At 47.7% G+C, this 72,089-nt stretch overlaps 1 protein-coding gene across 1 annotated transcript; it reads left to right on the top strand.

Annotated features, from left to right (window-relative positions):
* Window positions 1–19,566: 19,566 nt before the first annotated feature.
* Window positions 19,567–51,659, top strand: LOC115312238 (the record flags this gene model as incomplete). The annotated part of the gene is made up of 5 exons (XM_042290429.1): window positions 19,567–19,588; window positions 29,936–30,158; window positions 35,595–35,757; window positions 46,028–46,155; window positions 51,650–51,659. Coding segments are annotated over exons 1-5 (546 nt in total), but the record flags the coding sequence as incomplete, so codon positions are not given.
* Window positions 51,660–72,089: the final 20,430 nt, after the last annotated feature.

Raw genomic sequence — 72,089 nt, 5'->3', positions numbered from 1 at the left:
AACATGACTTCTTGACGGCAAGCGCTACCAGTTAGTGGCGAGCACACATTTCCCCATTTCAGTCGTAGCCATGACGGCACGGTGATCGCAGGGACCTTCCAGATCGACAGGTTGGTACAGACCTTGATTGGTGCGGTGATGCTGGCTGGCTGGCCTGGCACTCAGGGAGCTCGGGCAAACAAGGCAAACTGCGAGAGAGATGAGGTCCTCCTCAATGTTTCGTCGTCAATGATCTATGACGAGAAACTTGGTATTGCGGCGAACTATGACCTGGTCAGTGCCAATCCACTGGGAACGAGGTGTTTCTGCTTTGTTGAGCACTGTCCCTGCGCGCTTCAGTTCGGTGATCCACAACCTCTGGACGACTGGAACTCTGATCGATTCCTTACAGTATGTCGCCTGCCGTAGTTGATCGCGTGGCGTTTTCGATCCTTGTGTTCATATTATTCGATTTGATGAAAATCTGGTACAGAGGGCCTCAAACTCTCCGCTATTATATTTACATATGTCCGCAGTCTCCGGCAGAGCAACAATTTGAACAGGGCTGAAGCCGTTCTCTAATGGCGTTGCTCGGTACGCCAACAGTGCTGTGTAAAGACCATATGATTTCGTGGCTTTTGTCTTCGCAATCTTAAGTGCGGCCTTGGCACAGCTATTGCTCTGGGCTATTTTGGGGCTTGGGGTGACTTGCTTAAAACCCCAGTCTCTTGCAAAACACAAATTCAGAGCGAAGGTGTGGTCCATTGTTCGTCGCACCTGTCTCGGGAATCCCGTGACTTGCGAAGATTGACTTCGACCTGAGGATGACGGTCTCTTGCCTTTGATTTTCGAGCAATGCTATCTTAATGCAGCAAGAGTAGTAGTCCGTCAGAACAAGCTAGCAATTCCAATTAGCATGTATAAGGTCCATGGCTATTCTTTGCCGCGGTCGGTTTGGGGGAGGAGTTGGCTTGAGTGATTGGTTCAGAGGTTGCCTCTGCTTCGTGCAACTGACACATTTCTCCACAGTGTCAGCAATGTTTTTTTTGATAGACCAGGCCACTAACAGGATTGCTGGGCTCCTCTTGTACACTTAATAATGCCTTCGTGTCCATCATGGAGAGAAGATAGCACTGAGGGTCTCAGCGAAACAGGTATGAGGTATCGTCGCCGTCTCATGAGGATTTCCTCATACAACGTAAGTTTGTTCTTGAACTGCCAGTAAGGCAAGCACTTTTGGTGCACTTGTGTTTTCGTCTTTGGCCCGGTAGGTTTAACAGAGTTTTCAGAGCTCTGCAAAGAGGGTCTTGGTCTTGTGCATCTGAAAGTCTCTGCGGAAATACATCTGGGACACTCACATGCCGAATGAGGGGTTGCTCAAAGTCGGTGACTTCTTCTGCGAGGCGCGAGCTGTCCTGTCCCTGCAGTCGTTCACGAGACAAGGCATCATCAACCACCAGGTCCCTGCCGGGCAAATATTGCATGGTGTCGTCGTAGCGCAGCAACCTGATGATGATGATGAATAAGCCTTTATTTATCGAGCATCAGGTGCAGATGTTAGGGCACCCGCCCGGTGGAGGGCATCCTTAGTCCGGGATACCCTGGCTACGGCTGGCTATCCGGGCCCTTGTCGCCAAGTCTTGCTGGATCCCAGGGTCCGGGCTGGTCAGACAGGCCATCCACTGCTCGTAGGATGGGGTGGGTTTGGGAGTAATGTCCGGGGTTTGTTGGCATTCCCATACCTGGGGGTAAAGGTTGCCGGGAGAAGGACAAAAATTACAAGTGTTCAAAAATTACAAGTGCGTGGGCATGTGAGATGTTCAAGAACCATCTCATCGGTCTAAGGTTCCAGAATGAAACTGACCGTAAGGCACTCATCCCCCTCTTCACACGGAAGCCAGTGGACGATCTGACACTAAGGCTGCAACGGCTGCGTCACTACGAGGACTGCAAGTGAGTTGTGGCCCTTTGAAGTCCCTTGTTCTCGCGACCGCTGTGCAGCGACTGTGATATGTGGTTTATCTGTGCGTCTTCTGTGAAAAGGTTGGCGTTGTCAGCCCTTACCGTTTGCCAACCGACCATCACATTAATTCTGTGTTTCCGGAGCTGCAGATGGCCGTGCTGCTGTTGTGTACGAAAACGCGAACGGTCGCCGACGTTCTCTGTTTGTATAGGCGCCCGTTCGTTCTTGTTACCCCTATTGTGTCAACCGACAATCACATTATTTGGTGTTTCTTTAGCTGCAGATAGCAGTGCTGCTGTTGCGAACGAGGGCGCGAACGGTCGCCGACGTCCCAGGTGTGCAATGGCGCCCGGAGGCGTTGGAGCAAGGAGGGGTGTGTGGAAGTCGCAGCTTTCTGCTTCTGGGAAAGACGCAAGAAAACGAAGGGGTTTTCATTTCTACTCCGGCCCCTCTGCTTCCTCCAAGAATGTATCTGCGAGCGCTCATTCCTGTGCGTCGTGGTATCCGGCCAACTTGCTGAAAGCCAGTTGGTAAACGGCCAATTTGTCGATAGACAACTTGTAAAATAGGCCACTCCATCATAGGCCAATTTGCAGATCCCAACTCGTCGAAGACCAGTTTGTTTGGTAGGCTTCAGAGGATTTAAGAGGAACCCCCTCATTGTCGTTTCTTGCTCTGCATTTTTCGCCCTTAATTATTTTGTTCCCTTTGCATATCCAAGTACACGGTACTATCGGGAGAATGATTAAATGCGAAGGGCGGAATATGTGATTTTTGCTACACACTGCGTCACCTGGCACCTCTATGGGAACTCATGGAAATGTGCATTAGGAGTGAGGGTACGACTCCTACCAACCCTACTATCTACTGGGAAGTGCTAGACCAAGGGTGCACAACTAAAAAATTAGGCAGGCCAAAATTATGTTTATTAAAAACTGTGCAGGCCGCACCTAGTGCGACTTGTTCCACATTTTGTTTGCAGTCAGGCTTCCGATATCAGGTGTTATCGCACTCGTTTCCGTCTTTAGCACATTTCGCAATGTCATGTCAGTCATGACAGATCCAAGGTAGTTCTTGTTCAGAGTCGTCAGTCATTAGTAGCGTGCGAGTGGTTTCAGGCAGTTGTAAGGCTCGATGATACGAGTACATCGAAGACTCGAGAGCTGCTGCCTGCCTGTGACAAATGAGACTGCGAAATACGCATAGCTGCGACTCTCATGCCGATTATTTGTCTGTGCGCCTAATGTACTTTATTCTTACTGGGTGCGGCAACCGTTGATCGCCCTGTTTTTGTTTCCTGCGCATAACCAACATGCTCAGGCACTGCTGCCTGTTGTGAAAGTGGTCATGAACAACAATGCGATTTGTCGCCGATGTTGCCATGTGTCCGAATATCAACCGACGATCCACTGAGGATCATCTTGGTTCGTGTCTCTGTGCATCATCAGTATCGCTAAAACAGTGCTGTCTATCCTAAAATTGGTTGTGAACAAAGACGCGACTGGTCACTCAAATCTCCCTGTGTTTCACAGCAAGATGACATATGCTCTGTGGTTGCTAATCTATTTAAGATTTCAGTGTTTTAGGGAACCGTTTGTGCGACTATGGTATAATCGATCAACCTGCAGATAGTCACGTTCTGACGCTGATCTAGACCGTGACTTCGATCATACTATGGCCAATATTGCTGCCGTCTGCATGCAGTGTTATGCTAGCCACACTTTGGGTACTCTCGGAAAAAGAAGGCTGAATAGCATTGAAATATTGCAGAAAGGAGACGTGTCCTTGTTTTCAAACAATGGCGTTTTTTAGTGGTCGAGACTCCTATGGCATGGTGCGCCGGCCTTGGGGCTCCCAAAGCAGCGGGAGGCTATCGACTGTGCGTCGGCTTAATCAAGCTGAACCAGGTCATTGTCCGAGAGCAGCATATAATGCCGACTGTCGACCAGGCGTTCGGGTTGCCGGGAAGCGCTACCATCTTCTTGAAACTGGGCGCAATGTCTGGGTTTCGCCAGGTGCTCCTCTTCGAAAGCTGCCAGCAGTACATGACGTTCATTACTCCCTTCGGGCGATTCTATTATCGCTGCCTGCCCTTCTCTACAAAGTGTTGTTACCTATTTTCAAGACAACGATCTCAGTTTGCTGCAGGCTGATAAGGAGGGGGGATTTGTTGTGCTACCCCGGAACCTACGGAACACTAAGGGTGACGATGCGATTATGAAGAACTTCGAGATTACCAATCTCATGCCAAAAAGGGTCAAATGTGCGGCAGCCAAGTTGTGCAAAGAATTACAACTGTCCAAGCTGAAAAAATAAATTGGAAAGACCACGAAAGGTAATCATGATGTATTCTTCTCTGTTAAGACACATAAAGTGAATGCACCCCTGCGGACTATCGTTACCGAGAAGGGGGCGTGGCAGAGACAGGTCAGTCGATTCCTACAAGAGCACTTAAGTCGGTTAGAGACCTGTGATCCTTTTTTGGTGCGCAATTCGCAGAGTGTCATAGATTACGTTAGTAGTGGTGCAGTCACAGATGTGGGGGGCTTTTTCATAGATGCTGAGGATTTTTTTAATTCCATCCCTCATTGCGCTCTGTTTGTCGCGGTTCGTGAATGTATTGAAAGAAATGGCGAGATTTGCTTCCAGAACGTTAGCGGTGTGTGTACTGATGGGTTTTTAGAGCTTCTCAAGTTTTATCTGGAGTCAAATTTTATCCTATTTAACGGTAAGCTTTGCGTTCAGAACAAAGGAATTTGTATCGGTTCGTCTGTGGCGCCTGTGCTTTGGGATATTTTTTTAGCCAAGTGCGATAGGGCCATTTCTGAAAAACTGAATGACGAGCGCGTTTGTAAAGTGTTTCGTTACGTGGATGACTTTTTGATTTTGTTTATTAGGTTGGAGGGCATATGTGAGGCAGATGTCGTGAGGCCTGTTTTAGAAGTTTTCACACATCATTCGGAGGGGCTCACTTTCACTCACGAACTTCAGGATTTGGCTTACCTAACATTTTTGGATTTGAGACTAGAATTCATTGCTAAACACGTTTGCTGGTCTTATCGCCCACGCTCAAAGACGGGTCTTCTTCCATATGATTCATCGCACTCTAAGCTGGTCATGAGAAGCATTGCCTCGTCTTGCCTACAAGCTGCACTCGAGAAGTCATGTCATCATGTCGCTAACGATAGTTTCTCCCGGCAGGTTGAGAGACTGACCGTGGCAGGCTTCCCAACTTCGGTTTTATTGAGCGTTGCGGAGGGTTTGTTAAAGAAACTCAAAGGGGAACCCCGTCCCCGGAGGGAAATGCCAAATAAAAGACCGCTCGTAATACCGTATCTCCATAAAATTTCACACAACTTGAAAAAAGTTGCCTTGAGGTACTATGTGGCATTGGTGTTTTCCCCTCCGTGTAAGCTGGCGCAACTATGCGCGAGAGTTGCCGATAAGAAAGACAAAGGCCCCGCTTGCTCGGTGAAGCATGAGAATAAATATGTTGTTTGCAAGGTGGGAGTTGTTTACACGATTCCACTAAAGTGTGGGAAAGCCTACGTCGGGCAGACGGGCAGATGTGTTAATCACATGGTGTAATACGCAAAACAACAGGGTCAAAAAACGAAGGGAGAACTAGACAGGACGCGGCGTAACTTTCAACTGAATTGTTTATTTGGATGACAGAATTTAAAAAAAAAAAAAAAAATGTAAAAGCAGACACACTTGGCAGAACACCAAAGACATGGTCTAAAAACACACCCCGCTCACATGCCAGCGTCATTGGTTCATCAAATAGTAGAATTCTTTATCAGTCAAGGACAAAGAGGGAGCGCTTATACAAGTATTGTCGTGGATACGTGGATGACTTCCTGGTGCTGGTACCGCAGCCCACTGTGTTGGATGAGAACCTCATTAAAAGAGTGCTGGGAATTTTTGGTTTAAATTCGCGAGGACTAAAGCTCACTCACGAAATAATGGCGTCAGGAAAGCTGCAATTCCTGGATTTAAGTTTAGATTTTTCAAAAGCAGCACGTGTGCTGGGAGTACAGACCACGCTCAAAGAAAACGGTCCTGCCCTTTAATTCAGCACACTCTAAGCTGGTTAAGAGAGGGATCGCTTCCTCCCTTTTGAAGGCATCGTTGGCCAAGTCGTGTGAGCACGCCGTGAAAACTAGTTTTTGCACCCAGGTGGAACGCCTAAAATCGTCGGGGTACGTACCTGATCGCTTTCTTCAAGAGGTGGCTGAGACACTTGTTTCCAAGATGAAAAAGAAAGAAGAGGAAGCACAGGAGCCCAGGAGGAGAGTGAGACACGCTGTTATACCGTATATGCACAAGGTCTCACGCAACCTACAAAAAGTGGCGGCACACTTTGATTTGCCGGTTGTTTTCGGCCCCGGAAAAGCTGTCCAGCCTGTGCCAAAGAATTAACAATAAACAAAAAGGAGGTGACGTTTGCAGAAAGCACTCTAGAAAATTCGTCGAATGCGCATCTTCGGTCGTATACGAAATTCCAATGACATGCGGAAAAGGATACGTGGGCCAAACGGGCAGGTGCATTAATGAAAGGGCAAGAGAGCACGCGCTATCAGTAAAGAATTCCCCATCGGGCAACTTAGCTATTCATTTCGAGAGATCCCCTTGCGGCCCGGTACTAGAAAAAACAAAAATTCTGGGTAAGCTAAGAAGTAAAATCTCGAGAGAAATCTTCGAGTCATTGAATATTAGAATGCAGGGGGATGACAAGTGCATTAGAGCCCCGTCAGTGCATCTGACAGTCAAAGAATTTGAATTCTTACTTGAGAAGCCCGATTGGGGTATATAAAAAGTGTGTTTTCAATAAACATTCAGTTGAAAGTAGCGCTTCGTGTTGTGTCACTCACTCTGTCCTTGTCTTGCGGCGCATTTTGTGAAAAAGTAGTCCTGTACCAACTGGCCCATCTGTCACTATTGATGCAGTTTATTTCCTCTAGTCCCCGTTTACTGCGCGCTGTTTGCCTTTTCGTTCGCAATTACGTCGGCCCCAGAGGGGTTCCTGAGCCCGATGTCCCTGATTCTCGTGGGAATTAAAGGATGCGTCAACATGGTAGACAACATCCTGGTGTTTGGCAGAGCCCAGTTTAAACCCGACAGCGGACTACAAGTTGCCCTCGAGAGGCTGCAGCAAGCCGGAGTTATACTGAACGCCTCCAAGTGCCGCCTCGGGGTGTCTCCCTCTAGTTCCTCGGTGTGGTGTTGAGCACCAACGGCATAGCACCAAACCCGGACAAGGTACCCCGCCATCACAGATATGCGATTTCCGACATGCATGCAGGGCATGCAGCGCCTCCTGGAAACGCTGAACCACATTGGATATTTCTTGCTGTGCCTGTCCACCGCCACCGCACCAATCACGCGCGTCCTAAACAAGGGCACGGTCTGGACTCGGGGGACTGGCTAAGCTTAAGCCTTCGATACACTAAAGAAGATGGTTGCATCCAGCACCAGCGTGGCTTAAAAATGCCCAGGATATTCAGCAACCGTTTCTGGAGGCACCAGCTCGTACAACCTGGGAACCGTCCTTCTGTAGGCGCAACATCTGGTGAGCGACAAGCGGTTGCCTTTGTGTCGCGTTCACTGACTGCTGCCGAACAGCGGTACAGCAAAATCGAGAAGGAAGCGCTGGGAGTCCTGTGGGCCATACAGAGGTTCATAAAGCTGCAAAATCTGAGCTCTTTTGTCGAAACCGACCACCAGCCGCTGGTCCGGTTGCTGGGCTTCATCGACCTCGACCTCATGCCCCGTCACGTCCAGCGGTTCCACATCCAGCTGCTGTGCTACCGGTTCATGGTGCAGTATGTTCCTGGCAAGTGCCTCGCCACTGCCAGCATGTCGTCTAGAGACCCCGAGGTCCTCGCTCCAGCTGCGTCTTCTGCGTACAAAATCGAGCTCTTCGTGTCACAGGTTGTGACTGCACACTCTAAGACAAAAGGGAGGAGAAAGAAAGCAACAGCGTGTTCTCTTCCATTTCACTAACGCGGCCCCGAGCAGATCCGAGAAGCAGGAAGCAACAAGACGTCTTGCTTCTTTTTGAGGCTGACTGGAGCAAAGTTATTCCACCTTATCTTCGTGAGCTGCTCTAGGCTTTGGGACTTCTTTATTAGTTTCTTTCAGACACGCTGAATGTGCAGTTTGATATGCAGCATTTGTGCACCCACGCATGCTCACGCAGCATGATAAGTTACCTGAAATTGTGAACCTTCGTATGTCAACCACAGGGCGTCCATAGTATATACTGCCAAAAACGCAGAACAGTATGCTGGTTCCTGCCCTTCATTTCGTCAAATAAGTAAACGAAGCCGTCATGGTCCGCCAAGTTTTAAAATGGTGCTACGTGCACCGGTCACGGTGGATTCGGAAGGGTTGCCCGAGTCTGCTTGAGCCTATTTGAGTGACAGGACGGTGAGCCCGTGACTATGGTGATCGCGAAATCCACCGTTGCAGCGACTCTGCCTGTTATTAGTCTATGGGTCTACCATACTACATTCTTACCGAGTATGTCAACCGCTGATCGCCTTGTGTTTTGTTTCTCCACGCATAACCAACATTGTTATGGCAGTACTGCTGGTTGTGAAAGTAGTCATGAAACAAGACGCGAACCGTCGCCGATGGCACCGTGTGTCTCATTGCCAACCGATGATCATCTGTCGTCTTGGTGGTTTGGCTCCGCACGTCATCAGTAATACTATGGCAGTGCTCTCTACTAAAGTGTTTGTGCACGAAGGGGCCAACAGTCGCCGAGCTCACCTTCTGTTTTGCTGGAAGTTGACGTATGCTCTTTGCTTGCACTATTCTATTTCAGGTTTCAGCGTTTTAGGAAACCATATGCGCGGTTACTGCGTAGTCGATGTACCCGGTGGATAGTCATGTTGTGTAACTAATAGAAACCATAACTTTGATCGGGCATTCTGTGTATTGTCTTGACAGTCTCTTCCAACTTGCTTCTTGTCGGCATAAATTGGTTGAGACGTGTGTGATAGTCCGTCTTTTTATTGTTCCCGATCTGGGGATTGTGATGGGAGCTGTACAGCAGCTGGCCTGTGTTTTCTCCCTTAGATGTTGAAGGACGAAACTGTTTTCTTTTTTTTAATTCTCTCTTTTAATCCCCATGTCCCCCTCAACCTAGACAGAGTAGCGAACTGGGAAAAACAAACCAGATTAATTTCTGTTTTCCTGTTCTGATTTTTCTTCTTCAACACCTCGAGCTGATTTTTATTGTCTCTCTCCTCGTAAACTGCTGGCAGGCAAACTGTGGTGCATCATTGTGCAGTCTTTGGTTTTCCAGGGCCACTGTGGCCACTTGCCCATTGGTTGTGAAGAAGATTGCCACTATTTTCTTTTCAACACCTCTTGGCATTTTTAGCCTCAGCAGTGGAGTTTCTCCAGACAATATACAAACAGATGACTGGTGCTTGGTTCCGAGAGCACAATGGATAGTCCTCGTTTTCTCACTCCTTACAGTCGGATATGTTCTGTTAGGGTTGCCAGTTTAGAATCGGTATGGCATTCCTTGGCACCATTCCACCCTTGCCTGGTTTTGGGCTACCGTCGAATTCTGTGGCACCCAAGAGATCAAGCTTGTCAGACAAAGGTCCTCGTGAAGAATCGCCAAAACGCTTGGGGAACTAAACTTCAGTGACCCTTCGATATCACCATCAGTCAGCCGAGGATCCTCCTTAACGAGCCTCTTCACAGCAGCAGCGTTTTCTTCGGTCACAGCTGTTGAAAGTCTGCCAGTGTACTTGTGACCTTTGAGAGAGGTGTGGCCACACTTTAATTCACCGAACCAACACGAAACTGTTGCACGTGATGGTGCAGCGTCTTCAGGAGCACATCACAACCGTTCCAGTAATTGGGAATCATTTAAACCACTTTTGAAATTGTAATCCGCCACCGCTCGAAAATCTCGTCTCTTGATGTCCACCACCGAAGTTATAAGAAAAAATACAGCGTAGACTGTAACCAATTTCTTCAATGTGCCCGACGTTTCGAAGCCAGCTCGGCTCCTTGTTCACGGGTGACTGTATATAGGCCCAAAGGTAGCAACCTGTCGTCGTTTTCTTCTCTTCTCTCTTAGCTTTGTTTTCTTCTTCTGTTTCTGTGTGTGGCACATTTTAGCCCGTGTATATAGCTGCTTGGAAGCGTTCCGGTGGATCGGTTCAGGTTGTTGCTTGTATTTTGTATGTGCCAAGATTCTATCAAAAGCCGTTTTCTCCAGTTTCTTTCTGTGTCGAGGATGGAGCTGCTGTCAAAGCCAATGACGTCGCCGGTCTTCTGAGCATGTTCCGCCAGCGCGCTGCCTTGGATGTCATTCTTCTTTACGTCATACTTATGCCTACGCAGACGTTCGGGAAAGTTCTTCGTTTCCCCCACATACGAGGCGTCGCATTCGGCACAAGGAATTCGGTAAATCAGGCCTTGAGCTTTTTCTTTTGGAGGACGCTCCTTTGGATGAGGAAGAAAATGGCCCAGAGTTGAGACAGGTTTATGCGTAACTGCAATGCCGTACGGTCTCAAAACGCGGGCTAGGACCTCGCTCGTGCCATGGAGCTACGGGACGCACTTGCGGCTGGAGGTGTTTTTGTTCTTGGATGTAGGAGGGTGACGAAGTTGTTTGTATATTTTGTTGACAAATCTCGTGGGGTAGTTGTTTTTCCGAAGGTCTCGTTTTATAATATCGACTTCCATCTTAAGTGACTTCCTTGTTGAGCAGACTGTGAGGGCGCGTCGAAAGAGCGCCGACACTACAGAGGATTTGTGAGTTGTAGGGTGGTCTGACGAGAAGTTTAGGTAGCGACCGGTGTGCGTTGCTTTCCTGTATACTTGGAAGGATAAATAGTTCCCTGTTTTTTCCACTGCCACATCCAGAAATGAAAGGCACCCGTCAGACTCAAGGTTTCGTCAAAAACCTCTCTTCGAAGGTACTCTCCCCAACCGAGACACTGGTTTTGGCGAAAGGAAAGAAGTTTAACTTCACTACTGTTCATCCTCCTCTCGCACTTATGGCAGCTTCCGTTGAGGAGGGTTTACACAAACTAGACCCTTGCATCCGCGAAGAAGCTCGCTTGAAAACCATTGGCGTACTTTCAAAGGTAAACCAAAGGGGGCATTTGAACGATAGCACAGAAGAAAAGTCCGCCCTAAGGAAACTAAAGGAAGACAACAGCATCGTAATTTTTTTTGCTGACAAAGGGAATGTCACAGTGGTGATGGACCGCACAGACTATGAGGAGAAGGTGCACGCACTTCTGAACACCAAACCGTACATGATGCTACCGAAAGACCCGACATCAAAAATTCAAGAAAGCTTAAGCAAAGCGCTTTACACCGTCTTCAACAAATATCCGGAGTTTCGGGCTCTCTACCTTAGTGTTATATGCCAAAACGGATCGACTCCTGCGTTCTACGCTTACCAAAAATACAGAAGTGTGGAATTCCGCTTCGTCCCATAGTTGACTTTACAACGGCGCCATTACGAGCGCTGTCAAACTATCTCCATCTTCTGTTTCTTCCACTCATGGGGAAGACCAACACACATGTCGAGAACACTGCCCACTTCATCGAACTCGCTTCGGACCTGCAATTGGACGACGACGAGTGCCTTATTTCATTTGATGTGGTATCTCTCTTCACGAGTATTCCCATTCGACTCGCGCTGTCTGTTGTCAGAACGGCACTCAAGGCCGACACGACTCTACCTGAAAGAACACACCTCTCGGTAAATGAGATATGTCGGCTACTAGAGCTGTGCCTGACAAATACCTACTTTTCTTTCGCTGGTCGCTACTACAAGCAAAGTAGTGGCACAGCCATGGGTGCCGCGGTGTCCGTCACTGTCGCCAACCTCACAATGGAAGCCATCGAGCAAAAAGCCTTAAGCACATTTTCTCCCACACCGACTCTGTTTCTACGTTACGTGGATGATTGCTTCTGTGCTGCCAAGTCCAGCCAAGTCGATCGCTTTCACAAACATCTCAATTCCATCCATCCAGACATTCAATTCACGATTGAACATGAGTCTAACGGGTGCCTTCCATTTCTGGATGTGGCAGTGGAAAAAACAGGGAACCATTTATCCTTCCAAGTATACAGGAAAGCAACGCACACCGGTCGCTACCTAAACTTCTCGTCAGACCACCCTACAACTCACAAATCCTCTGTAGTGTCGGCGCTCTTTCGACGCGCCCTCACAGTCTGCCCAACAAGGAAGTCACTTAAGATTTAAGTCGATATTATAAAACGAGACCTTCGGAAAAACAACTACCCCACGAGATTTGTCAACAAAATATACAAACAACTTCGTCACCCTCCTACATCCAAGAACAAAAACACCTCCAGTCGCAAGTGCGTCTCGTACCTCCATGGCTCGAGCGAGGTCCTAGCCCGCGTTTTGAGACCGTACGGCATTGCGGTTACGCATAAACCTGTCTCAACTCTGGGCCATTTTCTTCCTCTTTCAAAGGATCGTCCACCAAAACAAAAAGCTCAAGGCCTGATTTACCGAATTCCTTGTGCCGAATGCGAGGCCTCTTATGTGGGGGAAACGAAGAACTTTCCCGAACGTCTGCGTAGACATAAGTATGACGTAAAGAAGAATGACATCCAAGGCAGCGCGCTGGCGGAACATGCTCAGAAGACCGGCCACGTCATTGGCTTTGGCAGCAGCTCCATCCTCGACACAGAAAGAAACTGGAGAAAACGGCTCTTAATAGAATTTCGGCACATACAAAATACAAGGAACAACCTGAACCGATCCAGCGGAACGCTTCCAAGCAGCTATATACACGGCTAAAATGCGCCACACACAGAAACAGAAGAAGAAAACAAAGCTAAGAGAGAAGAGAAGAAAACGACGACAGGTTGCTACCTTTGGGCCCATATACAGTCACCCGTGAACAAGGAGCCAAGCTGGCTTCGAAACGTCGGACACATTGAAGAAATTGGTTAGAGTCTACGTTGTACTTTTTCTTATTACTTACCTAACCAGGCGAAGTTCCGCCGAAATGTTTACATTTAAACCACCGAAGTTAAGGGAAAAGATGGGTCGTAACATGCCTAAGTCCGCAGCTGACACAAGGCGGCACTGTTGCAGACAATGAAGGGTTTTTTTTTATCTACCTTAGAATACCGTGCATCTGCCCATTCCGCACTAAGTGCCCACCCCCAAAATTTAAAACATCATCAACTTTACATAAGTATGTAAAGTTGATGACCTCAGGTGTGCCCATCCCCTATTTGTTTGCGATTATCTTCAAATTTTGAGGGGGCACTTGTTCAATATTTTAAGGTAGGAACAAAGGAGGATTCGATTGCACCACACTTAATTTTTGTTTCTGCCTTGTCTGTTTGCCACAATTTCCAAGCTTTGTAGTGACCTATGCATAGTAATAGTAATTTTTATTTGCACGACATGTGGTCTGGGGCGACGGGGAAGTACCCAGTTGTGTACTGAGTGTAAACACTAAACACCCTGCTTGGTAAACAAGACAAAACTAAGACACTAAACTGTAGCACTGCATGACTACATCCTGACTGTTCCTCCTTGCATTGCGACCAGGCTTTGGTACCTTTGAAAGGTTGCACAACCAGAGTTTAAAAGGGAAGGTCAAAACCGCCTGACCCCTGCCCCTAAATCGGCATAGGAATATATACCGGGCAATTATAGATCTTGTGCAAGAGCCGTAGCTTGAGGATGCCAGGCTGCCAGGACTGTCACGCAGTGCAGCAGACCTTGAGCTGGGGGTTTGCTTCCTTGTTTGAGTTTTCGCAAGCTCCCAGAAGCATTATGAAAACCTATTGGCACATTTCGAATACCTCTGCCTCTAGCTTCCTTACCTCAAATCCCCCTTCAGAAACGCCATAATCAGAAACCCCGAAAAAAAAAATTACGGCGTTTTACCCATTTTGCCTGGTGCTACACCTGAGCTTCGCGCGAAAGTATTGCAGCGGTCGTCGACGCGCCACCGTAACGTCCCGCGACTTTTTAAAGGTAAAGAAGCTCGAGCTCTCACGCACGATGAGCACCGATGAAAGCTATCTGCGCGCTCGCACTTCATTTCTTAATCGCACGTAAGCGATTAAGCGAGCGACGGCACAGGCGACGAGAGTCGGCGACGAGCGACGGTGATTTCTCAAGTATAAACCGCATGAAAGCGATTCGGCGAGCGACAGGACAGGCGACGTAATGCGACCCGCTTCGCTGGCGCTCGGTCAGTCGCGCGGTGAGGCAAACCGCTTGAAAGCAACGGGAGCGAGCGACCAAGGCGGTGAGGGACGACTTTTAGAAATTCAAAAACCGAGCGGTACGCGACGAGCGACCGCGCGACGAGCGACCGTGGGAAATCTCCGTCGCTCGTCGCCGACTCTCGTCGCTGTCACCGTCGCTTGCTTAATCACTTACATGTGGTTCAGCCTTTATTCTTGTTTCCCTCTCGACTAGCACCAGAAAACAAGACTGTCTCGCGTCGTTCTGAACTTTCTGGACGCATATCTGGGCGGTCGGAGCTGCTACGCGGGGAAGCGGACACATCAGCGCGCACCAGCGCTCACCCATTGACGCGTATTCTTTTTTCTTTTCTTTTTTTTTTTGTACCGGCGGGTGGGGTTGTTTTATCGACTACACCAAATAATTACCATGTTTAAGCTTACATTCTACTTGGAGATGTATGCCATCGAACGTTTAAAAACATTCTTACCGGCAGATTGTCGTGCGAGAGCATTAATGTTTTCGCAATATTATTCCTTCTTGGGCAGTCATTGCGGAGATAGGTGCCTCAAATTTGCACGGTATATATACCACAGGTGCAACCGTTCGAGTCAGTGATGAGTCGTCGTGTTGTGTGTTATATGTGTCCGCGGCTGTTGTAACGTTGCCGTGTTTGTGTGCATGTTGTTCAGTGCATTGTGTGCGTAATGTGTATGTACGATGAGACCCCTAGGTTCTATACTCGGCGACAACTTTTCTTGGCAATGCAGTGGAAGGTAGAGGCCCGCGTCCCCTCTCCCATTTTTAGTGTACGCAGGCTCTCCTCCTCCCCCATTTCCGGGGAGAGGAGGAGGCCTGCGTACACTCAAAATGGGAGAGGGGACGCGGGACGTACCTTCCACTGCATTGCCAAGAAAAGTTGTCACGCAGTATAGTGCGAAGCAATGAGGAGCGGGGAAGTGAATGTTGGGAGTAAGACAATGTTTTCTTAAAATTATTGAATTGGACGGTAACAGCGCCACCTGGAGTAGTTTGCTTTAAACGCTGGATAATATTTATATATCCAGTGCTTTTGGAGTTGCTTGAGCGCGCCATCTGGCCGAGGACGGTGCAACTGTCTTCGTATTTTCTTTCGCCTGAGGTCCCCGAGGTGCCCGAGGTTCGCATCGGCCGGTAGCATACTTTTGGCCAGTTGTAAAGATCGGTTGCGTGGGATTACGTATCGGTCCTAGAGCTCCTATCCGTTGTGTGGGATTTGCGACGGAGTAATTGCGATTTGAGAACGAGCACGAGTAAGTGACGCGAAATTGACTGACCATTGTGGCTCTATACTTTTCGGCAAATGTGTGTTTTTTTTTGTTGTTTTTTTTGTTCACGACGCGAAATATGCTTCGGGGCGCGGATTTCCTCACCTGCACGGGCAGCGGGATTTGCCAATAAATATACGACGTGCAAAGCTCGTGTTCTGTGATCATTTGGTGCTCATCGTGCCCTGGAACTGTCGGCTCGATTTGGGTGGGCTTGGTCGCTGTTAGGCGGTGAACGCGGTGCTTTTCTGTCGAGTGTTGCCGACGGAGTAGTGGCAGACCGCCATTTGCCTGTCCGGTGACTCTCGGAACACTTTGCGTTGCGGTGGAACTGGTGGAACGTCGATAGCGTGCCGGAAGGACCTACAATAGACGCTCGATTTGGAGCCGCCATTTTGAAATGCGCCTCCGATTCGACGGAGGAGCAACTTTCATCCCTTGTTGAATTCGGCGAAGTTGCTCCATTTCTGAAGGAACATATGTGTCAGACTCGTTCCTCCATTTAAGGAGGACTAAGCTGACCTTTTTTTTTTTCTAAGAGTGTAGGAACCTCTTGAGTTCTGAGACGTTTGTTGGAGGTGGCATGTCTACGATGGTCGTTATTTTCTCCTTGTCTGGGGTGACGCCATCTTTGACGTCACCCCAGACGTGTCCCCGATACTCATCACATGTCTCAGAAACTTAAAGATACCATGAAGGCAGTTTCGAAGTTTTATTCGACGATTGAAATGGATGTCAGGCACGTCTCAGATACTGTTGACCAAGTTCTAACCCGAACAGAAGTTTGGGTGCCGCACCAATCGAGCAAACAGGCGCGGTAATAGTAGCGCCGGGAACGATGCCTGAGACCCCACCGAGGCGGCGGCAGAAAGGTGAACTAAAGTGCGCCGTAGAAGCGTGACGACAACGGGCTCCTCGTCTGGCGATTGGTTCAAACGATAGACGCGCTCTTGGTTTCGATTTCGGTGGTGAGATGTGTTGAAAAACGTTTATTTGAACGTTGGATAATCTTTTGACGTTGTAGTTGGGAATTAATAGCTTTCATACCGTGTATAAAAGCATAATCTGAAGCGATCCCTCCGTTTGTCACTGGTTGAACGCATCCCTCACTGCTACCTCGGGCGCGTAACAAGCGTCGAGCAACCATGGACAAAAAAAAATGAGGTCCGAGCGCCGGGGGCGGCGGACTCTTGGTTTTGGTTTCGTGCGTCGCCTCGTGTTCGCTTTGCGAACTGGTGTCTCACCAATCATGCCGCGTTTATGTGCAGTAGTAGGCTGCGCGAAAGGTCGACTAAAGACGTGCGGTCGATCGGGCGACGTTAGTTTGCATAAACTGCCGACCGATGCAGCAATGCGCAGCATTTGGTTGCGCGCCGTCGTCTTGCGTAGAGCTGTGGACAGCGGTGTCAGGATTTGTTCTTTGAATTTCCAACCAGAAGACTTTGAGCAGCACCTTCACGTCAGCCGGAGTCTGGGTAAAAACATGGAGTTCCCGCGTCTAAGGAAAGCGCGGCGTTGTCGCCTATTTCTTCCAGGTTTTCTTCACAGACCGCCTTGCACTAGAGCGAACCACGGAAACCAGACTGAGTGTGCACTAAATCCTGCCGATGCCGACAGTGCTCCCTGACGTCACTTCTCTTTCCAGAGGCGAAAAAGGGAAGAAATCTGAATGTTTGTTTGAATTTCGCAAATTTATTTGCAGGTACAGAAATAAGAGTCACAACGTTCTAGAAAAAATTGTGTGGCATGCCAGGACCCCAATGCTTCCGAAAACACCTTCTTCTTTAAAAAAATGTTAAATTGCCTTCATGGTCCCTTTAACTGTTTCCTTGGCGAACATGCACTTTCATAGTTGAGAGTGATCCCTTTTAGAGCGCAGCTCTTAGGCGCCCGTTTCCGGTTTGAGCGGCGTCGGCGTAACCAATGTCACCCCAAGGTCATGCGACCCCCAAAGTAACGTGACCCCTCCCAAGCTCACCCCAAGGTCACGTGACCCCCCAGGTCACGTAACCCCTCTCAAGGTCACGTGGCCCCTCAAGGTGACCCCTACATGACCCTAATGGCACCCCAAGGTCAGGTGACCCCAGGTCACGTGGCCCCCAAGGTCATGCGACCCCCCGAGGTCACGTGACCTCTCCCAAGGTCACCTCAAGGTCACGTGACCCCCAAGGTCACGTGACTCTCCAGGTCATGTGACCCCCCAAGGTCACGTGACCCCTCCCAAGTTTGCCCCAAGGTCACGTGACACCCCCGAGGTCACCTCAAGGTCAGGTGACCCCCAAGGTGACCGCCACGTTTCCCCAAGGTCACGTGACCCCCCAAGGTCACGTGACCCCCCAAGGTCACGTGACCCCCAGGTCACGTGACCCCCCCAGGTCACGTGACCCCATCCGCCCGAGGTCAGGTGACCCCCCGGAGCATATTAAAGAGTGAGGGAGGAGGAGAATGAGGAGAGAAAGGACGATGAGGTGTCTACCCTCCCTTCAGTACCCTTCCCTCTTCCTCCTCAAGAGCTGCGCTCCAATTTGGCGTTACAGGGTTACAAAACGGCTTTCACTTTTTTCCTTCATTCTTCCTAAAACTCCACGCAGGCGACTGTCGTGCTCTTCCTTGGTCTTGGCCTACACCAAAATAACATCCATATGGCACGCAACACCGTAAAGTCCTTCCAATAGTTCACGCGTTGATGTTGCGGCGCGTTGATGTTACAAGTGTTGATGAGTCATTCTTTGAAAAGGCTCAGGAGCACAGGTGATGCCGAAAGGGGAGCGGTTAAACTTTAACCAGCCAAATAAAGTGATAAAGGTGGTGAGCAGTGCTGATTCGGGGTGCACTTTCGCTCGATAAAAGCCAGAGTAAGCATCCAAACGGGATAAGTAGTTAGCTTGTCCCAAAGTAGCCAGAATAGGCTCTACACTTGGAATCGGATGATACTCCTTCTGCACGCTTTTGTTCAACATGGTGTAGTCCACACAGATGCGTATGTCACCATCCTTTTTCGGTACTACCACAACTGCCGAGCACCAATCTGTTGGCTCCCTGACAGTGGTGATCACTCCTTCGCTTTCCATTTTTCGAAGTTGACGCTCCACAGCTTTCAAACAGGGGAACTGAGATGCGTCGCGGTGATGTGACTGCCATAGGTTCCACCGGCGACTTCAGCTTGATTTCGCAACTGTAGGGGCTTCTCCCAAACCTTGGAACACGTCTGGGGATTCGTTGACTGGGTCGAGACATAGCTTCGCTCCGGCTCTACTCGCTCGGTACAGGATACCAAAGCGCTCGATGAGGTCCAAGCCCAGAAGAGGCTCATCCCGGTCATTTCTGACGTAGAGGCTCTCCACGGCACATTTCCCAATGTATACTACTGTTGCTTGGATTACGCCCACGATGTTCAGCCGCTGCTTTGCTGGTCCAAAAAAGGAGAATGCCGGGTTTCTGGAGTGCTGTCTCCTTGTCCAGTCTTGCCAGAACACTTGTTCGAATCACGGTAACGTCCGCTGCTGTCTAGGCGGAACTCCACGTTTGGACAGCACACAACGACGTTGACTTTCCACGGCTTTTTCTTGTGCCCAGTGCTGAGCGTTCCTGCGAAGAAGGAGTCTTCCTCCGTCGACGTGCTTTCATTCAGCTTGGCGACTTGCCAGAGCCGCTTGACTTTACAGACTGATGCGAAATGGCCTTGCTTTCTGCACTTGTTGCATCGAACTTTGGCTGCAGGACATTGCTGCCTTGCGTGCTCCACTATATTCCCACACCAAAAACATGACTGGGTTGCGTGTGGCTGATCCACCGAGGGCTTTTGTGGACACTTCGGGTGGAACTTCTTAGCCGTTTGTTGTGGCGCCTGTAGCGTGTCCACATGTGCTGTCTCATCAGGCACTATTTCGGTAGAGTGCTTGAGCGTCTGTTCTTGCCGGCTAAGGGTTTCCGTTTGCTTCGTCAGCATCACCGCTCCCTCCAAAGTGAGTTCGCTTTCCATCTGTAGCTTAGTGGAGAGTATTTTGTCTATCATAGCGACGACGACGCCATCCCTCAGGAGCTCATCCTTGAGGTTGCCGTAGTCGCACGTTTTCACCAGCATGTACAGAGCTCCCTCACGCTGTGAGCAGCTATTGAACACTGCGCGCTCGTACACGACGTTCTTTTTCACGATAGAAAACGTTTTCGAATGCCGCGACAAAATCGGGATAGGATTCCGTCTTGTCCGCAGGGATGGGGAGGGAGGCCGAAATCTCCTCTGCCTTGGGTCCCATGAGGTAAAAGAACGAGTTAACCTACTCTGCTTGGGTCTTCCCTTGTAGGCCCGAGGCGGTGCGGAAACGCTCCCATCGTTTCTTCCAGATCCTCCAACTGGTCAGGGACGAACGTGAACGGCTCCGGTGCTGAAAGGTGGTATGGCGGTGGTGGGTGCGGCGGCGGTTGAGAGGCTTGTGAAGGCGTGCTCTTTGTTCCGACCAGTAGGCCTAAAGGAATCAGTTGAGTTAACAACGAGTGGCCACGCAGAAAATTTGGTGTTCGTGTGCCTGCCGAGTGTCCTTCCTAGCGGCGCGGGAAGCTGAGCCTAGCTCGAGAGAGAGTCTCGGACACCATGTGATTTATGCAAGAGTCGGCCAGAAACGTTTCACTGTTAATATAGGTTAACATGACTTCTTGACGGGTACAGCACAGACCTGTTCGACGCTCCCTAATCTCCGGCATGACAGCAGGTGGCGCTACCACTTAGTGGCGAGCACAAAACAGTGTCCATGCGACTTCCGGACGCAATATGATGCAGAAAGCAAGCAGTATACTTTTGCGGTCTCCTGTGCATTCCAACAGGAAATCGCGCGTGATTTTTGTATCTTCACCGCAAAATAACATGGAACTCTCTTGTTCTTTCTGTATTATCAAATAATGTGTACCTTTATTGAAGGTTTGTGCTTGCAACTAACCGGTAGGGCTATCTGCCGCCGTTCCAGTGATTTGGCAAGGTCTGTGCTGTGCCGTGCGGGCAACACCGCTTGCCGTCATGAAGTCGTGTTTGCGGTGTATTTTGCTATAAACGTAAATAAACGAGTTAAACATTTGATCGACTTACGCATAGATAAACTGGTGTCAGAGGCTTTCTCTCAAGAAAAAATCAGCCTCACTCATCGTTAGGCGAGACGCTCGGCAGGCATTCGCACATCGAACGTACGAAGTCGCCAGTCTCTCAGCTAGCGCTGCTGTCAACGGATCGCCATTAGGCCTAGTGATCATAGCAAGGAACGCGTCTTTACAAGCCTCTGAACCGCCGCCACCACAACCGCCATACTAAGTTTCTGCTCCAGGGCCGTTCGCGTTCCTGTTCGAGCAGTCGACGACCCGGAATATACGATGGGAGTGTTTCCGGACCGCCTCGGGGTTACAAGGGAAGACTCAAGCCGAGCACGTAAACTTCATCGTTCGGGACCAAGAATAGTTGAGATGTGGCCACCCTCCCCTTCCTTGCGGGTGATACGACAACCTATCGTCGCTGTCACGGCGTTGTGAAACATTTCCAACGTGAAATAGTACGTCGCGTGGAGCACGCAGTGTTCATAGCCGCTCGCAGCGTGAGGGAGACGCAGCAGCAGATTCGATCACGGCACTATACGTCTGGTTGCGACGTACAACTACGGCAACCTTAAGGATGAGATCCTTAATGATCGCATCCTATAGTCGGTGACTGGTGAAGAGTAAAGTGGAAGCTCCTCCCTCTTTTTCCACTTTAGCAGAGCGAATGCTGGAGAGGAGGTCACCTCCTATCCAGCGTTCGTTCTCCTAAAGTGGAAAGAATTGGGTGGAGCGTCCACATTTTTCTTAACCTGTCACCGACTATAGACTGTGTGCGGGACAAAAGACTCTCCACCAAACTACAGATCGAAAATGAGCTCCCTTTGGAGCGAGCGATGTTGCTGACGAACCAAACGGAAACTATTGACGGGCAACAAGAGACTATAAAGCAGTCTCTCGAGACAGCGCCTGATGAGGCAGAGCACGTGGAGAGGTTACATGGGGCAGTATTGCGTTTCACGCTTACAAGGCGCACCTCGCACGCGTACATAAACAAACGGAATTGTTTTCAAGCTCCCACAGACGTTTATTAACCCACTATCATGACAAAAAGCTTGTTCCCGGCACATTAACACAAGTGAGACTTTCCTGTGGAACTGGAAGGAAAATATTAAGTGGAGTTACACTGTTTTTATGCCCAACAAAATTAATAAACCCTAAACCAACGACCGTAGACATTAGAGTTCTAATAGATCGTTCTGAAGACTCCGACAACGATAATCAATACCCCGCCACCGCCTTTGCGGATAAATTGTATCGTTATCGGGGTTATCGAAGGTATCGGAACAATATACTAATATACTCTATTGAGACGAGAGTAGGACTACTCCCAGAAGCATGCTTGCTGTGTACCTACCATTAACCAGCGATATCATCTAATTCGTAATAGATGCATATTCCAACTTGGGCATTACTGAGCAACGCAAACAGAAAGTTGAGAAAGAAGGTCTACCAAATTCCACAAAGGTCTCGCTGACGCCTACGAGCAGTTCTTTGTCGAAGCGCGTCCAACAAACAGCAGAATATTTCTGTGGACTCCGACGAAGAAATCAACCATTACCGAAAAGTTGGCATGGAAGTATTCCGGCCGTTCACTGCGAAAAACCGTGGCCGCAACTGTACGCACGGAAATCAGACCACCAGCGTGTTTTCGTAGATCGTTTTCACCGTCCCGCAACGGCTTTGCGCAACCCTCCACGATACCCGGAACTCTGCATTCATGGCCTTCGGCACGCAGGCGCAGTGACCGTTTCTCCGTTGCTGAGGGTGTAGGGGGAGGGGGGGGGGGGGGGGGAATGCAATCTACGAAAACTCCCTTCTGAAGAGCGCATTTTTGAAACCGCGTACATGTGTGGCCTCCTATTCATCCCCACCAGTTGGAATACGGAAAAATACTATGGCCCCAGTGAGCCCAACACTGCGTCAGAGCGAGTCACGTGACAAATTTTCGTCCAAGCGTTTTTGTCCCACGGAGAGCGGGCATGTGCTTTGTTGCACCCCTCTGATTTGCTAGGAGCGCTTGTTGCGTTTGCTTACAGCCGCACGAAGACACAAAAGAAGGTGGGGTGACATGCCTTTAGAGCTAAAAATAGGCTTATTCCGTTTTTGTTTTTTTCTACCTCGGTTTTGAGCTCGTTCAGAAATCCCAATATTTTGGCAACATAGCCGATTCGAAAACTGATACAGTGATACTCGCACGCAACGCCACTGGCCAATAAGCTCCTTTGTTGGGGTGAAATTTCAAGGACAACAGCGAGCGTTTTCATTCAATCTCTCCTTCGCAAAACTTGATGAGGTAGCTGGACGGTAGCAGTACCGCCCAGTGACAATATTTGAATTTAGCTCATAGATTGGACCCAAGCATTGCGTGGGCACCCGACTTTGGCTCGTGATAATCGGTAGCTCGAGAAGCATTCGGGTAGTGGCCCGTGTCCAATCGCTTTATTGACGACGATAGCCGAACCAGAACAATGCCTGGAACTCAGCGCGTGTCCTGTGCTTTGCCAAACCCAGCGCGTGGCCAGGATCAACATTGGCGGCATATAATCGGCTCCAGATCACGTGGCCGCTTGTTCTGGCTGCGAATTGAGGGGGTGAACTTTCCTCGTTTTTCTTTAATTATTTTTTGTAAATTCGATTGCCACTGGTGAAAAACGAATGGGTGTTTCAGAGGTAATTAACGTCGGGAATCTGTTCTAAGCGGTATTTGCGCAAAGCATAAACATCGTTGCATCGCCCATTTAACCGAAAAGTATGAGTTTCGGGCCCTCCGGCGGTTGGTTTTGTTCCCCCGGAACACGAGGCTGAACTATCTAACTGCCAAGCTTCTTATATCAGTGTTTGTGCGTGTGGGTTTCCTAAATCTCTCTATCTCCTTACCGTTCACAAATTTTCTTCTAATCTTTCCAATATATTTGTGATTCCTTTCTCCTTCACGAAGGAGGAAACTAGCACTTAGACGCGTGTTAACATCCTTCGTTTTTATATCGCATTTGGAAGGATCGGATATCTGAGGATGTACGCTAGAAGCACAATGATTTGTGCCAATATATTTGGTTTATGTCTTTCAGTTTATACTTCTGAAATCTCAAATTTATTAAGGTATAACCAAACATGATATCAGTTTTCTAGAATATGCGTATTCTGACTCTAAACTAGGGCACTGCACTGGCCCGGGCCATCCCAAAAGCCCGAGACCGGCCCGGCTCGCGGGCGGCGCTCGGGCCGGTTGGTACGCTCTTTCTGGGGCCCGGGCCGAGTTCGGGCTTAAACAAAGCATTCTTTCGGGCCGTGCCTGAGCGGTTGTGTGCCACAATTTCGAAATTGTTGATAACAAAAAAATGTGCCTCCTTGATCTTTTAGCTTCAATATAAACAAGCAAGCCAAGTGCAAAATAACTACGGCGCCATACAAAGAAAAAAAAAAGTTTTGCATTTGAAAATTTTGAAGTGTGTTAAAGAAAACGTACGGACTCCACCAGAATAGTGGGAGGGTGCGCGCTTTATGCCTAGATAGTTTTTATGTTAAACCCTGCAAACTTTTTCGGGCACATGTTTATAATCTGTCAAGCTCGGGCCCCAGCTCGAGCTCATATTTAAACAAAAACTAGCCATGCTCCGGCCGGGCCCGGATCATGTCTCTACTGTGCTGGGTCGGGTCGGGCCTAGAAATTCAATATTCTGTCGGGCTCGGGCATAGCCCGGGGAGTGTATCTATCGGGTCGGGTCGTGACGGGCATAACAATTCCGGCCTCCGCAGTGCCCTACACTAAACTGTCAGACAAGTACAAAAGCCAGGCTTCACTACTTCGTTTTAGTTTGTCGCCTAGCTGCTTTGGGCCAGTGTTCTCTAAGAAGTGGCAGATATAGGCCCGACATCTGGCTGTTCTCTTTTCACCGTTCAACTTTGAGCCTACATTCTAATAAAAGTGCCTTAATTAGGCTTCCCTGCGGCTGCTTCGGTTGATACGCAGCATCTATGGCTCATCTCTGGCACTTTGGTGATTTTGTGGCGAATCGGGGAGGAGCCATCGGAAAGCCTAAGAAAAGTACTCTGTCACTAATTGATGCATAGGAGCAGTTAGGCCCATCCCTGTTGAAAATTCCATCAAGATACGTAATTTAGGATACTGATTGCCAGTCAGCAGCCTTGGTGGAACGTGATGGACCATCAGACGTCGTCTGATGGTCCATCAGACAACGTCTGACTGCCACTGCCAAGGGAATTTCATCAACAAGGGCAGCATTTATATAAGAGTAAAGCTATACGCACTCATAAATATCGCCAAATGCCTCGATAAAACAAAATGTTCGAAAAAAAAACAGGACCACCGCGGAGCGAACCCGCGACCACTTGTGTACAAATCGGACAACTTAACCCCTATGCTATGCCATCGCATTGGAAACTCGATTTTACCATTCGTTTTATACGAGATGCTTCGGATTCAAATGCAGTTAAGTCTTCAGCATGTTATGCAAAGCACTCGTACATCACTCGCCGTACTTCAGTTCTACTCACCTGCCATGAAGAGTACTTTCGCGTCGTAGAACGATCCTTCTGTTCGCGCGTCTCCGGCGCAGTAGACCTGGTACACCTTCTCGTCGTCAACTACACCGTTAAAGTCCCTTACATCGTCGAAACTCACAACAGGCTGGGTCTTGTCGAGTAGAAATTCTACCAAAATGAGTTGCTGGGCGAGTTGGATAGACATCTTGACTTAAACAGCGCAAATAAGTTACGTAAGGAAGAGGCAACAGGAGGGAAAAAGCGCTCTTTCCTTCCTGGGTCGCTAAACTCGTCAAGCACAACTTTGTGTCCGAAAGTTGCGGAACGCGCTAATTGGACTCTCGCGACGCTGACGTCGCGCCGAGCGAGGTGTCAATCATTCGAAGCAAAGTTCATCGAGGAGCGCGTGCGGCGCGTGAGGGGCGCGAGGAGCCCGCTGATTGAACGGCTTCGCCGATGACGTAGCGCCCATTTGTCCCTACATCCCTACGCCAAGCTAAAATTAATGCTTTGCAGATTGTCCCCAGGCGACCTGCTGACGCTCAAAATCCCTCCGAAGTTTGTGTAAAAAAGAAACCTCGTTTGTCGAAGTTGTCGCTGGCGTCAAAGTGACGTTTCCGAACTTTGCGAGAGCCGTGGTTTGAGCTCGAGATCTTCGCTTCGGATCGAGGCGAAGTTAAACTTTGTCAACATGGCGGTGCCGTACGCTGCGGCCGAGCTTATCTTCCGCCACCGTCGGCGTCGCTACTGAGACCACCGGGGACGCCTTTCAACTCCCCGACGACGACTTTCGGCGACAGTACTGGCTATCGAAAGCCGTTGTGCGTTGACTCTGCGACGAGCTTCGTTCGCCGCCTCGGACCGTGGAACAACAAGTTCTCTGCGCCTTCCGGTTCTTCGGAACCGGTAGCTTTCAAGGCATGGTGGCGGCTGACGAGCACCTGTCAGTCTCCCACATGACTGTGGCCGTGCTGTCAGAGTTTTTGCGGCTGCCATCGCTTTTTTTTTTCTGTAATAACCGAAGAGGTACTAATAAGCTGGAATACGATTCAGAATGTTGGGAAACAAACAAGAACCGGGGTAATTTTAGGGTAGGTTCGAGTCTCCCGGCAACCGGCAGAATTATTTCCCCGAAATTCTACTGGCAGTCGTCACTCATTGGCGGTCAAATCAGTTCATCGAACGACGTGTCATCGACAGATCGTTTCATCGGCACGCGATGTAATCACATGAAAGAGATTGTCTTCCGTTAGAGGTATATGCACATTAAGCATTTTCCCACCTTTAAACATGTAAGTGGGGTGTCCCATAAGTAACACCCTAATAAGTGTAGCGATGGACCTTATAAAAGAAATGTAAACTTCACAGCTTTAAAAATGTGTGATTTTTTAAACACGTTTCTTAAAACGTATGATAATGCCTACACCTTTTTATAAAGATGTAAAACTACAATACCCCTTCTCGTCAGGCACGTAGCCAAGGGGAGGGGGGGGGGGCGGGGGGGCATAAGGCCTGGCCTTCCTGCCCCCCCGAAATTTTCCATTTTGCTGGGGCCTCCTCTCCTCCCTCCCCCTTATAGAGCACTTTGTCATCGGCGCCCCCCCCCCCCCCCCCCCCCTTAAACGAAAATCTGGCTACATGCCTGCTTCTCCTCAAGGTGTAATTACCACAGTACATTTCTTTTTTGGGGTGTACACAGTGGCCCGGGACCCATGAATATGACTGAACAAATAAATTACACAAACGAGTCGCCGAAACAGCACGTTGCTTCTTGGCGAGTGTCGAGACAATATCGTCCGAAAACGGGCTTCAATATTGGCCGGATGTACGGTTTTGCGCCTCGTCCCTACATCCGGCAGGTATGGGAGTACCGATGCAAATAAACGATTTATGTCTAATAGCACTGGCACCACTGATTTCTTAGGAGGCTAGATCGTGGATAGAGGCCTGTATTGCTGGGGTCGAGCGGCACCACCGGCAGTCATCGCTTGACACAACTCAATTTTATTACGTTAGTAGGTTGTTCTCTACCATGAAACTTCTGTCATGTTTCCGCAAATAACAGTTAATATTGTGGGCAAGAATATTAAACGCGTTAGAATACCAATCTTGTTTAACTAAATGTTGTGTGGTTGAGGGTCTAGGGCTACTTTGTTGGGCGTTAACTGTTATGTGTTTAATGAGACAAGGGCTACCGAGAGTTATTGTGGAGTCATCCGTGATTTCGGAGTCATCAAAGCTTAGCAAACGATAAGATAGAATGCCTTTACTGGGGATTTTCGCATCGTTTTGACCGCTTGTACATAGTGCTTCATGGTGAAAGCTTTTTCTTTGAACTCCTGTGAGGGCTTCCGTGACAAACTGAAACTCGGAGCGTGCCGTTCAGTCGCTCGACGTGCCACTTATTTAGCAACCGAAGCAAGCGACGTCGGTAAAGTCAATCGTGCTCCGGCCAATTTTTTTTAATCGATGTTTAAACGCTTGACGAATGTCTATTTGATCTCCAAGAACCCGACATAATCATCGCAGCACGTCATAAAATGCTCGCCCTCGAGCACCGCGTACAAGCTTCCAATTTTTGCATGTTTCTTCCTTAGACTTGCGTGTATTGCCTCATGATGTAGAAGGCCACAGCAACAAGGACGAAAACGAAGGGAGAACTAGACAGGACGCGGCGTATTGCCTGTCGTCAAGCAATGGCCGCCGGTGAGGCCACTGACGGGCTCCCAATTCGCGATACAGACTTGCACTGTGAGAGTTCTAATGCATTACACCCCCCGAGTGCTGCACGGAGAACAGGCCCCGAACGAACTTGCCGAATGCACCCAGTGCAGACTGATGCTGTCGCCATAGATGTTGTAGAGAAGTACCGACCTCAAACCGAAACTAGCGCCTTTTTGTTCGACGTGATGGGTGGGAATGCGAGATTGCAGTCGCTGCCATCGTTTAAAAGTTGGTTGCTGCAACGTGGAACTTACATTTGCGATGACTTCCACTTAAGCAACTCGGCTGTCAGAGATATCTACAGACGGCGTAAGTTTCCGAAACTAGTTGACTACAAAACAGCATACGCTTGAGGAAATTGATGGCACTATAGGCGCAAGAGCTTGCTTCGTTTTAAGCATAATATTATGAGTGAACCACTGAAAGGATACGGCTTAAATCTAGTTCTTTGGAACAGCTAGCAATACGTTTCGTAATACTTCTTATTTCCCTGGCATTGAGAACGAGAGCTTTCTCAAAACAAAATATGACGGGGCGAGATAGCTGCCGTTCAAATATGACTTTGCTTGAGTCTCGGGCAACGTCTCCATGTTTAGCCTTCCCGGCCGCTGAGTGAATGCGTCGCAGGTTTCTGCTGTGGGAGCTTTGTCGAAAAATGTTGCACTTTTCACCCATACACAAATGATGCTAGATCTCGCGGCCCCTGTGGTTGTCATAATGGAACAGCGCGAATTATTGCAAGGACAGGAGAAGGAACTGGACAGGACGAGCGCTGGACAGGACGAGCGCTGTTCGGACAGCGCTCGTCCTGTCCAGTTCCTTCTCCTGTCCTTGCAATAATTCGCGCTGTTCCATTATGAATCCATACCAACTCGCCCAGTTATCCTGTTTACTAAGCCTGTGGTTGTCCTGGGCCTTTCATTACACACTGGTAGGTTTCAGCGTCTGTACGGCTGCAAAACGACTCAAATTTCGCAAATAAGAGACGGGCCGTCGATTCCTCCCTTCGTGAAATATCAGACGCTTACATATCAAGCTCGCGTTTGAGTTTGTGGCCCGCAGGACGCGATTTCGAGCAGAAAACCAACTTTTTCTTTCAGTTCCGCTGTGCGAATGCCTCATCGTAGCAGACGAACTCTCGTCGTCTGCTCTCGCTCCTCGCCTGGGCGAGGCATGACGGGATTGTCGGCGCTAGAGAGCCCAAAGACGACGTACAGCGAGCGGCGTGAACGCTGGCCTCCCCGCGCTGTCTCGTGCTCTCGTGCACCGCCTAGGGATCGCGGGGGATTTTTCGTCAAAAGTTGCGAAGTTGAGCGCGCGCAGGGAGGAGGAAACTTTGCGGCGTTCTTTTGGTCACTCCCCCCGCTACGTCAAATAGCAAAGAATGTTTTGCTCCACGAGTTTAGCTACCCTGTTGTCTCTTCCTTACGTAACTTATTTGCGCTGTTTAAGTCAAGAGTAGAAATTCCACTAGAACATAAGACATTGTAGAGCCCGGGCAGGATCGACAGGTTTGGAGCAAGCGGGCAAACAAAACGAGTCGAGAGCGATCGTTCATGGAAGCTCGGCGAAGCCTCTATGGGCGAAGCGAAACTGGCGTGTTCGGCGTTTCGGTGGGCTTCTGATCAAGGTTGTCGGTCGGCTGCGTGTCATATCTCTAACATTAGCGGTTTTATGGGTTCACGTCCTGAAATCGTTTTCTTGTGCATAGATTATTTTTGGTATTCATAGAATTGACGAAATAGTGGTATCCGAACGAACTTTACGTCCTTTGACCGTACGTCTGTCTGCACGTCAAAGCTTTTTGACGTACAGTCAGAGACAATCGATGTACAATCAGAATCGCCACCAAGACATCCTGATGGCATTTCGCGGCGGCCGACTGCCACCAGGAAACCATCAGAAAGCCGAGAAGTGGAGTTTGACTGTCGGTCAGTGTAACTTGTTGGCCAATCAAACATGCTTGGCGTACAGTCAGGCACAGTCAGCGGTCCACTAGAAAACATTGACTGCCAAACAGGGTTACATTGATGGATTTTTCCTTCAGGATAGGACTGCACAATTAGGGCCCCGTTAGCGGGGTCCTAGTTTAAAAAGTGACCCGCTCATTCACTTTGGTTCGTAATGCAGCATTTTCTCTTGCAGGGACGCTGCCGAATAACACGATTTTATGTACCTTCGGGGCTCTATTCAACATGTCTGCAGCGTGGCCCGAGGAAGGCCTCTGCGACATCATTTTCTTGGACTACTTCTACAGATCTGGGAGGGGCACCTTTCTCGACAGCAGCTCGGAAGGGTTGAAGTGGTTTCGTGACTTCGCCCGGAACTACAGCGGAACCACCCAATTCGGAATAGGAATTGACCACCGGTACTATTCTGGCTTGACGTGCATACCAGGGATATTCGTGGGTATAGGTTTCTAGCCAGCAGAGGTTTAACTCGTTGTTTCTAAGAAGAATGAAAATCAGTGTGTGAGTCCACGTTGAGACGATGTGTTTTGAAATGTCTCGTCGTCAATGAAATTGCACACCAAAGGACCATGGAACTATTTTTCTAACGTGAAACGTTCTTTGGATAGGTTCTCCGTATTTCGTGAAGCCGCATTTCATGAAGCCGTGACCTGTAACATGCCATAATGCAACGCGCGCAGTGTTTCTTTATGGATCATCACAAACCTACACTCCAATTCAGATTTTAGTTTCTCGAAATGCTGGTGTTTAAAATGGTCAAAGTCTCGGCTTTCTTTTTGAGACCAAGGAATACAATAAATAGTACAGAGAGAACGAAGAAATTCCATGGGCAATAACTTTCCCAACTGACAGCCTTATAAACCTCTCAGGCTTCACCGGCTTGTGACACTAATCCGGCGTTGAGAGGAGTATTCACACGAGAGATGAATCCCGGGGGTGTCTCCTCGGCATAGGCATCAGGGTACAAAAGCGCCCGGCTCTTTCGATGCGGCGTGTTGACGCTAGCTCCGCGGCGGAAGAAGAAAACTATGCTTTGAGGGTGCAACTAATTTCGGTTTGGCTGCGGATAAGTTTGTTTTTCACGATAGTTGGTCGTTAAACGCTTTTGTGTCCAGTGTGGAAAACGCTAAATTCGTCTGCTGTGCTGTAAAGGCTGGAAACCACTGAACTTGATCGCAAACGCTGGCATATCCTCCCTCCGCGCGGACCCTGTCGGTCTAAAAAACGGTTAAAGGCCTGACCACACTAGCGGCAACGGCGCCGCCGTCCGGCATCTGGCCTCGGTTTTACGAGCGTTATAGTCAGGTGACAGCACTGACTCCCGCGTTCACACTTGGGGACCGGCGGCCGGATCCGCGAGAATTCCGACGCCCGGCGACGAAAGCAGGGAGAATTTCCGGCGGAGAGCAAGATCGCTATGGGACTAAATTTCAACGCCGGAAAGAAGTTTTCGCTCGCCGCAAGCCAATCAGAACGCACGGGGGAAGTGGCGCTTGGTGACGTCAGATCCCTGCTGACGTTGCCGCACTCCGCAGGCGGCAACAAATGTGAACGACCCGATCTTTTTTTGGCGAGCGAATTCAGTCGGCGGTGAGTGCGTATTTCGCAAGTGTGAACGAGCCATGACTCCCTTGTTCTCGAGGACGCGGGCGAGCCTCCGCCGGGTTTCCCGCTCTTTCTTCGTCTGCTCTTTGTCAGATTCTTTTTTCGGCTCTTATCTTTCGCATATATCAGCATCCAGAACGTACTCGCTGCCTACAGGGTCGGTGTCCATGATCATCTGGTGATTAACGTGAATGTGATCATTGTATACTTCGTTTCACCTTATGTCCGAGCGCGGTCGATGTTATGAGCCGAAGGGCCAATCAAACAGCGCGAAAAGCGCAACGTCATGGCGTGCTCTCTGCGCTTGATAGGACTAGCCGGCGGAGGAGCACGCACAGAGAGACGGCGAAAACCGACTGATCCTATCAACTGCAGAAAGCACGCCATGACGTTGTGCCTTTTTCGCTGTTTGATTGGCCTTCGGCTCATAACACTGGCTGCGCTCGGACCTAAGCTGAAACGAAGTATAGCCTGCTCGTTGATCTTGCGGCTGCGCCGCGCTCTGAAGGGAAGGAGCCGCAGGTTTCGGGTCCGGTCGGGTTAGTGCTACCGAACCACCGAGAGTCAGATCAGTGCTGCCTCGGCTGCACGCCAGAGAGGAAGGCTACTTTCAAGAGTGTCACCGAGGCAATACGACAACCGTCACAACGCGGGCGATATGCGACGAGTGCCACGAAGAAACTCACCTGTTATTCCGAATTCATCTTCGATAATTTCCCAGCGGTTGTTCTTAGCGTCCTTATCTATGTAGTCTGGCGGCGTATAAATTGTCATAACAAAACGAAAGGCCTTTACAGTCCCTTGAAACGCCGAATTAGAGCGCAACTAGTAAGGAGGAGGAGGGGAAGGTGCGGAGGGTGGCTATGCCCCTATTCCTCTCCTGCTCGCCTCCCATTTAGGGGATATTTAGCGGGAGATTTTTTTCCGCTAAATTTAGCGGGGAAAGTTTCCCGCAAAATTCAGCGTCCAATGTTTTCCGCTAACTTTAGCGGGGAACTTTTTCGGTAAATTTAGCGGGGAAATTTACCCATCATGCACCACGCGGTTACACCGACACCGACGGCGACGCCGCTGAGGCCGGAAACGGGCGCCTAAGAGCTGCGCTCTAAAAAGGAAAACAGTGGCAGTGTTGCGAGGAACAGCTCCGTTTTGAAAAACATTGGGGGGGGGGGGGGGGGAGTGGGGATAGCAGACGAAGCGAAACAACGCTACGCTCCATCGCAACGTAAAAGCCGCGCGGAAAGGCGGCTTGCACTTTGCCATGGCATCGCAACCTCACTCTCTACGCCACCGCCCATTGGCTTCTTTCTCCTGCGGGAAGAAGCGGCGAGCCCTCAAGCGTGCACGGGCAGGTTGCCTTGACTGCGCCGAGCGGCGATCCGCTGAGGGCGAAAACTAGTTTTGGCCGTCAGCCCGCGGTGGCCAGCGGCGTGCGGAAAGCCTCCCCGACGCTAGTGAGGTTCGGCCTTTAGCCATGTGCTCCCGAACCGTTTGCGACGGACAATTTCACTCATGGGGTCTTCACTGCCTTTTAAGCTAATAAATAAAATATTCGCGTCGTGCACAAATAATGCACGAGCGCATTTTGAAGTTGCAAATCAATCTCTAAATTTTATTTGAAATCCGACGTTAAAACCCGAACCGGCTTCTTAAAGAGCGCAAAAATATAAAACAAAATATATCTATTTTACTTAAAGGTCTTACAGCGGGTGTTTCAGTGAAGGTTTTCAAAAATCACTAAACTAGGGTGATTGAGCAAAAAAAGAAACTCTTTTCGGAAGAATCTGCCAGCCGCGACAGACATCAAAGATTATAAAAACACTTGAATTAGCTAGTCATGTTATGTTTAAAATTTTAATGAGCAAAAATAAACATCTTGTTTTAATAAGAAGTTGTGAAGCATCATCGAATACTCCTCAATCAGCTCATTTCAGAAATATTAAGGCAAGTACAACGTTTTATAGCGTTCCCCAAAGAAAACCCCTTGGGACGCGTTTTTAGGTTTCCACTCCTTACCAGGGCGCATCTTTGCGCCCGCAGTCCTGCCCCCTGACGGCCGAGGCGCAAAGCCACCGCCTCGCCTCACTTGTAAGACGGAGGGAAGTATGGCGCACGTGGCGTTGCACATCTCGGCCGCTGGGGGTCATGACTGCGGGCATAAAGATACGCTCCAGTAGAAAATCGAATCCTAAAAACCCGTCCAAATTGAGCGTTTTTTTTTTTTGGACGTCGTAAAATGTTACATCTGGCTTCTACATCTCTTCAAAATAAGTTGATTTAGTGGTCTTCGATTATTCTTATCGAGATTTTCTCGAAAACCATGTTTATTTTCACTAATTAAATCAGGTTATTACAAATAATTATAGTATTTATTAATTAGTATTTTTTAATTCCTTCGCGTCCACAAGAAAAGAGCTTAATTTGTTCCCTCTGAACCATTCATTTATAAGAGATACCTTAAACCCTTCGCTGAAACATTCCTATCTACCGAATGGATTGATGTCTTTAGATAACTTGTAAACGAGTGCACGAGTTGCTTTGCTTGAGGCTGGTTCTGCGGATATACTGCAGATATTACCGCTTTAGTTAGGCGGTATATATTTTAATGACTTCCATCCGTATTTTTTGTTAAATGAGAATGGTGCTCTTGAATAATAATAATAATAATAATAATAATAATAATAGTTTATTTTTTTCGGATGCGACGAAGTATGATTCGGGTCTGCCGAAGCCTGAATTGGCTTGTTTGGCTAAACCACCAGAATTAAAGTTATATATCAATTAATTTCAACATTGTGAAGAGTGCATCAGCACATAAAACACACACACACACATACACACACACACACACACGCACACACGTTTTAAGAAAAATAACATTGAAGCATTGGTAAAGTTAGTGTCCAGAGTTGTTGATATGTGGATAGTCACATTACATGAAGAACACACACACATACATCAAAATATTAAAAAAAATGAAGCACAGGTCATGTCAAGTTGCCACAGTACTTGGGTTGTAATAAAGATCACATCACTGGCCTAAGAAAAAAAAATCTTTAGAGCACAGTTTAAGACGCCCAGAAGATGAATCTGGTTCGTGCAGGCACACTTGATTTAAAATAGGTCTCGTAGGGCTTGTTTCAACTTTTTTTTTCAAATCCAGGTCCAACACTCTTTCAGGAAGACTGTTGAAAATGTCCGGTACATAAAATATTCGTTGTCTTCTGCCATACCTGGTTGACATTCTCGGCACCTCAAAACGAGTGGTATGTCTGAGTGCCCGAGGTGCAATGTGGGGAACTTTAAATTTGTCATCCCAAAAGTGTCTTAAAACAACCGTCTCAGTAAACAAAGCATGACATAATGGAAGATTAATATGATCAATTTTTTCTTGTTCTGTTTCGGTATCAGTGCCGTCTGTGATACTTCTAAACATTCCAGTCGAAATATTGTCAATTTTCTTTTGCCATCACGTAGAACAGCCACCATAAATGGTTATTCCATAGCGAAGAACACTGTATGCCAAAGCATTGATGACCATCTTTTTAACATATTGTGGAACAAGTGATCTCATATTATAAAGTAGACAGGAAACACGTCTAAGCTTTTTACATACAGTTCCCATGTGCGTATTCCATGAAAGGTCACTATCGAATTCAATGCCTAAATATTTCACATGGTCCACATAACCCACTGGAGTGCATTTACACGAAGGACAAATTGATGAATGTAAAAATAGTGGCGTATCTGGGATAACAACTTTTAACGGATTTCGGAAACACACCAGACGTGTCTTTGTGTTGTTAATTTTTAAGTCATTTTGCTGAAACCATTCAATCAAATGTGCGGTTTCACGTTGGAGAATAAAAATTGATTTTTCGTATTCTATATGGCGTGACAAGAGTACAGTATCGTCAGCATACTGATATAGTTTGCAGCTAACTATTGAATTTGACATTTCATTGACAAAGACATTAAAAAGTAACGGAGACAAGATAGATCCAATAATAATACTAATAATAATAATAATATCTTTATTCAACCCTGGAGGGTTGCGGCACCACAGAAAGGCCATTGGCCCATACCTGAGGCCTGTGGTGCCGCACTACTACATATTGTGAAAAAGAAACAAATAAATAAATAAATATGACAATGAAGCATCCAAGGAAGTGGCAATTGATTCGAGTGTTATTCAACGAGAGCTTATGCATATGTGCAATTTCTCCCAGCAATGCCCTTAGAGCATACGAGGACCTCAACAAAGCCGATGGTATGAGAACATTTTCAGACTTCTGGAAAATGAACATCCGGCATTACGGACTGCTTAAATTTCAAGTGCACGAAAATCTAACCCAAAGGAGTACCGTCCAGAACTACAATATTCTTTTCAAGGTAACGCACAGCCTTCCTTCTTTGTGGGAAAACGCCGGGCAATACATTGCTCGTATTCGGATCTGAAATATAACAAATAATAAGAATGCAATATAAATGCGTGTTTTATATTTTAAGGTTACCTAGACAAATTCTCGGTTCTAGCTGCTAAAAATGATTAGAAAATTAAATCCGTATCATGAAGCCGGATATATTTACACCGGGAAAATGTGGCATGTTAGGAATGCATCACAATAGCGCATTCCGAAAATCCGCAGTACCTCTGAGCGCCTTTCTGACACAGTACTGCAATCCTATGCACGGTCCTTGAAGGGGTAAAGTGATAAATAAACCCAGCGAATAATGTTGCTTATTATTTGCGATTTCAAAACGCCAAAATTGCGGTTCGATAACAAAGCAGGGCATTATCGTGTCTGTGATCTGCTCGCTTTGTTTTCTTCGAGTCCTGAACTCGCAGTGAGCAGAGATAATGAAACCAGCGACTTCCAGAATTTACGGAGCCTGCGAGCTTATTCGAGAGTACATTGGAACGGCCGCACAATTCACTGCGCCATGTGCTCCAATCTGCGGTTGTAGAAAGGCATTGTGGGATTTTCGGGAAAGCCCTACACTGCGCGACAACTTTTTTTGCCATTTCCGGGGAGAGAAGGAGAGCCCGCGCACAGCGTTATTCTGCGCTCAAAATGGAAGCGGCAATGCGAGCCTGTACCTTCCACTGCATTGCCAAGACAGATTGTCGCGGAGTGGAAACATGCACCCAGTAAAAGGAGTTGCCGTTCGTCCTTTTCAAGATTAGCCAGATGCTAACTGTACGTCTACAATAAGGATATGGTGCCTTTCATTCTGCCATACATCATCAAATGTTTTGTTTGGAACCGGTCTTGACGTCACTGGTAGGAATCTCAACAAGGCGCCACCCAAACATCTCCTCACGAATGTGAAGGACGATGCTTTCGCTCAAATTTCAGCGCATACAATGCCTACCTTCACACCCTTTGGCTTCGTCCCTAAGTCAAAGAAATTAATCTTGACTGCCTTCAGAGGCAATTATGAGTTCGGTGCCTCAGAGGCTTTGTTTACCGGTTTTTTCTGTTCCCCGCGCGGTACTGCTCAATGCGGCAAAAATACTGATTAATCGTGGGTTACATGGCAGCGCGCTCCCCGTGAATTATGTAGTGGTCTTGTAAAACTACGCAAGTTTTCGGTGTTAGAGCGGTCAAGCGTGACTTAAAAACGACTATAGGTCACTACTAAATGCGAGTACTTCTTCCGTCTGCCGCCCTTGCAAAGCGAACACAAGGGAATTGGAACTGAGCCGTCTGCGCTCTTTTATTTCCTTATAAACATCACAATGTAATTATGACAGCGTTAATTGCAAGCCCCCAAGTAAACACAAACAAACTGTTAGCTCATTGCTAAAATGCCTAATACTATCACAATCAGCATGAACGTGAGCACCGCTCTGTGTCGCCAGCAGTACTATCAGTGCCTCTGTTCAGTGCTCCGTGAATTATAAGTTAAGACACTTTGCGGACGAGAGATACACCCGTATTCGTCAGTCGCGAGTAGTGTCAGTTTAACCAGTGACTAGTGACGTCATCGACTAAAATTATCACGTGGCGAGTAATAGTCACAGCTAAGTGAGCGCTTGGTATTCACCGGTCATGTTTAGTGCCTAGTCGCCGCGTGCGACTCAGAATGCGACTAGCAAATCTTAGTCATGGCCTATGGCTTGTTTAGCCGGTGTTTAGAGGGTGACTAGCGACTCAGCGCCATGGCCGACTAGTATCACCGCTGACCGTCAGCGCTAACAAAGCACTCACTGTCTCGAAGCGCTGGGAGACACATCTATAAAGAATTTGAGGAGCAAATATTTTGTAAATAACCAAGTTCAACCGTCAGAATTACCGTTAAAGAGATCTCAGCAGGGCGCTGCACGCGAATCAGAACTCATTTACGGGCGCTTCCATATTTGTTTATGTCGCTGGCAATGCAACTTACGTGTTTCTTCCTGGTGTTTTTTTTTATTTAGTCTGTTAAATTTGTTTTTGGACAATTAATGTCTCATTGTAACTTTTTTTTTGATAAACATTTAAATATCAGTTTTTATACGATAAAGTATCTAGTTACAAAGTGGCGTTTAAAGGGGTGCGGAAACGAAATTCCAGCGCTCATTTTTTAGCTTTAATACGATGCATGTTGCAACATAACCTGAAAAATACCAGTCTCTTGATAAAAGGCACAACAAAAATAATTTTAGACCTAATTAAACGATATTTCAATGTGCACCTGGTGGATGCATGCGGAGCCTATTTGGGAGGTTATCTAGCAAAATTAGAGAACATGCTACGCAGTCATGACGTAGAAAGTTCTATCGGAGCAGCGCCGCCCTTTGTAATTCAACATTTTCCTACATAACTTTTCCCCTCAACCCACAAATCACGCATTGTGCCTAACAGTTAAAAAAGACAGACCCTCATTTGTGTACCCGGACACAGCCACTCTCCCCCTAGAACATTAGCCCGTCGCTCAAAATTGGGACAAAAGATGCTTTTCCCACCCCGTTCAACCCTAAGCTGACAGTGATGTGGAAGCTACGTGCTCCTTGGGCCGGCCACACGCTCTTCACCCCACGGGAACTTATAATATAACTCGGTTGTAACGCGTTTACGCTATTGACACTACCACAACGCCTGACAAAGCCACCAACGGCAAAGCTCATAACCACGCCAGCCTTGCTACGTCACTGTAAAAGCGTATGCACTTGGGCTAGTTGGTGATTCATGTTTGTGAGGGTAAAAGCGCTAAAAACAACGGACAAGTAAAAACAACGGACAACACAGAGCGCTACTTGCAACTGAATTTTATTTTCAGGAAACACACATATATATACACCGTGAAATCGCGACATGTACTTCAAAAATGCGCCATCACCCAATCAGTGTTCTTTTGTTCTCTATCTACTTTAAGAAAGATTTCAAAAACGCCACCTCAGCGCCAAACAGGGCTATAGATGGAGCGCTGACACAGGTTCCTTCAACGCACTCAGATATGAAAAAAGCTTCGAATATCTCCCTTGTCATTTCGTGCCGGTTTCGGGCCAAGATAATGGTGTTGTCAAACTTCGGGACACACCCACATCTGTCATAATGCACAGTCAGATTGCCCGAGGGTGACGATCTAACTGACAGTGCATGCTCCCTGAGCCTATCGTTTATACAACGTCCCGATTGGCCTATGTACACTTTGCCACATTATAAATGAATCTTGTACACCACGCCCTCGCTACACTCCACATACCGGTTCATATGCTTCTTTTGACAGACACCGACGCGTGTTTCCCCTCGTCCCACTTTTCCACACAATCTGCCCAGTTTTTGAGGAGCTGAGAGTAATACGGGAACCCCATGTTTTTGCCCCACTTTCTTTATACTGTGGCTCACCTTATGAACATAAGGTATTACAACTGGCCTGCACCTCGGCTTCTCTCCTACACCAGCACATCTTCCCCATAGTTTCTTTATCAGGCCCTCTGCCACCCCAACAAGAAGCGTAGGTGGAAAGCCTCATTCCTCTAGCTTCAATATCTGCAAACTAAAGCTGCCTTCTATCTTATGTGGGCAAGACTTCGTCAAGGCAGCCCTCAGGCATGTAGAGGCAATGCCCCTCTTAATTACTTTTGAGTGATTAGAATCAAATGGTAACACCCTCTTCTTAGCCCTAGGGCAATAAAACCACCAGACATTTGAATTCTGAAATAAAATTTTAAGATCTAAAAACTGTAAGCTATCATCCGCGGGACTTTCACTGGTGAAACTGAGCCCTAATGCACTGTCCCTAAACACCCCTAACATTTTAGAAATGAAGCCTTCCCTTTCAAAACCCTTCTTCAAACGAAAAACACCAGGTAATCGTCTACATATCTAAAAAAGCGTGAATAACTTCTTTATCTAACCGGCTTTCAATATCTCTGTCACACTTCGCTAAAAACAGGTCGCTCAGCACGGGCACCACGCTCGTCCCAATGCACACACCCTGCTTCTGTATGAGCTTTACTCCTTCATGAACAACATAGGTGGAGCTCAGATAGAAGCGTAACAATTCTGAAAACCCCTCCTCATACACGCCGCACTCGTTTTGAAACTTTAAAACACCAAACGCTTCAAAAGCTTCTCTAACCGCCTCAAAAAGTGCCTCATGTGGGATAGAATAAAAAAGGTCTTCGACGTCGAAAGAAACCGCGTCACAATTACCGGGATTTGAATCTTTAAGGAATTACACCTCACTCTCGGAATTACAGACCCTAGAAGGATCACGTAAATGAAGCTGCGACAGGTGTCGTTGAAGGTACACTCTTAGAAAAAAGGGTATGGATAGTCCTCCCTTAGCGGAGGAACAGTCTTGTAACCTATGTTCCTTTAGAAAGGGAGAAACCTTCGTCCCTGATGCAGGGGAGCAACTAGTTCCTCCGTCGCCTGCATCTCAATATGGCGGCCCCGAATCGAGCAAATCGAGCCCAATAAGGGTTGACGAGGACGCTACGTCTCTTGTACGGGACGAGAGGAAGAGCAAATAAAAGCGTAACACGAGCTTTCCGCGAACTGTGTTTATTTCCGAAGCCAGATTCCCCCCACAGGTACAGAAACTTGCGTTTCGAAAGCAGTTACTCAGTCTTCTCGTTGACAGCACTGCGATGTTAAACGGAGACAACCGACACCCAGTTACTTCGCGCACTTTGCGTCTAACCTTTGGTGTTCCTCGAGTCACAATTCCTTCGTCAACCGCACATCACGGAGAAGGACAAACTCAATCCGCGAAACCAAAAGCCGTTCTCGAAAGAACAAACTCGAAGCCGGTGTTTATCGCGTAGCCTGAAAGAAGGTTAGATCGCTAGCCACCAGATGGCGGGGTCAAGCAGAGTAATTGCAAGTATCTAGGCTAGGTGCGCTAGGTACCGCCCAATTCATGTTCTCCAAAAATAATTTGATTACCTCAGGCCATTATTGCGCTTGGGGATGCTCTACTCTACACACTTTACGCTTATTAGAGGCATCAGGTGAACATACATTGAGCACATATACGGCACACACACATATCAATACAACGGAACACCACACTAACTCGAACAACTACACCCATGCTCTGCGTTTCCGTCTTTTATACTGGTCGTTTTGAACGGACGGAATTTTTCGGTGACTGAATAAACAATAAAAATATTCCCAGCATGTCGATTTTTTTCCAGCAATGTCATACCTCTGAGAGTATTTTGAATGTCTTAGGGGATGAATCTCTTATTAAAAAGCAAACGCTCGATCATGCCGTATTTATTTGAAAGTCAATAAATCAAGCCGCTCCAATGCGGTTCGAAGCCATGAGTTTGTTTCCCCGCACGGCACGTCGTAACCTGTATTTCTATTGTAGTGTTTTTTTTTTTTTTTTTATTTGTGCTGTTCGCGCAAAGCTGCAATTGCCGTCGTGAATTAATCTCTGTAGAGCGCATATGCACTCAGCTGGAAGTGGTGCTTCACGGGCTGAGAAATCGCTTTTCGATCAACGTGAATGCAGACAAAGCTGCGACGTGCAGCAGGTGTTAAGTGTACTGAGCTACGCCATGGTGAACCCGAAAACGTCTAGCGCCCATCCTAGCGTGCCACTTGGAGGGCAGTTTCTCCAAAAACCGTAGTATATATTTAAACAGCAAAATAAATGGTAGCTTTTTTTTTCGATTTTGCCTACTATTGTTTTTTTAATGCTAAAATTCCACACTGTAAATATACGTACTGTCCGTCACGATTTCGTACTGTTGTCCTTGCCCCAGAGCACAATCGCTCTCGGGGACGAGACAACCGACAGTCAGATTAGCCACTCTACGATAGGAGCTTATACTGCTCAGACCAGCGTTCCAACATCACTACCCGCACGTTGATCGATTGCACGTAATTTCTCAAGTGGTATTAAACTTTTTAATGTAAAGCGGAATGTCAACCTGCGACACCCCGCCCCCTCCGATCACGGCCCGACCAGCGGCATCAATGCCCGACAGTTTACGATCTCATCTTGTTGTTACACCACTGATACGGGAACACGCGGTCACATCGGCGATAATTCCAGTCTTCTGTTCACAACCCACAACACTGCCATCACTGGCATGCAGCAACATAGCTGCATGCCAGCAATGTTGCTGACATGCACAAATACAGAACCACGTTAAAAGCCGGTTGCACTCGTCATCGGAAAACAGAACCGAACTCAGCACGGAAGGCACCCAGACAGCCGGCAGCAAAACCTGCCTGTCTTGGACGCAGTTCCTGTGGTTTCCATAACGTCGAGAACGTCGACGCAGTTCCGCGTGGTTTCCCTAATGCAGTTCCGTGCCACGTGAGTCCCGCAATCCAGAGACGGCCATCCTACCCAGTGTACGTGGCGCTGCTGGAACTGCTTCGGAACTTCGCTGTTTCTAGCGGTTTCGTTCGCTCGTTTAATAAAATTAGTGATAAAAACGTCAATGCAACCGAAATGTTCTGCACGTTTAGACTAGAAGACGGAATTACAGGCGGCCCTCGCTACCGCTGAAGCTCAATCAACTCTACAGCTATTTATTAAACAACGTGCCCGACCTGCTCGAAAAACGAAACCGAAACAGGTGAGTCGGGAGGGCGAAAGCTTTCTCCCGTCTGCCTTGAGAAGGAGAAAAACGTTTCGTTCCTCCCCTTTTCTCGTGTCCGCTTGGGGGCGCGTCAGTAGAAGGGAGGAAGACGCGCCGTTGCTACTTTTTTCCTCCATTTTTTTTTAGAGTGTACGACGACACCTGTGATTGCCGCGACCCCTTCTGCGTGACTATCGCCCTAAAGGGCATAATCTCCTTGTGTGTTTTAACTGAGAAAAAGATACTCAGGTGACAACCTTTAGCTCGTTCGACCGACGCTTTCAATCTGTCAAGACCTAGGTTTTGAATCATTTCAATAGCCCTGTATCTTTGTAATTGAAACTTTCTTCACCTCCTTAAAATTATTCTCCGAAACAAAATGACAAGGGAGATATCCGAACCTTTTTTCATATCTAAGTGCGTTGAAGGAACGTGTGTCAGCGCTCCATCTATTGCCCTGTTTGGCGCTGAGGTGGCGTTTTTGAAATCTTTCTTAAAGTAGATAGAGAACAGACGAACACTGATTGGGTGATGGCGCATTTTTGAAGTACATGTCGCGATTTCACGGTGTATATATATGTGTGTTTCCTGAGAATAAACTTCAGTTGCAAGTAGCGCTCTGTGTTGTACGTTTCTTTTACTTGTCCGTTGTTTTTAGAGCTTTTAAACTCACAAACTTGCTACGTCCCGAACGCGGGGAATCTTTGTGTTTCTGTATTTGTTTGAGCCAGATATCCGATTACGCATCGCGCTCTCCGTTCACTTCTCTTCGAGCGCTTGCTCGAGTGCAGCGTTTGGAACGAAACATATAACCAGTCGTTCAAAATACAAACGTATTATCATTTACGGCTATTATTCCTTATACCTGACTCATTTCCGAACGAAATTTGAATATTTTGATTATTTTTGTTTGCGTACTCCTTTAAGTACACGTGTCCGTGACTAATCTTTTTATGTCACTTCCGCTTGGTAGTTCTGACTAGTGAGTCACCCGCTCGCTTCGCGCTCGTGAATGCCGCAAAACTGGTCGATCCTTAGCCGCTGATATTTTCTCTTAGTTCGCGGCTACATGGACGCGATACTAACTTTAAAACAGCGCTAGTTAGCCACGACTGGTGAATACGGTTGAGTAGGTCTCCAGCGATCGTTGCGCCATTCTGCATTTCCGGGTCGTCTGCTAGTGAAGAACGGTCGACGGTGCCGCAATACTGTTCACCAGTGAACAAGAGCACTTTTCGCTAGGAATATGCGCAAGAAAAAAGAACTTATCGAAGGTTTCGGAACGATACTAAAAGTGCCTAATATTCACTTCGTGGGAGTTTTGCGAGAGTAAAGGATCGCAAATCCGCACTCGCAAGAAGTTAGCGCAGTTCAAGCGCAGCTCGTATCACGCTCCCTGGAACCGTAAAATCAATATGGCACAGCATTAATCAATCGCAAACTTTCCCGCGGTGACTTCAACGTCCCTCCGAGTCTTTATCGTGCGATAACCAATCAATCACCTTGATTGATTGGTTATCGTCACGCCGCATAAAATCATGCGCGTGCGTACTACAAATTGACCCCCGTAAATGATGACGTCACAACATTGCGCTCCGCTGAAAACAAAACGTTGCTCTGCTGGCTGGAAGCAGAGGTATGTCAGAAGAGTGGCGATGAAAACGACCCGTCTGCTCTTCTTGTCTGCAGACTTCAGTGACCCGCGCGGCGGTGAAGATTTTCATCGCGACACGCACGCGCTGCTTGCAGCGCGTGTGTTGAAAGGTCACGGAGTTACTTTATATTTCGACGCATGTTGCTGTAACTGCATGGACTCCGCACGTTTCACCCGTTAAATGAGCCGTGCGCCTCAATTCCGCGATAATGTTCTACGAAGAAATATTTTGGGACCGCCAGGGGCGGTGCTGTCGACACACGAGTAAAGCGAAGTTTGCTATTTGCACAGCATCAACCGGGGGTCACGTGACACTCCAGTGACGCCACATCTCTACGTCACGCATCTCTACCGGTCAGGGCCACGTGACTTTCTCTTCGCGTTTTTTCGGGTGGTGTTATTTGGGTTCGTCGACTGTCAAGCTTACGAACGGGTAGGCTTGGCTGCCACGAACCGGCGTTCGTGGGTGGTTCACAGTTGGTCGTCTGCGAGCAATGATTTCTATGTCTATTTGCTGGATAGCGATTGACCAGCTCAGCCTATGTACGAGAATGCGGCCACGGTCGGCCATCTTTTTGGTAGAGTGATATTAACTCTAGCCATCATAGTAGTATGGCGGACAGCGCTATTACGGCAGGCTGCCCTAAAATAGCCTTAGATCTACTACACTGTACCGTGGGTGATATTTTGTGGTTAACTGAAGTTGTTCGACGAATCAGATTCTTGAAACCCGGCGTGAAAGGTAGCTTTATTTTTGAGAACCCAGCGAAAGTTCTACGAAAGTGCAGCACCAGGGTAAAGCAGCGCAGCTCGCATCGAAAGCCGAGGCCCTACCGGCGTCTGCTTTCGGGGCTTTTTTTGATGCGACTGTCGATTCGTGCTGTGGTGCTTTTTCCCGGTGCTGGGAGTTTGTGAAACTTTCACCGGGTCCTCGAAGATAAAACTATCGTTCACGCTGTGTTTCAACAATATGTTTCGTCAAACAATTTAAATAAAGAACGAAATATAACCCACGGCTATTTTTGCCACAACGCTGTCTGCCATGGATGGATGATAGTGGCTGCACCAGCTGTACACTGGCTAGAGGTAATATAACTCTACCGAAAAGATGGCCGCTAGTGGCCGCATTCGCGGAGCGGGCAAACGCGATACAGCAAATAGACAAGAGATCAGTGTCCGCGAGAGTCTCTGCCTCCCCGCCTGCTTTCCTTCTCGCCGCGCAAAGACGCAGCGCATGCGCACCTGCGACCGATCTAAGCTCTCGGCGTCCGCCATTCAACAGACCTTTCGCTCAATCCCCCAAGCGCTCCAGCCCGCACTCGAGGAATCGTGTTAACGGTGGTCCTTCAGCTCCATAAAGATCGGTGATTTCGACCAATTCAATGGTTACACAGTTTCGAGTGTAATCCGGAGTCACCTTGATCAAGCATCATGTTGAATACAATTTACTGTCTTGTCACTTTTAAAATTTATCGTACCTGTTAGCGTTTTTGATACTGTGCATCAGATCCACCTTTTAACCTGTCTCTGTGAAAAGCAAAGAGAACGAGTTATGTCTATGCTAGAAACTAGAGGAAACATACCTTGGGAGCGAAGGGAAATATTAGACTTTCGGAAAGAGGGGAATGACAAATAAGTATTTGAAAAAGGAGTAGACCAAACGAAATACAAAGTAACGGACAAAGGCTGTCAGGTTTAACTCCTATCATTGAAGTGCATCAGGTGAGATAAGAAAAAGTAAATGAACTAAATTGTATCTTCGCTCAGATTTAGTAGATGTATTTCAACCTACGAGTAATTGGGGACTCACACCACTGAATAAGATTTACATCAAGGGGCCTCGAACGAAGGCAGTGATATGCGGATCATTTCACATCTACGAAGTGAAAGGCAACTTTTACTATAGGTATGGTACATTGGCAGAATGCCTAGAGTATAATTATTCGTCCTTATGTTCCTATGTGGTTTAGAGATTGAGAGAGCTCCAGGAAATGAATAGAGCCGGGGACGTCCATAAATTTGGATACATCATCCTTGGCGTTGGCCTCTTTGCCCCCAGGACCGGCAAAGCCTACGACTACCTGGAAGAACTTCTTCGGTACGTTCTTAGATTTTAGGTAAAGAAACGACACATGCATTGAAAGGCCTCAAACACAGCTGAAATATTCATTTTCCAAAAAGTGTTTAAATAGGCATCATGACAAAGAGAAAATAAACCAAAGGGAAAGACATTAAACATACTCTATGCAAAGCTTAAAAAACAAATTTAGTGACATATCAATAACACAAAAAAACGTTCAAGAAACCCACCTCCTCTCTTATCCACTAACCTTTGCTAACTGCTCTTTCGTTCCACCTCCGATATTGGTACAACTAAGTTCGGTGTCACAATGCGGACCACAGCACGTGCCCCCTAGCTGCTCAAACTACAATTAACAAACGAACCCTGAAGGTCCTCACCTTTCAAAGCCCAAGAAGCCGTCGTAGTTCAAGGTACAAGCTAAACGAAGGTTTGCTAACAACATTCCCGTGTTTTAGTATTCTTAAGGACTCTTTTTATCAGGGGCTGTAATAATTTTTTTTGTAACTCTACGTAAATAGATCCCCACAATGATACTATATTGTTAAAGTGAGTTAGGTGTTTCTATACTTTGTGTGGTGTTAAGCGCGTATTTATGCAATGTTTGGATTGTTCAACTTAACATAGGCCGTAATCGGAGCCTATCTTCTTTGCGACCGCTGATATACATTCTACGTATTGTTTTTTTTTTAGCATAACCTGTACTTGCTGAAGCGAGGGCATTCATGCGTCTCAGCCTGTAAGCCATGAAAAGGCGGTGCCCATATTAAAGCTGTGGGCTAGCGCATTGTAGTCGAGCTTTTGGTTTCACGTTATAAAATCCCCAGGTGCTGGAAAGGAATCTTCAGTCCACCGCTGGAAAAACCAGATGCCCGTTGTTGGTTTGGCACAAAAAATCCCTAAACTTCACTATGGTGGGAAAGTTTAGGAAATTAGGGAACGATTACTTGTTTAGAAGGTTTATTAATTTTCTGAGTTGCCTTTTTTGAAGATACCTGACAAGACGACTATCTTAAGATATAATCCCCTAAAAATCCTCCATTTCTTAAGACGAGGGTGAGATGAACCTATCGAATGAACACATGACGTTTGTTCTGCTGCAATAATTAGGTTTTTAATTAACCCTATTTTTACATGCTTTGAGAGGCAGCTACCGAAAGGAAGAAGTGGCTTTTCGCGGATTTGCCATACTCTCAACGAAAGAGTGCATCTGTTTTGAGCTGAAGTTCCAGGTAACCTATGTAACCGTCCTTCGGCCTTTCAAGCATATCAATAATTCAGAAGATATCTCAAACACGAACTTCTCTAAAGATTATGTCAGAGACACGTCTGTAGAGCATTCACTAGAGCACTCGAGCACCGCGACGCAACGGCAGTGGTGCAGCCATACTAGTTACAGAGTTCTGCAGATAGGAAGCCGCGGTTTTCTGCAAGGTTTCATTTTTATTTATGACCTCCAGGGAGGGGAGGGGTAGATTGACTTCGCGGTATTTCAGAAAAAGCTAAATTCTTAGCCACTTGAGACCCCGTTGAGTTTTGTAGCTGCCCCCACAAAATCGACGTCCATCAAGACCTGTTTGAATTTCCCATGCGCATTGTTTCAAACGGCTATCGAACGTCCTAAGTAAACCCCCAAAAACCCATGTAATATTCCTTCCGATGTTCCAGTTCTAGCAATACTGCAAACAGTTTGACTTATCGGTTTATGAAGTACCAGCTATTTATCTTAAACCTCACTGTTTTGTGCGCCGTGATCCTAGTGAAATTTGAGTGGTCGCTTCTGTACGAGGCTTTTCCAAAATGCGACATATTTTTTAATGATGACGACTGTAGCGTCCACTCTCAAGAAAAAAAAGTGTAAAAGGGTGTATAGTTACACCCTTTGTCCCATATAATGCACCCCCAAACTTCAATTTGACGTACAGCACCCTACAGTCGAACAAAAGGCCCCACATGTTACGAAGGGCTTGACAGCTTTGTGGTACAACTTATTAAAATAGCGAATGCACGTTTTGCTGACTACAAAAAAAAAAAAATCGGTGTTTTCTTGGTCCTACTGTAAAAACTCGGTGTTTTCTTTCTGTGGTCTTTGATAAGGACTTTAGCTATTTAAAAAGTTATATTGCACTGTAATCAAGCCCCTCGTAAACTTTGGGGTGGTCTGTTCGACTATAGGGCTCTGTACGTCGAAATGAAGTTTTGGGGTGTATTATATGGGACAAAGGGTGTAACCATACACCCTTTTACACCCTTTCTTTTGGGAGTGTGGGTTCATTTCTGCTGGGTGGGACTGGTGGCATCACACAATCGCAAAAACAATATTCCTCCCGGAGGGTTTGATGTTTACTTAGTTAAAATGCGTACTGTTTGTTTAGACAGATGAACGGTGTAAAGGTTGACAATACTCCACATTGGAGATAGTGGAGCTTTTGCGGGAGCATATCTAAAGTTTTAAAGCTGTAAATACCACATCGTAATCCCTGATTTTTAACGCGAATCCATGCGTCAGCATTGGTGAAGAGTTGAAGCTCTCACCAATAAAAACAGTCCAAATTTAGTCACACAAAGAGTTCAGGGTTTGTCACTCACTCTAAAATTAAAAAGAGTGTCAAGTTGCTTTTTTTTTAAAGTGTAACTGGCATGTCCCAGACTCCACCCCTCTTGCTAGAGTAAGTGTTAAACTTCGAAAAAGAGTAACTGGAAGTCAACCGTTCGGAGCGAGTGTTACTCTTGTCTAGATTAGGAATTGTTCTTCGTAAGAAGAGTACCGTTAACGCTTTCAAAGGAATAGCCTTTACTCTTACAGTTCGTGTTTTACGCACGCTGAAAGTGAGCGATGGGAACACTGGGTTAGCCTAAATTAGCGACCCTTGCCAATAGTTAAAGTGACTTTCATATCACGTGTTAATTTCACACTTGAAAAGAATAACCTTCAACTATCTTGTGAGGGTGGCGTAAACTCCTAAAAGTAGGGTTATATGTAACATATATTGACTGCCGTCGCAACTCTACTGAAGTTGAACCGACTACTCTTACGTGGTGTTAAAATCGCTTTCATATAAAGAGTTAATTACAATCTTTTGCAGAATAACTGCAATTACGTTAGTTTCTGTAACATAATAGCATTTTGTATTTTAAGTTTACTGGAAGTTCATCAGTCCTAAAATATTGAAAGCTTATCAGTTTATCAGTCCATGCCCAGAAGAGTGGCATTCATCTCCTGTAGTGTTATGATTCAGAATAAACATTTTCATCATGTGAATGGGAGTCTATGCTTCTGCAGATCATTTAAACATCTTCTACAGGAAAACATTTGTGTCGAAATAGATGAAACGACCTAAATCAACAAAAGAGCGGCAGCGTTCCTTAAAATGGTGCCTGCAAGTGCATACGAAAGCTCACGTTGCTCCTTGTGAAAGGTCAGGGTATGACAAATAGTGGCAGAAGCCATGGTGCTTTTTATATAAATCAATTTTAATTGCAAAGAAAATAATTCTACATATCCGACTTCCTGACCGTATCGAGAGAAGACAGCATGCTTTGAAACTGATGAATGCATTAAATCAACATTGCAAGCGATCTTCCACTTTTGTACAGTAAAAGATGATACCCAGAACAACGCAAGAATGATCACTGCACTGGTCGCTATGTCTGTCACCTAAAATAAGAACTACTCCTACTCCACAGTGGTGATGCTTTCAGAGCCCGAGACCTTTTCTTTGATGCGCGCCACTTGAAAACGTGTTTGGTCAGCATGTATTCGTGTAAACGGCAGAATAAATTTCGTGTACTGGTGTTAGGCACTCTTCTTAACCTGAAAGTCGATAGAATACAAATAGCATTATGCCAGGTCGGACAAACAACAGCTACTCGGTAAATAAACGACTTCATTTGGGGTGAAAGTTAAGGTTCAGTGGTTGCTGTGGCCTCCCAGTGAGATGAGAGAAATAAAAAGAAAGGCTGTCATTCCCTCGTTTACTCTGGCTTTTCACTTAAAATTGTTCTTTTTTTATTTTCGTAAATATGTGTCTGGTTACCCTGGCACAACCGGAAACAACGCACAAATAACAAGGACGAGGAAGGTGTAGCCGAGACAAACGCTGGAAATACACTGAATATTTAATAAAAGAAAACAAAAACATCGAACTAACAGTCTATAGGGTGTCCCAAGTCACCAGGCTCGATCTAAAATACACCGTAAATATCGACACCTGCAGGTAGGAATCTAACCTTTTCGTCAAAGGTGTAGTTCACAAGTCGGTTTTTCTTGTGAAATTACAAAGCTTAACTCCTTTTCTGTAAACCATAGGGCCAAAACACCTAGCCAGGGTGAACGTCGGGCGGCGACGCAGACGACCAAATAATAGTAGAGGGCGTTAGGAGCAGCGTCTGAAGGATTAGTCGTCCAGCTAAAGAAAGCTTACGACACGCAGACGAAATGCCGCTGGCAGCAAAAGCGCCGTCGTCATGAAAACGTGTTTTTTTTTCCCTTCAAGTTTCGCTTGCACTGTCTGCATTTATTATGTAACCAAATGTATATTACAAAAATATTCATCTGAATAAACCACGATGGTCGCGAGAAGTCTTGATAAGGAGGTAGAGTCGTCTATCAATACAAGCGCCATACCCGCCCAGCAACTCGACTTGGTCGTCTGCGTCGCCACGCGCCGTTGACGGTGGCAAGTTTCTTGGCCTTATTTTTTTACAGAAAGAGAGCTACGCTTTGAAAATTTACAAAAAAAAACGACTTGTCAAATACACTTTTGATGAAAAGTTTAGATTGCTACGTGAAGGCCTCGATTTTTACGGTCCATTTTAGGCCGAGCCCGGTGAATTTGTACACCCTATATATTTCCGCGAATGACGACGTGACAGAAAAAGAAATAACGGAAGAAACTGAAACGTTTATTGAGGTGAACTTGTGGCCAATGTAAAAAAAAGGAAGGAGAAGATAGCAACGGAGCGTCGCGGGCGTCAATTCGGCGCGACAGCAGAGACAAAAGCTGGGGCTGATTGACTGCGGCTCGCCTTGCAGAACCCCTTTATGTACACGCGTCGGCTTCTTGAACAATGGGCGTAGAAGGACCGGCGAATTGAACGCTCGGACCTCGAACAAGCAAGAGGGCTTTAAAATTTACCAGAACCTTAAACTGATAGAATAAATAAAATACGCGAAACTCCCAGGAATTGAACCCTGGGCCTCCGCGCGAAAGTCAAGCGCGGTAACCACTTGGCCACGCACTTTTTTTTTTTTATTGCCGGCTTAGACATTAACAAAATGTTACAATAATGATAAAACACTCACATCAGTCATTCTGCAACTAACGCGACATGGTTAAAAGTACTTCAGTTGGATAACACCTTCGAGTACAAATACCCAATCAGGAACCTCAGGATGAGCCTTCCACACTTCTACCATCCGTCGAACAGATTCGCCAAAGTACTCATGAACCGGACGGACATCCATATCGGCATGACGGACAGCCATGCGAGATTTCCATATGCTATGTAGGCCCAGGAGCATGGCGAGATCATACGGTACACCGTTTTCATTATCTATGGCTAAGTACCTAATACCATGGGGATCCAGAGGTAGACCTTTTTTCAGTGCTCGTTGCACCACATCCCAAAAGAAAACCCCGTCCCAACATTCTAGGAATACGTGCCCAGCTGTCTCTGGTTTTTTACACAAAAACAATTTACACCCCAAGCTACAAACATACCCTTGTCTTCCATCCAAGTTTTAGCCGGCAAGACTCCCATGTGCAATCTTAAAAAAACCGTTTTAACAGACGGCGGTACTGACATTCTCTTAACGCGCTGAAGGACGTTCTGCCCTGGGCCCACAGAATATAGGGATCTGTACAGCGGGACGGGGAAGACAGCATCAACAAGGACTCTATATAATTGCTTCCGACCACTTGGCCACGCACGCACTCTCTCGCCGACGCGCGTGGCAATATCACTATCGCCTTGACAGGTGCCTACAAAAAGTCACCTAATTCTGATGTAAACAAACCGAATTTTGACTGACGCATGTTCCAACTACAAGATAATGTGATAATGCTTTAGATAGAAGAAGACGCAAGATACGTCAGTTAAACTTCGATTTGTTTACATAGAAAAAAGGGGACTTTTTAAAGACTCGATAGTGTTGTGGATTGTTAATATGATGTGTTTTCCTTTATTAAATATGGAGTTAAGGTCAAGGTCTTGTCCCTTCTGCACCTTCCTCATTTTTGTTAAGTGTGCGCTGTTTTGAGTTGTGTCATGAACGAACTCGCCCGCATTGCCACTTTATTTCACCTCTTGCATAGACCATACCTTTTACGTTTCATCTACAGCTGAAGCCAACAATGATGTTCAAATACTCTACTACACTCTAACAAATGCATGCCCGTCTACTTATCCGCAAAACACTCGAATGGGCAATGTCTGCGATCTGCGAAATCGGCTCAACTAATGATGAGGCGGAACATGCCTTTAGACCTAAAAATGAAGCCTGGGCTCTGGCATTACGCAATCCAAAGCGTCATGCGTGCATTGCGTAATGCCACAGCGCAAACTTCATTTTGAGCTCTAAAAGGATGTCCCGCCTCGTCATTCGCTGAGCTGATTTTGTAGATCGCGAAGAAAGGCTCTTTGAGCGTTTTCCGGGTAAGTAGACGGGCAGGCATTTCTTTTAATGTATAGTCAGTGACAGGTTCAGACGTCAGGGGAAGCTCCCTCCTCCCCTCCCTTTTCACTTTGGCAGAGCAAACGCTGGAAAGGAGGCAACCTCCTCTCCATTGTTAACTCTGCTAAAGTGGAAAGCGGTTAAAGGAGCTTCCCCCGAACTAAATTTGTCACCGACTTCTCACGAAGAGAAATATCCGCTTGCATGTCCACAACACTCGACACAGCAAACACCAACCAGGCGTAGCGTCTACATCGTGCTAATTTTTATTAAAGAAATATATTGTGTAATCGACAGGTGTGCAAGTAAATGAAACAGGGACTTGGTAGGTTCTAAATACATTTTTGAATCACATTACTTCAAATATTATAGCAATAGAACCTTCCAATCACTTTGTCAATTGCGAAATATATAAAAAAAAGAAAGTAACTGTTACAGAAATTTCACTTGCTCATCAGATCTCAGGCAAGATAAAAAAACTCGTGTATGGATATATGGTGGCTACTGTATGACTATTGCCATACAACATCCATTATAAAACTAGTAAAGCTCAAGATCACCCTCGATGGGCTCCAAAAATCAGTTGGATGTACCTGGTATGGACACCGCACTTCTCACCCTACAAGTACAGTGGAATTTACAGTGCCAAACACTTTTGTAACATAAATATGCTCGCACATCCGACATAGCATATTGTCAGGAATGACAAGGGATAAGGCGGCAAATAACTGAGCGAACGCAACGTTGAATGGAGTGAACTTGTGCCCAAAAATAAAAAGGAATCATGATAACAGCTAAGCGTCGCGGGCGTCCAAGTCGGCATAAGAGCAGAGTCAAACGCTGGGGCAAGGCTGACTCGACAAGGTCGCGGGCGGCGTCTTATCTAGAGTGCGTCACTATCTCGAAGATTCGTCGAAGAAGGTTCAAGCGTCGCGCGCTCGGGTCAAGAACGAACAAGCACTTTTTCCAACAGCAAAAACAGGAATAAATGATAGAAGTTATGTCCGGAGCAAAAATAAACCAGAACCTTTCAGAAGTCCTTGACCGAGAGTTCCGTTCTCGGCCCTTCGCGCTGCATTATCCCCCTCTTTAAAAGCGCATCGTCCCGATGCAGCACAAACCGGAAACACAAACGCACAACAAAAGGACAGCAGAGTCGCGAGCCACAGTTCACAAGTTTGACGAGAGTCCAAAGTTCTATCATTCGTGATACGGCTTGGGGCGCACTACAGAAACTACTTCGGGTCGCGGCTGGCGTCCTCTTGAATGTCGACTTCAGTCGGGAAGCACCTCGTAGTTTAAGTACCTGAGACGGCCAAGAACCTTGAATGGTCCAAAGTAGCGTTTGAGAAGCTTCTCGTTGAGCGCACATCGCCGAATTGGTGTCTAAACCCATATGCTCTCCCCGCGATAAAAGGGGGAGTTACGCCAGCGAAAATTGTAGCGGCCGGCGTAGACATGTTGCTGGTCTTCAATCCGTAGTCTGGCTAGCTGGCGGACCTCTTCTGCCCGTTGAGCAACCACCTGGGCGTCATCGCTCCCGTCGTCGACTGGCTCATGGGGTAACGTGGAGCCTAGCGCGGTCGTCACCGTCCAACCGTACACCAGCTGGAGGGGCGCCACTCCTCTGGTCTCTAGCACTGCCGTTTTTTAGGCAAACGGGACTTAGGGCAGCAATTTGTCCCTGGTCTTGTGCTGCACATCGACATACATAGAGACCATGTCGGTGATTGTTTCGTTGAGCCGCTTCGTCAACCCGTTGTTCTGCGGATGGTATGCAGTTGTTCGATGGTGGTCCGTGTGGCTTAGACAAAGGATCGCTTGGGTCAACTGTGCCATGAACAACTACCCACAGTATGTGATCAGGACTTCGGGGCGCCATGCTGGAGGACGATGGACTTGATGAAGAACTTGGCGACTTCGACAGGAGTCCCCAACGGAAGGGCTTTCGTCTTGGCGTAAGGAGTAAGATAATCTGTGGCGACGATTATCCAGCGGTTTGTCATCATCGACGGTGGAAAGGGACCCACCAAATCAATTCCCATTTGCTGGAAGGGCTTGGTTGGCGGGTAATTGGCTGAAAGAGACCTGCTGGCATTGACGGCGGTTTCTCGCGTCGCTGGCACCCATTGCACGATCGTGTGTAGAGATGGACCGACTTCAGGAACAGAGGTGTCCTGAAGTCGGGACGTCGTGGCAGGCTTGAAATGTCTCTTATCGAACGCTCGTAGGGACTACCAGAGGCCACAGCGAATTACTGGTTCCGAATTTTTTTTATAAAGTACACCTCGTTGAATAGCGAAGGTCGGCAGGGTTCGCAAAAAGACACAAGGAACGGTACTTCCTCGTCTTTCTAGATCAATCATGGCGCCCAGCTTAGGATCGTCTCCTTTAAGTCGTGCCGTGTCGCCGGTGTCCACGCAGTGTGGGATTCGACTGGAGTCCTAGACAAACAGTCAACGCCATTGCTTGTGGCCGGACTTACGCACAATGGTTACGTCGAATTCTTGCAGCCGAAGACTTCAGCCGGCGAGTTGTTCTTACCGATCCTTGAGGTTTGCGAGCCAGCAGAGGACGTGGTGGTCTGTGAGCACGCGGAACGGGATGCCGTAGAACTACGGATGCAACTTGGCTATCGCCCAGACGGTAGCAAGACATTCTTTGTCGGTCGTTGAATCATTTTGTTCTGCCTTAGACAGCGCCGGGCTTGCGTAAGCGATTACTCTCAATGCCCCTTCTTGTCGCTGAACGAGTACCGCACCGCCACCAGTATTGTTGGCGTCAGTGTGGATTTCTCTCTCTGCCAACTGACCAAACTGCCCGAGGATAGGACGCGACTGGAGTCTTCGCTTGAGTTGGTTGAACGCTTGTGCTTGCTCCTCTCCCCACTGGAACTGCACGTCGTCTTTCATCAGATGCGTCAGCGGTGCAGAAATATGTGCAAAATCACGAACGAAACGTCTGTAGTAGGCGCACAGCCCAAGGAATCCTCGAATTGCTTTGTTTTCTGATGGCTTCGAGAATTTGGCGACAGCGGTCGTCTTTGCAGAATCAGGGATTACACCCTGAACACCCACGCCGTGGCCCAAGAATTTCAGTTCACCATAGGCGAAACCACACTTTGAAGGCTTGAGTGTCAGCCCAGCAGCCTTGAAAGCTCGTAGCACGGCTCGCAGTCGTCTCAGGTGCTCGTCGATTTCGCTTGCGAACACCACAACGTCGTTGAGATAGACGAGACAGCTTTGCCATTTCAAGCCGCAAAGGAAGGGGTCCATGACGCGCTGGAAGGTTGCCGGCGCTGTGCACAGCCCGAGCGGCATTACTATAAATTCATACAGTCCAACCGGAGTGACGAAGGCCGTCTTCTCACAATCTCGTTCGTCGACGTCAATCTGCCACTACTCGCTCTTCAATTTGCGGTTAATACTGCACGCAGAGCCTCAGGGTTCCGCCTTTCTTCTTCACCAGGGCTACTGGGGAAGTCAACTGACTGTTTGTGGGCTGGACAAAGTTGTCATCAAGTATTTCCTGAACTTTCTTCTGGATGGCTTCCTTTTCTTTCACGGAGACTCGGTACGGTTGCTGATGCACTGGCAGTGCGTCATTCTCAGTAATTATTCGATGTTTCGCAACCGTCGTTTGGCGCGCCTTAGACGACGTGGAGAAGCACTCACTGAACTTGGCGAGGTCACTGAGTCGCCGTCGTTGCGGAATTGGGAGGGACGGGTCGATGTCCAGCTCTTGCGGCGTGTTTCTTTTGTGCCGCGTCGGAGAGGCGTCTTCTGAGATCGCGGCGATCGCGGCCGGGTCCTCACTTTCCTCGACGTAGCCCACAGCTGTACCCTTTGTGAGGTGCTACGACTCTTGCCGTATGTTGGTGACAAAGGCTACGGTACGCCCGTCCTGGAGCTCGGTTACGCCTCTTGTAATGCCGATCCCCCGTCCAAGGAGAAGTTGGACATTTCCTTCTAACAAAGCTACACCGCAGGTGGCTTCTTCGGTCCCGACGGGCAGGAAGACGCTCGACAGCGGCGGCAGGTTTACGTGGCTGGTGAGGACTCGCACTGCAGCTAACGTCGCTTTGGGATTTTCTGCCGATGGGACAGGTTTCCGAACGTCAGCTTGTTCTCCGCTAAGTTGATGATGGCGCCGAATTCACAGAATAAGTTCATTCCGGGAAGGACGTCCCTCGAACAGTCTTGCAGAACAACGAACTTCGCAGTGAAGGTTTCAATGTGGATATCAACGCGAGCAGTGCACCTGCCGACAGGTGTGATGAGATATCCGCCGGCGGTTCTTATCTGCGGTCCGTCCCACGACGTCATAACTTTCTGAAGGCGGCGAGAGAGTCGCGTCGTGACCGTTGATGATAACGTCGAGGTTATTCGACACTCTTTCAGAAACATCGATTCGGGGTGTTGCGGCATTAGAGTGGGAGTGCTCCGACGATCTTGGATGATCTTGGCATCGTTCGTTTTCGGCAACGCAACCTGCCGGCAATGCCGCGCCTGGTTTTCTCGACGGGAAGCCGGCGGAAGAACGATGGTGAGCGTCGGGGAGTCGGTGAACGGAATTCTCGGCAGGAAGTCGACTCAGGGGATGAAGAGCGGCGGAGGTAGTCATCGATGTCCCGAGGTCGCTCTCGGAGACATGGTGGAGGGTCAATGGGTGAAAACTTTCGTAGGCCCAGCTGGCGGTAGGGGCATCGTTGGTCGATGCGATCCGCTTCACCGCAGTGGTAACACGGTGGGCGTCAGTCAGCCATCCTCCAGACGTGGGTCTTCCTGGGCGCAGGTTGCCTTGGGCGGACGTGCGCCTGATCGTCCTGGCGTCGGGGGTACTGCGGCATTGGGGCGTCTCTTCGGGGTGACGGCGTGCCTTGGCGGGGAACTTGCCGCGGTCGTCGGGCCATGGCGGCGTAGCTGAGAGATTTTGGGGGTTTATGGCGCAATAGCTACGAGGCCATTTGCGCCAAACTAATTTTAGGCTTCATTGTACTATAAAGTGGGTTTTACAAACGGGTAACCAAGAAGCTAAAATCGGTGTAAAAGGCCAACACTACCAAGAAATTATATTACTCGTTGAAAACAAACCAGAGGATTCTCGCCCAGAAGAAGAGCAGGATGAAATGGGATATGATATTGAAAAAAATCAGGGAAATGAATGCGGCGCTTGGGCTTGTAGCAGCTCCCAGCGAAGCGCGAAAGAAGTGAAAGAAGTGCCCGCGCGCTCACGGCCTCTCTCGGCGCTCGAGACAAGACAGACATCGAGGAACAACGGCACCCGCAAGATCGGCTCGTCACGTCTCAGATTTAATATAATGTAAATAGTGCAAATAAATTAGTTGAAGCTCAGTACGCTTCAAATTGGTGACCCGAAACCTCAGCAGCAGCGACCTTAGCTCTGACCCGGCCCTCAGCAACAACGGTAATGTCTCCGCCAGCTACCGAATCCACATCCACCAGCTACCAGATTCCCCCTCCAAGCATTGCCACGGTCAAGCTACCTGAGTTTTGGACCATGGACTCGGAGGTCTGGTTCATCACCATCGAGCCCATCTTCCGAAAAAAAAAACGTATCACAACGGAACTGTCAAAATACGACTACGTTGTTGCTGCCCTCCCGCACTCCATCGCAAGCATCGTCCGGGACGTACTTCGAGCGCCTCCAGCTGACAATTCATACGAAAAATTGAAAATGGAGTTAATTCGGAGGACTACAGAATCTGAGCAACGCCTCATCCAGCAGCTCCTCATCACAGAGGAGCTGGCCGACAGAAAACCTTCCGATCTCCTCCGCAGAATGCATCAACTTCTGGGAGACCGCGCCGAATCACTCGACGCATCCATCTTCAAGAAACTATTCCTTCAGCGACTTCCCCAACAAGTTCGCATGATCCTGTCCACATTATCGGAGCCTTTGTAAAAACTCGCCCAGATGGCAGATAAAATCATGGATGTTTCCGCTCTCGGGATTTCCGCGGTTAGCCAAAAACCACCAGCAGCTAGCCAGTCATCAGGAGCTCACTCCCTGGAGGAGAAGTTTTCTCAACTCCTCCAATCGAACAAGAGACTCGCAGAGCAAGTTGACCAGCTAGCGAGGAATTTGCGAGACCTACGTGCCCGTCCACACGACCATCCCCTCCACACACATCTCGAGGACGTCGGCCCAGCGGAAACCGCGATGATACCAAGAGATGGTGCTGGTACCACCGATTATTTGGAGACGACGCCCGAAAATGCACCCCCACCATGCGCATTTCCGGAAAACACCTCGCCCACTCACTGAAGACGGCCAGTGCAGCGGGAAGCACAATCAGCCGTTTGTTCCACGTGACTGATCGCCAGACAAAGCTCCAATACCTGGTGGACACTGGCGCTAAAGTCAGTATCATTCCTCCTACGCTGGAGGATCGTCGGCACCGACAACAAACCCAACCACTCCAGGCGGTAAATGGACCGGCGATAAAAACGTATGTACAGACATCCCTCACCCTCAATCTGGGACTCCGGCGCGTGTTCCGCTGGGTATTTCTGGTGGCAGACATGCGTTTCGCAATCATTGGGGCAGAGTTCCTCCGAAATGTTGCCCTCATCGTGGATGTCAAGCGCCGTCTACTCCTTTACTCTACAACACACCTCAGTATATGAGGCGTACTATCAAAGGCACTATCTTTAAACTCTACAGTACAGCCCCTCGAAATGGCTGCTCCATGGGAAAACCTTTTAAAGGAATTCCCAGCGCTAACGCAGCCATGCAACACCGAGGCACCAGTCAAACACAACATCACACATTACATCGACACCAAAGGCTCTCCAGTCTTCGCCAAGCCACGCCGCCTCGCCCCGGACAGGCTAAAAATCGCTAAAAATGAATTCCAACACATGCTGGAACTCGGATTCATTCGTCCATTGTCCAGCGTGTGGTCTAGCGCCCTGCACATGGCACCAAAAAATCTGGTGACTGGCGACCATGCGGGGATTATAGAGCCCTCAACAAAATCACGGTGCCGGATCGGTACCCAATTCCCCACATCCAAGATTTTGCTGGGGCACTACACGGATCGACAATCTTCACAAAAATAGATCTTGTAAAGGCATATCATCAGATACCGGTCGAACCATCTGACATCCACAAAACTGCAATCACAACACCATTTGGCATGTTTGAGTACATACGGATGCCATTTGGTCTCAGGAATGCAGCACAAACCTTCCAACGGTTCATGGATCAAGTTCTCCGTGGATTAAACTTCTGTTTCGCCTACATCGATGACGTCCTCGGCTTCAGAAAAACACGCGAAGAACATGAGGACCACCTCCGACAGCTCTTCTCTCGCCTTCACAACTACGGTGTCGTCCTCAACGCGGCCAAATGCAACTTTGGCGTCGCCGAATTGGATTTCTTGGGGCATCATGTGGACAAGCACGGCATCCGTCCCCTGCTGGACAAGGTGAACATTATTCAACCGTTTCCCCAACCACAAACAACAAAGAAACTACGTGAGTTTTTAGGGCTCGTAAACTTTTATCGACGATTCCTTCCAAACTGCTCTAGAACTCTCCAGCCACTCAACCGTTTTCTCCCTGGAGATCCCAAGCAATCCATCCTACTTGAGTGGAACGATTCTGCACTCAACGCCTTCGAGACAATCAAGAAACAACTTGCCGAAGTCACAACATTGGCCCATCAGAAACCTAACGCACCACTCTCCCTTGTCACCGACTCCTCCTCCGATGGAGCAGTTGGTGGCGTATTCCAACAGTTTACCGACTCCGGGTGGTAACCGCTCTCCTTTTTCTCAAATCAAATGACACCCACCGAAACCCGGTATAGTACATTCGGGCGTGAACTTTTAGCAATCTACCTGGGCGTTAAACACTTCCGCCATTTTCTGGAAGGACGTCAATTTGTTATCCTGACAGACCACAAACCCCTAACATATGCCCTAACATCAAACAGCTCCTCTTACACAGCAAGGGAAGTCCGACAGATGGCTTACATCTCGGAATACACTAGTGACATCCGTTTCATCAACGGAAAAGAAAACACCGTCGCTGACGCGCTATCGCGGATCGGTGTCAACACCTTTACAACTGAACAGACAGCTATCGATTTCCAGGAATTGGCCGCCGCTCAACAGCTCGACGAGGAACTTCAGCACCTTCGCTCTTCGTCAACAGCGCTGGTCCTCGAAGACATTGCAATTCCTGAATTCAACAAAACACTTCTCTGCGACACTTCCACTGGCGGTCCTCGACCTTACGTGCCGACACCGTTTCGACGAGTCGTCTTTGACACCCTTTACTCACTCTCCCACCCAGGGATACGTGCGTCACAAAGCCTCATCTCAGCCCGATTCGTTTGGCCAAGGATGAAGTCAGACATTAGAAACTTCGCACGGCCATGCCAACAGTGCCAGCGAGCCAAAATCCATCGCCACACAGTGACACCCGTAGGCTTATTCCAACTTCCCGGTGCTCGATTCAACAACGTACACCTAGATATCGTGGGACCGCTGCCTCCGTCTCACGACTATCGTTACCTGCTGACGTGCGTGGACAGGTGCACTCGCTGGCCAGAGGCAATGCCTATGAAAGACATGACCGCGGAGACTGTCGCCCACACATTTATTACCATGTGGAGCAGCCGTTTTGGTGTGCCGGCGACAATAACAACCGATAGAGGCAGACAGTTTGAAACTCTTCTCTTTCATAAACTGTCAGCTCTTCTCGGTGCACACCACATCCGAACAGCGGCATACCATCCCTCCTGCAACGGGCTCGTGGAAAGGTTTCACCGAGAGATGAAAGCGGCACTCAGAGCGCACACGTCACTAAGCCCATGAACCGAAGTCCTACCAATGGTGCTGCTGGGCATCCGCACTGCCGTGCGAGACGGACTGAAATGCACCTCCGCCGAAATGGTCTACGGCACTACCCTCCGACTACCCGGTGAATTTTTTCAGACAACTGAAAAGAGCAGTGACATAGACTGCGAGAACTACGCCAGCCGATTACGCTCGGTTCTCCAAAAGATCCAACCAGTCCAAACCAGGACTCAGTCACGCAGGGTCTTCATAAGTCCCGACCTTCACCACTACAGTCACGTGTTCGTGCGAAACGACACGGCGCGACGTCCACTACAGTGTCCCTATGACGGACCCTATGCAGTGCTGCAACGAACTGACAAAACATTCACGCTTTCAGTGAACGGCCGAACAGAAGTAATTTCAATTGACCCCTGCCCATCTCGCAAACAATGAGCTACAAGAAATTGATGCAACTTCGTTCACAAGCACATCACACACATCGCTCGTATTACCCACAACCTCGCTAGGGGGGAACCATGTAGCGGCTCCCAGCGAAGCGCGAATGAAGTGAAAGAAGTGCCCGCGCGGTCACGGCCTCTCTCGGCGCTCAAGACAAGACAGACATCGAGGAACAACGGCACCCGCAAGATCGGCTCGTCACGTCTCAGATTTAATATAATGTAAATAGTGTAAATAAATTAGTTGAAGCTCAGTACGCTTCAGGCTCAAGGCTGGGGCACAACCAGAAGATATGAAAAACAGTGAGCCTATCACCACACTGATCGCAGACTGGTGGATCTTCTCCTGAAAGCAGATACCTATGGGTTATAAATGAGTGTCCGATTCTCAAACGGCACAACAACGATTCATGAAGTCGGCTCTTGCATGAAGAGCTTTCCCAAACTCCCAAAGCCGGTTTGGTAACATGAAGCTTGTTATCGCACTCCATGTCCCATTCCAATTGCCAAGAATGAAGAATCGAGGACTTCACCAAGGGCTTAATATCTTGATAGGGTAAACAGGACAGAGATTGTGGAAGATTAGCGGCAGACCCTGCAAGCCTGTCGGCTTCTTCATTGCCTTGTATGCCAATGTGACTGGATACACAACAAAATTTTATATTTTGACCTCCATGCAAAGCAGAGTTAAGTTTATATCCAATCTGCTGTACAAGCATATTTTTAGTATCTTTAAGAGAGCAAACTGCAAGAATCACACTTTGAGAGTCAACAAACAGGACCGCCCCCAGTATTTTCCTATTGATAATGCATTCGATCGCCATTGATACCGCATAGAGTTCCGCAGTAAAAATGCTGGCAACACAATCAAGTCGTTGAACCTTGGAGAAGCTTTCAGAATACGCAGCGCAACCGACAAAAGAGGAGGTCTTGGCACCATCAGTATAAACATTAAGATAACCGTCATACTTAGATTGCAGTTCACCAAACTCTTGCTTAATTCCAGCTTGGGAAATGCCATGCTTGTTAAACTTCCCGAGAGACCAGTCGGATTCAACTCGCTGTGCTTTCCAAGGTGGAATACCGTTGACTTTCCTAACGAGGATTATCTGGTCCAGAGGAAGGTGCAGAGATGTGCGAAGATGTTCAATACGGAAGCTTAACGGTGCTACAATGCTTGGTTTATTTTCAAAAAGGAGAAGGATCCTCGACCTTGTAAGTGAAGAGTACGTCGGATGCTGGGGGTCGGCCAGAATCTTGTAAGCATATGTTACACTAAGATATGTACGTCGTTTGTTCAGGGACAGCTCATAGGATTCTGCATACAAACTGAGGACGGGCGACGTCAGGAAGGCTCCTGTTGCCAGTCGCAATCCGAGATGGTGAACTTGGTCCAACATTTTAAGGACAGAGGGCCGAGCTGATCCATACACTACTGCACCGCAGTCAAGGCGGGATCATACAAAGGCGTTATATAACTGCAGGATACATTTTCTATCAGACCTCCAAGACTTGTGAGATAAAACTTTCAACAGATTTGTGGACTGAAGGCATTTTTGCTTCAGAGCTTTAAGGTGGGAAATAAAGTTAAGCTTTTTATCAAATATTACGCCAAGAAACCGGTGCTCCTTTTTAACTGGGATAAGGGTTCCATTTAATTCCAGGGATGGATCCAAAGACAACCCACGGCGCAAAGAAAAAGGCACGCAGACCGTTTTTGAAACAGAGAACGTGAACCCATTTTCGTCGGCCCACTTTGACAGTTTGTTTATGGCTAACTGCAACTGACGCTCACAACTGGAAAGGTTACAAGATGATGATGAAATATGTATATCATCAGCTTAAAGAGAATTGTAATTGAAGGTGGCAGCAGTCGTGCAAGTGAATTCATTGGTAGTAAAAATAAAGTCACACTTAAAACACCCCCTTGAGGGACTCCGTTTTCTTGAACAAAGGAATCAGATAGGACTGAACCGAGACGAACTTGAAAAGTCCTGTCCATCAGATATTTTTTTTACGCATCATAGCATACGGCCACGGATATTACAGGCATACAGGTTTCGGAGAATCCCATACCTCCACGCTGTGTCATATGCCCTTTCTAAGTCGAAAAAAACTGCAACACAGTGCTGCCTGTTTACAAATGCTTCGCGTATCACAGTTTCCAGGCGCACTAAGTGGTCAAGGGTAGATCGACCTTGGCGGAATCCACACTGATTATTATCAAAGACCCTTTGGCTTTCTAACATGTATACCAGTCGCCTGTTTATAAGCCTTTCAAACGTTTTCCCGAGGCAGCTCGTCAGGGCGATTGGGCGATAACTTGATGGTTGTGAGGGGTCTTTATTGGGTTTTAGAAGGGGGATGATATGTGCATGTTTCCAAGCCTGAGGGAAGCATGCTTTTTTCCACAAAATATTTAAAAAGAGGAGAAGGTTTTCAAGGGATTCTGAAAAAAGGTGGCGAAGCATTTTATAGTGAATTTTATCGTGCCCAAGGGCAGAGGGTTTAGTTACATTAAGGGCCATCTCAAGCTCGCATCGCGTAAAAGGTTGGCTATAAGATGCTGAATTTTCTCCCGACATGACAAGTTTTTGTCGCTCCGCACAAGCTTTCACCTGTAAAAAAGTAACACTGTGGTTAGCTGAACTAGACGCATTATAAAAATGTTCCCCGAGTATATTAACAATGTCCATTAGTGATGAAGAAGAAGCATTAAACGTTGGAATAGCAAAGCACCTATAATCTCCATTTATTTTCCGATATCTGTCCCAGGCCTCTTTGGCCGGGACAAAATTTAGTTAGAGAGGAGATATATTTCATCCACGACTTCCGCTTTGCTGGCTTCCTAGTCCAACGAGCCTTAGCTTTTCGTCGCTTGAACTCAACAAGGTTGCGTGAAGTGGGGTATCTGCGAAATCGGCCCCACGCCCTATTCTGGTCCGTCTGGGTTGTGGCACACTCCTCATTGCACCACGGTTTGCATTTTTTGGGTATATTACCAGATGTTTCTAGAATGGACTGCTGAGCAGCCCTTAGTATCTGCTCCGTAACATAAAGAGTAACGTTTTCAGGGGACATAGAAGAGAGAATCGAAGGATATAAGGTGGAGTGAAGATTAAAAAGCGCCAGTCAGCCTTGTCTAACTTCCAACTAGGGACCCGCTTTAAAAGATTAGGCAATGGAATGGTGCTTTCTAAAATAACTGGATAGTGATCACTTCCAAAGGGGTTATGAAGGACCTTCCATTAAAAGCAATTAAGTAATGAAGGTGAAGCAATAAAAAGGTCAATGGATGTGAATGAGTTGTGTGCCGCACTAAAAAAAGTTGGCTCCCTCCCGTTAAGAGGGCACAGCCCAGAAGACAATAAAAGTAGGGATGTCGCGAACCACCCCAGGTTCGATTTCGAAAGGTTTCGATATTTGCGAAGCGAACTGAGGTTCGATTTCGAAAAATTTCGATATTTTCGTACCGACCGAGGTTCGATTTCTAAAAATTCGCAACTTTTGACCACAGCGGAGTTTCGAATTCGAAAATTTCGAAACTTTCACGGTTTCTAAAATTTCGAATTCGAATATTTCGAATATATTTTTACTTTAGGTTCGATAAATTCGAAGATTTCGAAATTCTTTGTAAAAAAGATTCGAAAACTTCGAACGCTTCGAATTTTTATAGACATGAAGTTCGAAAAATTCGAAGATTTCGAATTTCTTTTTGCATAAAGTTCGAAAAGTTCGAAGGTTTCGATTCTCTTTTAACGCTAAATTAAGAAAAAAAAAAAAAAAAAAAAAAAAACCTTCGAAGGTTTTGAATTTCTTTCTAATCCAAGTTTTCAGAGTTCGAAGTCCGATTTTCAAGTTTTTCCACAGTTTCAGTTTCAAATAACGTTTTCACGACTCGCTTGTTTTCACAAAATCAAGTTTAGAAAAGTTAGGGTGTGATATCTAGATTCTGCGAAGTTGGTCAGGCAATTAAATGAGACGACGAGTGTCCCGGACGTGCTAGAATATTTGCCAGTGCAGAATTGTGACCGCCAGCCCCGGGGGGGTCTTTAACGTGCATCACGCAGTAGTGATTGCACGAACACACTGTTTTACGAGACTCATCCAGTTCGAAACGGCCAGGGGCGAGCAGGAGGTTGAGGCTCAGAAAAACCTTGAAGCGACCTGGCAAACTAGCTCGCCACCCCTTGCACGCTGGTAGTAATCCGATCCGGTGAAGTTCGTAATTGTCCTGGAGGTTTATTTTCTGGGACGGAGGAATCGCCTCGCAAAAAGCACAAAAGCCGACACAACTCGAGGTCGAGGAGCGTTCTACCATACAAGTGGCGTCGGAAGAGGAAAAACGGGGGGAAAGAGGGTAGCGGGGGGGGGGGGGGGGGGGGGGGGCTTCAGCCTTCTTTTTTCCCTTGCAGGTATTTCGGACTGTTAAAGAAAACAATACGGGGAAAAAGGGCGTGGTCGAGCTTATTTTAATCTGAAATTATTTATGCATATGTATAGCTACTGTCGCTCTTCACTGCATAAAAGGTTGCGTAGATGGTCATTGTTAGAAACTCGTTGTCAGAAGGCACTGCTCGTCACATGCTTAGTGGTTCGGAAGTTCAAAGCTGTCTTTTCGACCTAAACACCTGTGCCGATAGTAACAAAAAAAAAAAAGAATAAATGCGGGAATGAAAAGCAGAAGAAAAAAAAACTATCAAGAATTCGTCGGAAGTGTTCTATCCTTGCATATTCAGAGGTTCAGAACTTCGAAACAAGTTTCTTTTACCAAAATGTGTACAGGCTAAAAGAAACACGTCACAAGAACGTGAAGCGAAAAAAAAAAGTTTTCTTTTAATGACGTGCTGAACTTGAACACTATTAGAAATCTTCTCCCATGAGTTAATTTATTCCTTAACATGAAAAAACAAAAAAATATTTTATTTTGTATTCTGCCGATGGCAACGATATGTACTGTCTGTGGTGTTAATTTAAATGCGATACCTCAAACAACTTAGACGAAAATAAATATCAAGTTTAGGACATAATTGCATGCAGATACATGTTTGGACATTTCTTCGAAACTCACGTTGAATAACAATATTCACATCTTAAGACGGCACTTACCTGGGCTATACATAGATCATTCTTAAAAAAAGTATAACATATCTACCATAAATAGCTCCGGCTGCAGCGTGCTTCAAATCTGGCACAAACGATAATCGTCAAAAACCCGTCGTCCTTCCTCGCCCCTTCGGGGATTTATTTCTTTAAACCTAAGCATGCCAGAACATTGAAGTAAACGACATTGTCTTTCGTAAGGAACGCAGCACCGGGTGTAAAAGTTCGAGAAAAAAAAAATTACGAATGTACCCCTCTACTTGAAATCAAATGAAACCGTCCGCCGGTCTTTCGAAGTTCGACGAACGTCGAACTTTTACCCTAAAAGTCGAAGTTCGTCGAACTTCTGACTTTTCAAAATTCGAAGGTTCGAAACTTTTCGAATTCTCTTGATAAATAAGTTCGAAAGTTTGAAATTCATCGAATTTTTTGGTCAGTCAAGTTCGAAAGTTCGTCAAGCATCGAACCTTGCAGCGCAATAAATTCGAAAGTTCGAAACAGATCGAATTTTTTAGCGTAATAAGTTCGACGGTTCGAAAAGCGTCGAACTTCTTAGCTTAACAAGTTCGAAAATTCGACCTCCGTCGAATTTTACGATATAGACAATTCGAAAAATCGAAATCTTTCGAACCTTTCGAACCGCTTGATTCGATCATCGAAACTTCGATTCGAAAAAAGTTCGCGGCATCCCTAAATAAAAGACGTTCAATTACACCACCACGGGAGTCCTGACGGGAACTACCCCGCATGAGATGATGAGCGTTAAAATCGCCTAAAATTAAAAAAGGTTGAGCAAGCTGTCCTACAAGTCCCTGCAGCTCTTGAAGCTTCAAAGGAACATTTGATGGCAAGCATAAAGAGACGACTGTTACAAGGCGGTCCACGAGGAGACGCACTGCAACAGCTTCCAAAGGCGTGCAGAGTGGAACTTGAGAGCAAGCGACTCCACTCTGCACAACCACTGCAACACTTCCAGAAGGAGGGGAAGCAGGACGGTCTGTCCTAAAAACCTGATGATGTTTTAAAATGTTAAAAGGAGTGGATTGAAGGTGGGTTTCTTGCAAAGCAAGAGCGATGGGCCGAAGCTCATCAATGAAATAGTTAACATCATCAATATTTCTTAAAATACCGCTACAGTTCCACTGCATAAAATGTAACTTCGTCATCTATTAAAAGTGTGTAAATATGTAAATATGTAATGAGTGAAACATAATAAATAAATAAAACCATGGAGAGCCAATAAAAATTAAGATATGGCCACAATACGGCTACTGACGGGGTCATCATTTGGGCGGTACTACAGGCTGTATTTTTTTTTTTATCTGCGGGAAGCGTCTCCCATTCCATGCCATCGTGGTCAGACCCAAGAGTGGACAGCGTGTCAACATCTGTTGGCATCTCCCCCTCCTGAGAAGTGTCCATTGGAGTAGATACGGAGCTTGTCCGGCCCGGCCCACGGGGCGGCAAGCCCCGGCCACGGCCGGCTGGAGGAGTGGTGGACGAACTGGGCAAGGGGTCACCCGAGCTCGTCTTGTCCCCTCCTTTCACTGGAGCTGCATGGGCTCCATGCTGCTCCTTTTGTAGGGGGGCCTTCTCCAGCGAGCAAGAGCGAGAAACTCGCTCCTTCTCCCTAGGAGGGGACCTAGGAGAGAGAGAAGACGCGGCTGCTGCCGGCCTGTCCCTGGACGGAGGGGCAGCACGCGTGCTACCACCAGGGACTGGGGGAAGCTGCCGCTGCCCCTGTTGGGGAGCTGGGGCCCTGAGGTCAGCCGCCAAGATCTCGGGAGAGACCTGGGTGGCCCTCGGCTCCGAGTGTGGTGCTGGGCCCCTGCGCACCACGTCGGCAAAACTCACATTTTACACAAAAGAGAATCGCTTCTTTGCTTCTGAATACGATAGGTTCTCCTTCACTTTAATGGTAAGGACGTCTTTTTCTTGTTTCCACGAGGGACATGTACGATAGTAATCGGGGTGTGGTCCACCGCAATTAACACAGTGGGCCACAGCCTCCTCACAAATGTCAGAAACATGGCCCTGACTGCCACACTTTGTACACGTCTCCTTCCCTCGGCAGCTGCGTGCTCCGTGACTAAAACGTTGACAACGGAAGCACCGCTAGGGGTTGGGGACGTAAGGGCGAATGCGGCAGTTCAGGTATCCTACCTTGACGGTCTCTGGGAGTGTGTGCTTTTCAAAGGTCAGAATAACATGTTTCGAAGGAACGTGTTTACCATTTTTCCGAAACATGAAGCGTTTAACAGCGACAACGTCTGAACTTTTGAGTCCCTCGAGGAGTTCCTCTTCACTTGTGTACGAAAATTCATCCTCGGGGAGGACTCCACGAACGATGTTAAGAGTGCGATGAGGACACACCGACGCCTTTACGTCAACAATTGTAGTCAAGTTGAGGAGTGCTTCGCTTTGTTTTTTTTTTGTGTTTACCTCCACAAGGAGGTCCCCAGAGTACAGTTTTTTGGCCTTGTAGGAAAACCCTACAAGGTGCTCTAGAACGTTGGCCACAATGAAAGGTGACATCTTTGCAACTGTCTTCTGTTCATCAAGAGAGTGAACAACAAAAACTTTGTAAAGGATTCTATCGCAGGATCTTTGTCAATTGTCTTGTGTTCAAGGCAACGCCTTTTAAGGGCGTGCCCTGAACGGGGTTTAGAGGAGTGAGGCGCCATAGAAGGGCAAAGAGTGTTCGAAATCCGCAGTGCACCGCCCTCCACCGAGCCCAACAGGGGGTTAGGTAACGCACCATAACAAGATGAGCTTGGCTGGAGACGTTACGCTAACAGTGCTACAGGGAAACTATACCCCAGTGTGGGTCAAGACAGAGGTCTCTTGCCACCCAAGGTTAGCCCTTTCCGCCAAAGAGGGGTGAAAAAGGAGTAGTAGAAATGAGAGAAGTAAAAGGAACAGGAAAGGTAAAGGTGAAAGATTGGAGGGGATAGTAGAAGAAAAGGCGACTAGACTGAATCATCCTGGCCGGGCCTTACCAGGACTCCCGTCTGCGAGAAGCGGGGACCAAAGTGGTGTATTGCCTCGCCCGGGGGGCCCCGAAGGGTCCAAACTTACCCCGGGCTCGGTTCAACCACCAGGATGCCCTTTTCCTCGGTCACGGGAAAGCCACGCACAGCCAGACGTGGGCGGGCGAACCCGCATGGCTCGGGGTCCGTGGTGACGCCACTCACCAAACACCTGCTTTCACAGCTGCCCCCTGCGGGGATGGCGGCGTAGCTGAACGTCTGTTTTGCCGGTGCCACAGCGGTGACGGGAACCTCTGGTTGGAGCGCCCGATGCACTTCCTCTCGAACAGCCTCGGCGATGGGAGGGGTTGGCGGACGACTGACGATTGGCAGCAACCTTTGCAGTTCCTCCTGGACGACGTCTTGGATAATTTCCTGAATGTCCGGCGTACCCGGAGTGCTCTCGACGTTAAGGAGAGTGAGTGCAGCGACGCCTGGATGTCGCTGGCAATGGGAGGAGCGCGCTTGAAGCGCGCGCTCGATCATGGTTGCCTCGGTGACGAAGGCGTCGACGGTTGCCGGCGGGTTACGGACGAGGCCTCCAAATATGTCGTCCCTCACTCTGCGCACGTGGACCCGCAGCTTCTGGTCGTTTGAGGCTTGTGGGTCGCACGGGCGGTAAGGCGCAGGAGACCTTCCACGAATCTCGTGACGCTTTCTTTGGGTCCCTGGGTTTGAATCCGGAGAAGATCTTCCGCCCTCTCTCGTCGGTGTTGTTTGGCAAAGGTCCGCTGCAGTTCGGCCACACAGATGTCTCGCGAATGAACAGAGCCTCGTGGTTATGGAACCACTGCCTCGCGGTGCCTTCCAAAGAGAAGTAGAGGTTTTGTAGGCGCTGCTCCCTGGTTCATCTTTTATGGTGGGCTACGCGTTCATAGCGTTGAAGCCAGTCCTCCACATCCTTGTGGCCTCGCCATGGAAGGTCGTCGGTGTTCGTTGGGCTGCGGGCAGGTAGACGACGGGTTAGGTGGTCTCGTTTTGCGCCGACTGGCTGTTGATCGTCGACCGGGCTCTCTTCGATGGTTCTGGCAGTTGACCACACTCTGGGGGCAGGCCCTGGAAGCGATGGCTTGCTCGGGTTTCGGCGGTGTCTTCGTTGGATCTTCGTGGGATTAATGTCGGAGTTGCACCGCAGGTCCTCGGAGGGGTTTCTTGCAGGGGCATCTGTTACCACGCACATCCACAAGAAATGTCACGAATGGCAAGTGATAAGGCGGCAATAACTGATTAAACTGAACGTTTAATGACGCGAACTTGTGCCAGAAAATAAAAATTAAAAATAAGATAACAGCAGAGCGTCGCGGGCGTCGAAGTCGGCGTAAGCGCAGAGTCGAACGCTGGGGCAAGACTGAGTCGACAAAATCGCGGGCGGCCTCTTATATAAAGTGCGTCACTATCTCGAAGATTCGTCGAAGAAGGTTTGAGCCTCGCGCGCTTGGGGCGAGAGTGAACACGCACTTTCTAGAAGAAAAAAAAAATCAGGAATAAAGGGTACAAGTTATTTCCGGAGCAAGAATAAACGAGAACCTTCTAGAAGTCCGTGACCGAGCGTTGCTTTCTCGGCTCTGCGCGCTGCAATATGGTCTGTGAACAACACCTGCCTAATTGAGCTACTTACTGAAGCCCGACTATTTAAAGGGAACATAAAATGATCCCTTCACTTTTGTGAAATATTTCTTACATAAAACCTCTAACGTTCGAACACCGAACAGGCATCCGTTTTCGTTTATGTTTCTTAAATTAAAAAAAAAAAAAATATTGAACAACCTGAGCTTTTATTCGGCTCCAACTCACCTCAAAGCAGGTCGCGGCGTAATTATAATGGCCATGACGTACTCCGGCACCGGATCCAGAAGGTCTTTCGGCAGTAGGTC

The sequence above is a fragment of the Ixodes scapularis genome, unplaced genomic scaffold (assembly GCF_016920785.2).
Source record: "Ixodes scapularis isolate PalLabHiFi unplaced genomic scaffold, ASM1692078v2 PGA_scaffold1__304_contigs__length_218370807, whole genome shotgun sequence".
Classification (NCBI taxonomy): domain Eukaryota; kingdom Metazoa; phylum Arthropoda; class Arachnida; order Ixodida; family Ixodidae; genus Ixodes; species Ixodes scapularis.
This window is presented reverse-complemented; position numbering and strand designations above follow the sequence as displayed.